Source organism: Anas platyrhynchos, chromosome Z (genome assembly GCF_047663525.1).
Source record: "Anas platyrhynchos isolate ZD024472 breed Pekin duck chromosome Z, IASCAAS_PekinDuck_T2T, whole genome shotgun sequence".
NCBI classification, from domain to species: Eukaryota; Metazoa; Chordata; class Aves; order Anseriformes; family Anatidae; genus Anas; species Anas platyrhynchos.
Window position 1 is genome coordinate 43,077,028 of NC_092621.1, and position 72,089 is coordinate 43,149,116.

The 72,089-nt window shown below is 37.3% G+C and overlaps 1 protein-coding gene across 2 annotated transcripts; it reads right to left on the reverse strand.

Moving 5' to 3' along the window:
- Positions 1-15,007: 15,007 nt before the first annotated feature.
- RASEF (RAS and EF-hand domain containing) lies at positions 15,008-54,836 on the reverse strand. 2 transcript variants are annotated; one of them, XM_038171094.2, is made up of 17 exons: positions 54,367-54,836; positions 43,750-43,896; positions 42,985-43,075; positions 40,063-40,158; positions 39,303-39,380; positions 38,691-38,806; positions 37,871-37,939; positions 36,430-36,514; positions 35,211-35,302; positions 32,028-32,262; positions 30,046-30,183; positions 29,800-29,947; positions 28,795-28,876; positions 27,387-27,501; positions 26,387-26,506; positions 22,511-22,587; positions 15,008-19,829 (listed from the first exon to the last, which is right to left on the reverse strand). In XM_038171094.2, the coding sequence occupies exons 1-17, from the start codon at positions 54,732-54,734 to the stop codon at positions 19,721-19,723; spliced, it is 2,166 nt and encodes a 721-aa protein (XP_038027022.1). In that variant the 5' UTR covers positions 54,735-54,836; the 3' UTR covers positions 15,008-19,720. The 2 variants fall into 2 exon arrangements, with proteins under 2 accessions (XP_038027022.1, XP_071887460.1); XM_072031359.1 differs by lacking the exon at positions 15,008-19,829 and adding an exon at positions 19,863-21,976.
- Between the last annotated feature and the right edge of the window lie 17,253 nt (positions 54,837-72,089).

Sequence of the window (72,089 nt, forward strand, 5' to 3'; positions counted from 1 at the left end):
CAAAGGAGGAATAACAGTTCCCAAGCCAATTTGTCTCAGGAAACACCGTCACCTAACAGTAGCTTCAGCACCCAGCATCTTACAGATGTCTCTGGGGCTCCAAGGAGGCTCCACTCAGACTGTAAAACAATTCAAAGTCCTTACCATTTATGTTTATTAGACCCTGACTCTTGTCCTACTTTTTACACAGCCAAACTTATGCCCATGTATGTAGAGTACCAGTTTCCCAGGGTGATTTCAGAGGACTATGAATGGAGCCCCATTCACCAATAAAGTCAGTCAGGGAGCCAGATGATGCCAGGGCTGGAATTCTTCCAATATTGCAGGTGACTGACTGTTGTGTTTAAGAAATAAGAAATATCTTAAACAATGTAAGTTTATACAATGCAATTCACCCCATTTAGAGTCAGAGAACAGGCTACACCTGGGTCATCACACATTTTTGAGAGTGCAAGGCAGGAGAGGCAGACCCACCACCTACAGCAGTGCAAGGCCAAATGTTGCAAAGACAATGGCTGAGGAGGGGATTTTATCCTTCTTTATGTTACTAAATCAGTGAAGCAAAAAAGTATACTTAGCAGTCCTAACATCTTTTCAAAAATATACACAGTTGCAGGTTGCTCATACAAATAGCACTCTCTCGAGGCTACCATTTACTTATTTCATGCATCCCATCCCTCTGAGCCTCTTTAGCTCAGTATAGGGTCTCTTCAGCCTTCTGAGCCTGCTCCCCCTTATAAAATTTGTTTTCCTCTCCACCCTTACCTCAGCTTTGCTAGCCTGAAGCAGGGCAACATTTGTTCTCTCTTCTCCCACACACTGGGCTTCCACACAAAATATAGCAGATTTTTTGGTTCAAAAATCCACTGTAAGGCACATTGCCAACAATAGACATCAGCACCCACCACACTGTTCACCCTGGTGATGTCATTTTACACCATTTTCCCCACACACCATCACCTCTCTCTGAAAGGGGGCATCCTTATGTCTCTCCCTATACACTCCCACCTTCACTCCACGGACCCACAGGGGTTCCCCCATCGGGGGAAGTCTTCAGGTCAGCCCCAAGAGCTGAGTTCCACTGGACCCTCACACACCAGTTCCCAAGTCTTAGCCTCCTTGGACATCCTCCTTCAGCAATTTTTAGCAATTTCCCCCATAGTGGTGTTGGGGCAGATTTACCCTACCAGAGTCATCAAGACCTCAAGCAGGTCTAGGGTTTGCTTTCATTTAATTTTTTTAAAGGTCAGGTTGGCTTTCTGTCTGGATGTGCTTCTTATCACAGCAAAGGCCTTCCCCATTCTCCTGTGTCTAAAATGTTTAATTCAAGCCTCCTGTGGTACCAGAAGCATCACATTCTCCACAGCATCATCAGTTAGCCCAGATGTCAGCAATAGGCACAGTGTGTATTAGAGAGTGATGGTGGGCCAGCTCTCACCTAAGCCCACAGTGGAGGCAAAGGCCATCATAACACTATATCAGCTTTTATCCAGGGTCAGGAACTCACCAGTTAATGAATAGATTTTTTTTCTACATTTGCAAGTGTTTTTCATGGCACACAGTAAGGTTGGTGTGGAGCTCATTTGTTTCCAACTGCAAACATTTGTTCATTACCCTAGGCTGATCAGCAGGGTAAAGAACAAACATTTGCTGCATTGATGAGAAGAGGGAAAAGAACAATGAATAAGTACCTTGGGACAAGCCAGTCTTAACATTTACAGTTGTTTTAGTTAACTTGAGTTAATTGCCAATTAACACATGCCGCTACACAACTGAAAATTCTAATGTGGACAGTCCCAAAGTGAAGGATTTTTATTTCTTACATTTTAGTGATTTACTTATTCAACCTTAACAAACTCAAACTATCAAGATGTACATGTTAAAGGACTTTTAAAAGAACTAATCTCTTCAGCACGGTAGATACTACAAAATACAAAATGTGGTGCACGTTCCTAATTTTTGCAATATTGTCAGTCAGAGAACTTCAAATGTTTTTTTTTCCTCCATTCAAAAACTGTAATGAAATTTAATGAAATTGCCCTGCAGCGATTTATTTTCATAATAATATTAACATAAGATATGAATGAAAGCAATCAAAGAACAAAACTAATCCAAGCATTTTTGCAAGACAGCAGAAGGTACCCATAGCCACAAAAATATCTTCAGTGCCACAAATTGCAACATGAGAACAGTCAGACCAATATATGGCAAGAAAAATATGTTCCAGGGATAAGATTTTTATTTTAAAGCTTAGCCTTAGGGTGATTTTCAGAAACAAACAATAAACCATTCAGAAGACTTGTTTTAGTGAAAAACTGTACTGAATTTAACTAATGTAGTATGAGTGTTCTACTCTACTAGGCTATTTTTTGACTGCATATATGCTTTTTAAAATTTATTTTTATTTTCCAACATGAGTTTAACCTGAGAGATTGTTGGAACAGTGTTTTATTGGACATTGCTGCCCTCTAGTGACTACACAGAACTAGCAATTGTAAGAATGCTGCAAAAGGGTTCTTTTTGCCCTCAGCATAGCTTGTAATTAACCGGGCATAGTTGAACTACAACAGAATTTTATGAGTGAAATCTTGGTTCATTTTAGTCTTAAAATATCAATTGACTAAAAAAAGTGTTTAAATCAAATAAAAACATTTTCTGTGCAACGTAATACAATTGTAACTACAACACTGAAGATTAGCTAGGCTAAAACATACATTTTTAAGAAAAAAAAAGCATACTATCAGAGTTACTTAGAGTCATAAAAGTAGTCCTCTACCTTCAGCTTTATACATATCTTTGCATTATAAATATTGCAATTGAGGTTGAACTGCAGTTTAAATCACAATGACAGAAAACCATTCAGAATTTGTTGCAAATGGTTGATCAATTTCTGAACTTTGATTTTTCATGTAACACTAAGAAATGTGATGTAAAATCCCAGACAAAGCTACAGATGTGTGACACTTAAATATAATAAATAAATAAGTAAAATATTTCTATAAATGTAATGTGGAGTGCAATAAATGATCACAATCAATGATATGTTTATATTGCATTAAAATACTGTACAAGTACTTCAGAAAATGTACAGGCAGGGAATCTATATTATATTTCCTTTCTAATTCATTGAATCGAGTGTTTTAATTTATCTGCCAAATATTTGATGTATGCGACCATGTTTACCCTACTGGTAACTTTCATAATAATCTGTGTGAGATATTTCAACAAAAGATGATGTCAGTTGTTAAATGTGCATCACTGCCTTCATTTAATAAATTATGCTTGTGCAGAATTTCCCCTCATTTCAGTAGGAATAAATTAGTACTATAAGGTTTCTTAACAATTCCAAGTTCTTTATAGATTCAGTATTTTGTGGTAGATAAGTTGTCTAATATTCCTTAATATTGTAGTTCCAAATTGCCAATACTTTGTGCTGGTGATTTTTTGTTTAGCTTATGGATGATAACTCTAATGGGATCTTGCCCATATTAAGAACAATTATGAAACTGCAGTTTCTTGATGCAAAATCTTAAACATATTTATTCCACCAGCATAAATACCATTTAACTCAACCAAATTATAACAAATTGAATCAACATAGTAAACTACTTCAGTAAAAATCCCATTTTTCATCTTTAGACATATCAAGCTGACGGAGAATGTGTCTGACAGGCACATTCTTGTTGGGTTAAAAACTGGCTGGAGGACTGGTCCCAGAGAGTAAAAGTGAATGGAATTAAATCCAGCTGGCAAGTGGTCATGAGTGGTGTTCCCCAGGGATCAGTGTTGGACCCATCCTTTTTAACACCTTTATTGATGACTTGGATGAGGGAATTGAATGTACCCTCAGTAAGTTTGCAGACGACACCAAGTTAGGAGGAAGTGTTGATCTGCCAGAGGGCAGGTGGTACTGCAGAGAGACCTGGACAGGTTGGATTGATGGGCAAAGGCCAATGGGATCAGGTTCAACATAGCTAAGAGTGCTAAGTCCTGCACTTTGGCCACAACAACCCCATGCAATGCTATGGGTTGGGGGAAGAGCGGCAGGAAAGCTGTGCAGAGGAAAATGATCTAGCGGTGTCGGTTGACACTCACATAAACATGAGCCAGCAGCATGACCAGGTAGCCAAAAAGGCTAACGGCATCCTGGCTTGTATCAGGAACAGTGTAGCCAGCATGATCAGGGAGGTGATCATCCCCCTGTACTCTGCTCTAGTGAGGCTGCACCTTGAGTACTGTGTTCAGCTTTGGGCCCCTCACTACAAGAAAGACATTGAGGCCCTAGAACATGTCTAGAGAAGAGCTACAAGGCTAGTGAAGGGCCTGGAACACAAGTCCTATGAGGAACGGCTGAGATGACTAGGGTTGTTCACTCTGGAGAAGAAGAGGCTCAGGGGAGACCTTATTGCTCTCTACAACTACTTGAAGTTGTGGGGAGCTGGGGCCTGGTCTCTTCTCACAGATGACTAGTGGTAGGACTAGAGGGAATGGCCTCAAGTTGTGCCAGGGGATGTTCAGGTTGGAAATTAGGATAAATTTCTTCTCAGAAAGAGTCAATGGAATGGGTTGCCCAGGGAAGTAGTGGAATCACCATCCCTGTGGGGATGTAGTGCTTTGTGTCATGGTTTAGTGGGTGATATTGGTGGTAAGGAGGTGATTGGGCCAGATGATCTTGAGCTTTTTTCCAACCCCAATGATTATATGATTCTATGAATCCTGAAGACATAGTCCCCTGTTTAGGTTTCATTGTTATTTTTAACAATATAATCAAATTACTACAGCTAGCAACATAACCTAGGTAGGTTTGTTGGTGAGAGAGGGGTTTATATCCTAGTTTCAGCTAGGATAGTGTTCATTTTCCTCCTAGTAGCTGGTATGGTGCTGTGTTTTGGATTTAGAATAAGAATGATGTTGAATCACACTGATGTTTTAATTGTTGCAGAGCAGTGCTTACACTAAGCCAAGGACTTTTCAGCTTCTCACACTGTCCTGCCAGTGGGCAGGCTGAGGGTGCAGCAGGAGCTGGGAAGGGACAGACCCAGGACAGCTGACTCAGACTGGCCGAAGGGTTATTCCATCCCATCTGATATCACGCTGAACAATATATAGGGGTGGCTGGCTGGGGTGAGGGGCCGGCTGCTTGGGGATAGGCTGGGCATTAATCAGCAGGTGGTGAGCAACTGTATTTTGCATCACTTGTTTCGTACACATTATTAGTAGTAGTACTATTATCATTACTATTATTATTTTCCTTTCTTTCCTGCTCTAATAAACTGTGTTTATCTCAAAACAAAAGCTTTCATTTCATTATTTTTTTCTTTTTAATACTCTCCCCTATCCTACTGGGGGAAGGTGAATGAACAGCTGAATAGTGCTTTGCCGCCAGCTGGGTTAAACTACTACAGTTCAGAAAGAGTTAATGCACCCTTAATGTTTCCTAGTATAATCATTCTTGAGAAACTAAATCCTTTTTTTTTTTTTTTTTTCAAAATTTCCTGGAGTATGAGATGGTTGTTTTATGAAATTGCTAATGATTTATCAAATTTAACTTCCTTGAACTGGGATTTCTTCCCAATACAGCAAGTTACTGCTTCTCAAGTACAACTGCAAACTAGGAAAAAAAATATTCTGTTCAAAAATGACTGTTTACGATGTTGTCTGTTTTCTGGCAGCATTTATGAGTACTTATGGCACTACAAAGACATTAAAAGTCATTCCTTAACCCAATGAGATTATAGACTAAGTAGATTGGAGCATTTATGTAATCCAGTCTACTTCCTTTTCTGAGTTCTCAGGCTGCAAATAAAGACCATACACAGCAGATGCTCCTTCGATGCTCCAGGGAAGCTTCTTCTAGTCCTGGAAGGAAGGATTAAAAGAAATAAACCTTTTAGGACTGGGAAATATGTCTAGAAAATATACCCAGGCCCAACAGGTCAAAATCTCAAAATCAAGCTTGAGTCCATAATGTTTTTGACAGTACAAACTTGTTCTTCAATAAAATAACCTTTCGAATCAGGTTAATATAATAATAAATTAAAAAAATAAATTAATTAAATTAAAAGAAATAACTTATTCACACCACCTTCTCAGATTTCCAGTTTGCCAAAGGCTTCAGTTTCTCATGCACTTGTATTCTGGCTAGAACAAAACATTCTAGTTTTTTAACCTCCAACTATGATATTCACTATTGCTGTGAATCTAGCAAAACTATTCCTCCTGTCATTAGCAATCTTTTATCTCTGCAATGAACCTGGAAGAATGGAGGACACTAAATACCAAAGTTATCTAACTAATAATCAACCTTTGAGACAAATGTGCACAATTTTAGATTTATGCACTGTGCTTTTCTACTCTACTCTAAATCTGTAAATAGATAGATAGATAGATAGATAGATAGATAGATAGATAGATAGATAGATAGATAGATAGATAAAAAATCAGTAAAAAAAGCAGCTACACAAATTTCCCTAACTTAAATCAAACAAATGTCAGCCCACTCACAGAGCAAATCACCCACTACCTGGGTTGTTCTGTTGTTGCCAAAGAAATGTTGTGATTGTTTGAGAAAGTTTACCCTGAGGCAAAGCAGAGACAGGATGGGGGGTGTCAGAAGGCTAGGCATGCACTAGAAAAACAGTGAAGCAGATGCTATTGAAGATTGCAAATAAATTGTTATTGGTGAAGGAAAAATAGAGAACACTGGAGTAACTGGAAGCAGATGAATGGGAGGGGAGTGGAAATGCACAGAGTGGAGAGCAAATAGACAGGTGGAGACAGGATAGTGTTGCAAATAAAAAGACTGAAATGAGAACTAGAAAAATCAAGGACTTGGAAGCGAAAAAGTATACCTTTCTGGATGTGCTGTGCAGGTTGACTTTTGGCCTTCAGACATTTGGTAAACTTTTTGGAATATAACACTTTCCTTAAGGAAGAAAATATTACATATGTCTTGATTTATAAGTTACTTGGTTTGCTAAGTCATAAATCTCAAATTTAAGATAAAAGTAAGAAGAAGAAAAAAAAGAGGGGCATAACAAAATATTATGACTTAACAAAATATTTACACTATTTGCATTTAAAGAAAAAGACCCAGGTAAATCGTGCCTATGCCTGTGCCGTATGTACTTACATGCATTGCTGGTAGAGATTTTAAAGATCCCTATCTTACTTCAAATGTATTATTTGAAAGTATAAATTTAATAATACTTTTATCCATCAAGATCTTATCAGTAACTAATCACCAAAAATATTTCACACTTCACATCACCTATTTGTTCCATTCACTGAGAGTGTCATATTCTATTTGAAACTCATTTAAAAGCTTGATTTATAATCACATTCTCTGGGAAAGCCTCTACACACAGGCTGCATGACTCCTATTCTCCCCGTTACTTCATCACTTGTAAATACCCAACAACAACGACAACAAGTCCTTAAGAGTAAAAAAATAAAATAAAATAAAAAATATAAAAAAATAAATCTCTTTACATTACACACATGAAATGATCCATATATGGTCCCCACTTAAGAGAGACGGATTTCATGCCAATCACAGCACTTCACTGCTCCAGTTATTCATGTTCCCCTTCAAAAAGCACAGCTTTTCTTTGGGAGCCATCCTACTCAAATGGTCCATGAAGTCTTTTGAAAAGACAGTATTTATTCCTTGGGACCACCTTGCAACCTAAATCATTCACTCACACCTTTGAAAGAGTATCATTTTGAGACACTTCTGTACTCAAATGTTGATGCACATTCCCAAGTAGTTATAGAGTAGAATGTGAAAGGATGTTATAGTACCTATAGTACCTTCCACATACAAGGGTAGCGCAAAGTATTTTGCAACAATGCAATAAAAATGCTCTGCATGTTTCCAAGGCAAAAGTAGTTGCCAGTATGTGCCAGCAAGATACAACCTTTGATTCGGAGCAAATATATACTAAGAGGAAAAGATGACAACACTAATGTAACAGTTACCTCTTATAAACACCACTAAGATTCCTGTGATCTAGGATTTTGATTTTTTAAAGTAAATATAGCAGGTTTTTTTTCCTATGTGCAGACACAGTACACACATACACAAACATATATATATGTTCATATATAAAATGAACATTACCTCAACAAACCTGATTTTCCAGACTTGGAATGTTGTTTTTCTGTAAAAAAGAGACTATTAGTCACTGCTTAGCCTTACACTATCACTCAGGTTTGGTCTCTTCAGATGACTTCAAACTAAATGTAGAAGGGTATATGTATTTTCACGTCTTTGCTACAGTCTCTTTGACTATAATTTCTTTACACAGATTTTTTCAGATTTCTACCAGTTCGATCAAGGATTATAGTTAAGAATGGGAAAAACCACATAGATGACAATGGTGGTGTATGGTTCAGCTAGGTTGTGTGTCTCCCACAACTCTGGCTACAGACAAGTTCAATGGTACAGCTCTGACAGTGCCAGAACAATTTCTTGGCAAAACAAAGACTAGCAGAAAATATTTTAAATATTTTTATATTTATATTTATACATTATATATATATATATATAAAATATATATTAAATTTATATATTTATATATATTATACATATTATATATATTTATATATTATATAATATATAATATATTATATATAATATATATAATATATAATATATTATATATTATATAATATATAAATATATTACTTATATTACTTATATAAATATATAAGTATATTATATAATATATAATATATAATATAATATACATATTTAATATATAATATTTAATATATTATATATATTATATAATATACAATATATTGTATATATATTATATATATTATATATATTGTATATTATATAAAATATTATATATAATTTATATATAATATATAAATATATAAAAATATAATACATATTTTATTTATATAATATATATTATATACGATATATAAATATATATATTTTTAATATATATATTTAAATATTTTAAAAATACTGAATACTTCACAAGCTCTTATTATGATTTATATTTGAGGGTTTGGCTATATCTGTCTAAAACATTTCAAAGAATTGATACCTTCCATTTTTATTTGTTTCAGTTACGCACATAGTTTTAAATATGATACCATCTGCTCTCAGAAGCCTGGTTTGAGTTTGATGTCTTACGTTAATGTGCTCCATTACTTGTCTTAGAACGTGCATCTATTTGTTACATAGAAGCTAGGTGAGTTTATTCACTAGAATCAATTCAAACCTCAGGCACTTTAACTTAGTCAGTTTATAAGAGATTTTTTTTTCATAAATTTACTGCAAAATGTATAAGAATTTTCTCTGACTACTCCAGTAACAGCTACCTCTGTAAAGATATCTCTCTGACATGAACAAAACAATTCCCTAAGAATGATAAAGAGAAGAGACTACAGGAATGACAAAAGACAAAAGCAGAAAGACAGCTACTTTCAGCATCAAAAAAGGCATGAGGTAGTCAGTATTCTGTTCTAAACATAGTAGCTTTGGTCTTTTTTTAATCTTTTCCTCCCTCAAAAATATTCCCATTACTTTTTTACCCTGGTGTGAGCTGGAGAGCAGTGGAAACAAGAAACTAAGAAACTCTGTAAGGAGAACCTTCTCAATTCTTTTAAGGACTCTGTTATTGATTTTTTCCTTGGATATTTTTTCCTATTTTTAAATAAAAATTAAAAATGCCTAAAAAATACCTATTATTTTTTTTCCTATTTAAATAAAATTTAAAAATACTTTTAGCAAAAGGAAAATGGTAGCAAGTTCTTAGCAAAGCAAGCCATTATCTGCACAAAGCAGTGGAAAAGTTCAAATAGAAAACTACCACGTGAGTATTTCTAGTTGTAGCAAGAAAATCAGCTTTTGAAGCTCTTTTTCCTTTGATTACAACACTAGTTAATGAAGTAGAATTCCCTATTAACCACAGTATCAGTAGGAAGATACAGGTAGGTCCTTAATGAAGGAACTTAAAAATTGTTTCTGATTATATGTTCATAGGCATTATCAGGCATTAAACACAGCTGAATGTTTCTGTTTCAATGCTAATTTTTAATTTGTACAAATTATACAGAATGCAGAATTACATTTTAATTCTTACAGCTTCCATGGCCACAGGAAGAATACATTGCAGGAAGAAGGGAGAAAAATACCTAAAGAAGAAAACACACATGAAAATTAAATTTGGGGTCCTACTATCTTTGTATTAGCTGTGGTTTAACCCAGCAAGCAGCTAAGCACCACACAACCATTTGCTCACTCCTGCTCCACCGGTGGGACAGGTGAGAGAATCAGAGGGAGAAAAAGTGTAAAACTCATGGGTTGAAATAAAGAGCATTTATTAGGACAGAAAATGAATGGAAAATAATAATTATTATGATTACAATAAAAAAAAAATACACAAAACAAGTGATGAAAAATGCAATTGCTCACCACCCTGATGCCCAGAGAGACCTTGAGGAGCAGCAGCCCCCACCCGAACCCCAAACCCACCCCAGCCAACCTACCCTAGTTTTATTTTTTGACATGACACCATACAGCATGGGATATCACTTTGTCCAGTCTGGGTCAACTGCCCTGGCTCTGTCCCCTCACAGCTCTTTGTGCACCTCCAGCTTCCTCACTGGCAGGGCAGAACAAGGAATTGAAAAGTCTTCAGCTTAGTGTAAGCACCATTCAGCAACTGAAACATCAGTGTGTTATTGACATTATCCTCATACAAAATCCAAAACATAGCACCATACCAGATAGAAAATTAGGAAGATAGAAAAAAAGGAAGAAAACTAATTCTATCCCAGCCAAAAACAGGGCAAAGCTATCCTTTATTCCATACAGTCTACATCATGCTCAGGACCCACACTTCCCATTTCATCCCAGTTAATCACAACCTTTCCTGTCTTTTGATATATACACTCATAGGTTTCATTCCCTTAGTTGATGGGCAATCCATCTAGTCTGTTGAGTTCATTTACTATATGACTTTGGGCTCCATCTGTTATAATAGCCCTTCAGGGCAGGAGAGATTGTGCGTGGTGTTGGATTATTGTATGCTGAAGCCACTTCTGGTTTCTTTACCACTGCTTGTCAAGTTGCATCACTGAGGCACTTCGCTTGGTTCCTCCAAAATTAAGTTCTCATTAATCTGTGTGATTCTTTCTGTAATACCATTAATATGGCGTATAGCAACTATAGCAGGGTTGACATATAGCATTAAACTCTACCCAGGCAGCAATATCTTGCCACAATACAGCAGCCCAGATGGGTTTAGCCACTGCATGACTAGTTACTCTGCTTCCATTGCTGTAACCATTTGCCACCATCCATGAGTTTGTACAGAAACAGAACATTGGTCACTTTTCTTGTTCAGCAACATCTAAAGGAAGCTGGATGGCTTTCTGTACTGCTTCTGCAAATTGGCTCAATTCACCTTCTGCTTTAGTAGTTTCTGCAACTTGTTCTGTAGAACTACATAAGACCTTCCACCTCCAATGCTTTTCCACAATATAATAATATCCGCCACATGATATTATTGTCTCTAGATTGGAGAGACATGGATTTGCTGGATGGACCAATTGATGCGTAGGGAATTGGCTGATTGTAACACTCAAAGAGCTGTCATCAATGTCTCAGTGTCCAGGTGGAGATCAGTAACAAACGGTGTTCCTCAGGGGTCAGTATTGGGACCACAGCTGTATAACACCTTTGTTGGTGACATGGACAGTGGCATTGAGTGCAACCTCAGCAAGTTTGCTTACAACACCAAGCTGTGTGGTGCGGTCAACACACTGGAGGGAAGGGATGTCATCCAGAGGGACCCTGGCAGGCTTGAGAGGTGGGTCTCATGAGGTTCAACAAGGCCAAGTGCAAGACCCTGCACCTGGGCTAGATCAATGCCAAGCACAAATACAGGCTGGGTACAGAATGGATTGAGAGCAGCCCTGTAGTCAGGGACCTGGGGGTGTTGGTTGATGAGAAGCTCAACATGAACTGTCAATGTGCACTTGCAGTCCAGAAAGCCAGCCACATTCTGGGCTGCAACAAAAGAAGCATGGCCAACGGGGTGATGGATGTGATTGTCCCGCTCTGCTCTTGTGAGACCCCACCTCAAGTACTACATTCTACCCAGGAGGATGCCTAGGGTGAGGAAATCAACTCCACACCTCAGGACTGTCTCCACCAAGAAAGAAAGGGTGATTGATGTAGGCGACTCTTCTCAGGGGAACAGAGGGCCATATGTGTCTGCCTGACCCTACCCGTAGGGAAGTCTACTGCGTCCCTGGGGCCAGGGTCATGGATTTTGCCAGAAAGCTTCCCAACCTAGTTCGCCCCTCTGACTATCATTCTCTTTTGATAGTCCAGGCGGGCAGTGATGACATTGAAAAGAGAAGCCTGAAGGCTATCAAACGGGACTTTAGGGGACTGGGACAGTTAGTGGATGGAGTGGGAGTACAGGTGGTGTTTTCATCTATCCCTATGGTGTCAGGGAGGGGTACAGAGAGGACATGGAAAGCCCACCTGATTAACATGTAGCTCAGAGGCTGTTGCCAACACAGAAATTTTGTTTTTTTTTGACAGTGGGGTGCTTTACTTAGCACACGCCCTGATGGCTGCAGATGGGTCCCTATCTCTAAGGGGAAAATGGATCCTGGGCCAGGAGCTGGCGGGACTCATTGAGAGGGCTTTAAACTAGGTAAGAAGGGGGACGGGACTGAAATAAGGCTTGTTGGAGCTGTGCCAGGGGAAACAATGGCAAGGCTGGGGGAGAAAGCAATGGCCCAACTGAAGTACATCTACACTAATGCACGCAGCATGGGTAACAAACAGGAGGAGCTGGAAGCCATCATGCAGCAGGCAGGCTATGACTTGGTTGCCATCATTGAAACATGGTGGGACCACTCTCATGACTGGAGTGCTGCAATGACTGGCTATAGGCTCTTCAGAAGGGATAGGCAGCATGGAAGGGGTGGTGGTGTGGCTTTCTATAATAGAGAGTGTTTTGATGTTGTGGAACTTGAGGCTGGGAATAATAACATTGAATCCCTATGGGTTAGGATCGGCGGGAAGGCCAACAAGGCAAGCATCCCGGTGGGGATCTGTTATAGACCACCGAACCAGGATGAGGAGACGGATGAGGAGTTCTACAGGCAGCTGACAAAAGTTGCAAAATCATCAGCACTTGTTCTTGTGGGGGACTTCAACTTCCTTGACATATCCTGGAAACACAACACAGCCCAGAGAAAGCAGTCTAGGAGGTTTCTGGAGAACGTGGAAGAGAGCACCACCTGACACAGCCGGTTAGTGAACCTACCAGGGGAGGTGCGCCACTAGACCTTCTCTTCACAGAGAAGGACTGGTGGGAGATGTGGTGGTTGGAAGCTGTCTTGGGCAGAGTGACCATGAAATAATAGAGTTCTCTATTCTTGGTGAAGTCAGGAAGGGGACCAGTAAAACTGCTGTATTGGACTTCTGGAGGGCTGACTTTGAGCTGTTCAGGATGCTGGTTGGCAGAGTCCCTTGGGAGGCAGTTCTGAAGGGCAGAGGAGTCCTGGAAGGCTGGGCGCTCTTCAAGAGCAGATGAAGGAAAGGCTGTGGATGTGGTCTACCTTGATTTCAGTAAGGCTTTTGACACTGTTTCCCACAACATTCTACTCAAGAAATTGGCTGCTAATGGTTTGGACTGGCATATGCTTCATTGGGCTAAAAACTGGCTGGATAGCCAGGCCCAAAGAGTTGTGGTGAATGGAGTCAAATCCAGTTGGAGGCCGGTCACTAGTGGAGTCCCCCAGGACTTGGTACTGGGGCCGGTCCTCTTTAATATCTTCATCGATGATCTGGATGAGGGCATCGAGTGCACCCTCAGTAAGTTTGCAGATGACACCAAGTTAGATGTGCGTGTAGATCTGCTCAAGGGTAGGAAGGCTCTGCAGGAGGATCCGGATAGGCTGGACCGAGAGGCTGAGGCCAACTGTATGAAGTTCAACAAGGCCAAGTGCCGGGTCCTGCACCTGGGGCACAACAACCCCAAGCAGAGCTACAGACTGGGAGATGAGTGGTTAGAAAGCTGCCTGGCAGAGAAGGACCTGGCAGTGATGGTTGATAGTCGACTTAATATGAGCCAGCAGTGTGCTCAGGTGGCCAAGAAGGCCAACAGCATCCTGGCTTGTATAAAAAGCAACATGGCCAGCAGGTCTAGGGAAGTGATTATCGCCCTCTACTCAGCTCTGGTGAGGCCACACCTTGAGTACTGTGTTCAGTTTTGGGCCCCTCACTACAAGAGGGGCATCAAGGTTTGAGTCCGGAGAAGGGCAATGAAGCTGGTGAGGGACCTGGAGAACAAGTCTTATGAGGAGCGGCTGAGGGAGCTGGGTTTGTTCAGCCTGGAGAAAAGGAGGCTCAGGGATGACCTTATCACTCTCTACAGGTACCTTAAAGGAGACTGTAGTGAGGTGGGGATTGGTCTATTCTCCCATGTGCCTGGTGACAGGACGAGTGGGAATGGGCTAAAGTTGTGCCAGAGGTGTTTTAGGCTGGATATTAGGAAGAACTTCTTTACTGAAGGGGTTGTTAGGCATTGGAATGGGCTGCCCAGGGACGTGGTGGAGTCACCATCCCTGGCAGGGCAACATGAGGAAATGTTGACACTGACACACACCCCACCACCACCACTTTCTTCCAGAACTCATTGCTGGATGGAGAGAAGCAGGCATTCATGCTTTAGGTTCAGATTCAACCACTACGAAACCTGTGTTTGAACTTCCTCTATTCCTCTAAAGATACAGCTATGTAATTGCAAGCCTTGTTTGCTGCTCACAGTTATGGACATCTCTCAACAGAGATGCAAGCTGATGACTACTTATTGAGGCTAAGTATCCACGACTTAGTATCGCTCTTACATGCTCTTGGCTGCAGAAATTGGTGAATCTTAACCACAGAAAGCTGACAAGTGCTATGTCAGACTGCAGCCCATAAGCAGTGGCAAAAAAAAAATACAGTTCAGAAAAGTAGTTATTGAAACATATTTTATTGTACAGTAATTTGCGATATAGGGAAAGTAGGTTTTTTTGAGCATATGCATATATAAAATTACAGTGGATGCAGTGATCACTCATTTGGAGGAGGAACAAACTTCATGAACACCACAGTTCTAATCGTAAACAGTAAAAATTGAAGTTTCAGAAGTTTTCACAATTTAGAGCTTTATAAAAATTAGATACATGGCATTGGCAATGAGTTTCTTCTTCATACTAGTATGAAAATACATTGCTATTTAAAATACTTTATATTTATTGGGAAACTTCCACAGCTTGGGTTTATCGGTTACTCAGCCACACTAGTGACTAATTTCACATAAACTCAACTATCAATAGCTATAACTCAAAGGGCAGAAATTACAGGAAAAAGACTTCATTTTACAAATTATGTAATGCATTTGTACCTACATTTCACACATCTGGGACAAATTTTATTTAACCCTAAGGAGGGTTTTCTTACAAAACAAGGTATGTGGAAAAAAAAAAATAATGATGATGATGAATAATGATGCTACCAGTCCTGCAGACATCCATAAGGATTAGGATTACTTATAGTAATGCAGTGGGAGAGAAATACTAGAACCTCTAGTGCTGTAAAAAGTTTCTCCAGTCCATAAGTAGCCTGTACAGGGTAAGAGGGATAGCATCACATGCTATATCAAAGCTGGCACAGGCAGTGGGAAAAGGCATTTGAACTGCAGATGAGTTATTGGATCTATTTTTTAATTATTTATTACAGTCAGAAACATTTTGGTAGTAAGTTTCTTCCTAAAGTGTCTTGATGATATGAATAAATATCTCACTTCTGTTTATGAATCAGGGATCTTTTACTGAAATTTGTTTCTCTAAAATGTTACATAACATTGTTGAACAACAGTAGGTTGTGTAAAATAGAAAACATTCATACAAATTAACAGATTGCTTGCACTGGCACAGAAGCTGTTAGCTTAACTGGGGATCTGCATGCGTACACATCTACATGATGCTCCTTGAAGCAGTGGGCTATAGATATTTTCCTTGAAATACAATTTAGCAGGCATACAGATGTAAAACAGCAATTTATTTTTCCTAAAATAATAGAGGATTCTGTACTCTGTACAAAAAAAATAGCTACATTGAAAAACATGTAATCCATGTTAGGCCACAACTGTACTTCTAAGAACAATTAACCAAATCTGCAGCATGTCTTATTAAGCCACTAATGTATGCTGAACAGGCACAAAGTGGTTAGAAGAATAGTGATTTATCAGAACATTTTCAGGGTGTCTAAGAAAAATTATTGCCTCAGATATGTGCACTATGCCACAATTAGGGTCAAACACAATACAGGACAAAATAATACTTTCCATGTCAACTGAATAAAAATAATATATTTACAGATCATGAGGAGAAACATAAAAATGTCTTTCCTTTTTGAATAAATATATGTATTAAGGGAACACATCCACTAACTAAAAAAATAGCTTTGTATGATTTAATGAATAGCTCTTACACACTAAACAAAACCATAAAAACATTTAAAGTACAATAGTGCAACCATGTCAGAGCATAAAGCTGAGGTTTTTCACTTTACAATTCAGGTAGAAGGCAAGGTAACTTTTCAAAGCAAAACAATGGAAAGCCTCAAATATTCATTATTTCCATTTACAAACACATGGTTTTGTTTTCATATTTAAATATTTTTTTCAAATTTCTCTTGCTTTAACACAAATTCTACCTGGTGTTATGTGAATATTTAGACTTGGTGGAGCTGATTTCTAAAACCAGTTCCAACAGAGCTATAGTTATATCCCCATTCAGTAGCACTTTTTCTAGTAATTCATACATTGATCATAAAACTAGTCCAAGGTAAAACTTTGTTAACAGTTTCCAACCCTGAATCTTACTTAAAAAAAAAAAAAAAAAAAAAAACACTGTTGCTTTACTTGACACACATAAAAATTACATAGCTTTAAAAAAGTGATTTGGTTTGCATAGTTTAGTCAAATATCACTGGAGAGATTTTGCTCATTAAAATAAATGGAAAAAGGTACCTAAAATGCCCAGGGCCCAATCTGGCAGAGGAAAAGAAAAAATAGGTCCCTGAATTCATGTCCTTCCGCCAGGCTTCTCTCTACAGGAATAGATATTCACATAGCACTCTGTAAGTAAAGCACCTCAGATGTGAAATGAATTACTGCACATGCACACACGTGGCAAACTAAGGATCTGGAAGCCACTTTTGAAAGGGGTACTCCACATTGTTACCATACTTGTGAAGAGAAGATAAAGGGTAATCTAATAGACTACAGCTACTAAAATTAAATGATTTAATCACCTATTGAAAGGAGAGTTACAAAGGCCACAGCCAAACTGTTCTTGGTAGCAGCAGATGGTAAAAACCACAGCTAACCTAATCTACAACTGGCAATAGTCCATCTCTGCTTAAGTGCTTGGGAGGTTGGGAAAAAACACATCCTGAAATCTTTCTTGCAAACAAACTTATGTAATTTTCTGTACCCAAGCAAAATGTTTTGCTGATGTGGGCTTGTCAAGAAGGTTTACACAAATGTATTTCACCTTATTTATAGCAGGCCAAGACCACAGACTTGGTCACTGTGATTCACCCAATAGACCATAGAACACCAAGCTCCAGTCTCAGTTCTGCGAGTTAAGTGAAGATAGTAACACTGAAGAAGCAGTATTTTGGAATGCCAGTAACAAGCTTACAATCATGACCTTTTCTTCTTGAGAAAGTGCAAACTCCACCATGTTGTAAGCATAAGTTCACTTCAGAAATCATGCATAGATCATCTCTACCTCTCTTCTCTACTGCAGAACTACATGCAAGTACAACCCTCATTGACTCTCCTTCCACCTTATTCCTTTGGACAGAAGTTTTAGACACAACGATAACGAAAGATGCCCTCATCAGTTAGCTCAGCTAGGCATGGTTTTCTACTCAGAGAAACTCCAAATAGCTTCCCCTCAGTATTTCAAAGAGGACATTAAACATGTCTTTTCTTTTATGGCTGAAGTACAATAAAGTGAAATAAAAATGTCTTATTTCTTCTGGCATTAGATTTCTTTGTCATGTTAAGAACAAGCTTTCATATAACTGCCGATTAGCTGCTCTGGGTCAAGAGGCTCAAAAGGATACATAAAAACACTGTTCCCACTCCTTTAAAACAGCATTTTTTTTTAACAATGATGAACCTTCCTATTCTAAGAACTCCACATTTTATACTACTGATAACATAGCTCAGGCTATACAGTGTTCAAATATAGCACTGATAAAACACAGTAGCAGCTGTTGGTCATATGGGTTTCCACTAAGTCCATAAAACTTTACTCAAGGTTGATTTATTGAGGCAGGTTTCAGCCTGGAGATATTTTCTATATATAAACAGAAAACATTGAAACAGTTCACTTGCTCTTAAGGGGTCCTAACCTAGTCCCATCAAAATTAGTGAAAGCTGAGAATTGTACCATGATTATTGACAACAGAAATACCTTCAATTTCTACTACACTATATGACTGTTGGGAACTACTATAAGCAGTAACAACTCACCTGTTAAAGATCCTGACACCTCAAACTATCACCCACTGGTATCTCAGAATTTTCTTAAATTCAGGCTACAGTATTCTCATTAAGACAAGGGGTTGCTATTCATTCCAGAGACTTTCAGTGAATAGCTCGCACAGATGCTTGTGCATGTGCAGCAATTCTTCCACCTGCATGCCTAAAACTTCAAAAATGTCTGAAGAATATCCAAAACAGACTCCTCTGTCCTATTACAAAACTCAATTAATGTCTAAATGGGAAACATTTGAAAAACAAGCAAAAATTACAATCTCTATCTCTCTGTAACACTATTAATGATCTAGTCTAAACAGGCAGGTACTGGATCATTAATTAATCCCAGTAACCCTACATATCACAGGTATTATATATCTACCTGGGATTTGGAACTGTAATGGCCTGTGCAAATGTTAATTTCACTTTTAAGCTGTGTAGGATCAGAAATAAAGTCTGCTTCTCAGTTCTGAATCATAACTTAAGTCCCCAAATTATCTCGCCAACTTTTGTGAAAATTAAACCAGTACCCCATACACCCACTTCTGTCTTCTCCCAAGAGACCATTCTACTTCATGCCCTGAACTTGTAACTAGGAAACATCTTAATGGCTCGGGGTTTTCTTGGGAAGTGTTTCATGAAGGTGTAACTTGAGGCCTTCAAAAAACTAGGCACATGGGCACAAGAAAAAAAGATTAATTAAAGTTGCAAATTTTTTTCTTTTGCTATGAGTGATATTACATTATCTTATCATATTCTGTATGTAAGAAATATTGAGCCCATAAAGAAACAAGCAGGTAAATAAGATAAAATATTTTACAATATTTCATCCACTGACTGCTGCAGTATTGATTCAGAGCTCACTTCATTGAATTACAATACTTAAGAAAGGTGAAATCAGAGCCTACAGGACAAAGCAAATGTATAAAAATGAATTAGCAGAAAGCAGAGTCTGGACTTTTTCCATGATGTACAACTTCTAAAAACACAAATGTATAAATCCACAGTAAAAAGAATACATAATTGAAATCCTTCATTTTTCTTTTTTTTTTTTTTCTTTTTTTTTTTAATAGGTATACATGTATCTGTATCATGTATGTATCTGAGTTAAGTCAAGAGTTTATCACTTAAACGTTGCAACAGTTTTTTGTGAGTGCTGATTTTTTGACAGGCATCCCAGCCAGGCTGGTTATTGACCTCGTATCATCTTGATTATCACTTCGTTTTCTCACTTCACTGCGAAGGAAAAAAAAAAAAAAAAAAAAAAACACAACACAATAAAAATACAGCCAGTGAATATATTTCTACATGCATTCATGTTCACTATTTTGTTTCTGCCGGCATCTCTTACACAGTTCACCATTACTTAGTTAACTCCCATTAAAACACTAATACAATTGTTAGTGTACAGAATCAACATGTCCCTTAAGTTTCGATTTGGGGGATTGAATCAATATTTCTATACAAATCACTGCTAATGTCAGAAATACAATTTCTGATATGTAAGAACACACAAGCATTCTTTTTTTCCCCTATCCTTTTATTTTGCTCATTTTTCTTTCATTTTTTTTTTACTTCAATACATTACCATAGAAACAGACTATGTTCACAGCTGAAAGTATAAAACTAAATAACTGCAATTTCAGGTATGTATTTATCCTCAGAGGAAAAACATATATTTTTGGATGGTTTGTAATAAACAAAAACTTTAAAATTGTGTATATAAGAATGATTATTGATTCTTTATTCTCACACAGCCACTGTCATAGGGCATCCTAGAAAAGTCAAAAGCAAGTTCTAGAATTTCTTGCTAACATATGTGTGTATTACACATATACGTATATAATTTAAATCCTCCTTGTACCAGTAGAATATGAAGTCCACTCAGAACACTATTATTCAATAAAACAGTGGCAGAAAGAAACCCTGCAAAGAAGTAACACATTAGTCTGTACGATATCTGCTCTAATAAAATGTTAATTTAGAAATTTAAATTACAAAATGAAATGCTTTTCTCAAAGAATAAGGATTACAAACTGGAGAAACTGCAGCCAACCATTCCAGACCAAGGCTCTGGGTAGTATCTAAAGCATATAAGATTCAATGAACCTAATGAAGAAATATATATATATATATTTTATTTTTTTTTTTTGAGATTCTGAAAAGAAAGGCTCCAACTGCCAAAACATTTTTATCCTTGAAACAGTTAAACAAATTTATCATGGTTAAACATTAGAGATCATTTTCCAACTGTGATTAACGTTATGGAACTATGCTATGTATGTTCTCTGATTTATAATCCACTGCTGCATTCATGGCCAGGTTCCTGGAAATAAGTCATTTAACAAATCAGCTGTTGACAATAACAGACAAATAAATGCCTGTGTTCTTGCTGCAACTGTGATGGACTCATTTTCCTGGAAATACAAGTGCTCTTGAAAGTCCAGTGTGAAGAAGCAATGATGCTCTCCAGGAAGCCAGTATTTTGTATTTAAGCCCCATTAATTAATAGTGTTCTAACACTGAATTAAAAAAAAAATACCAAATGACAAAAAGTTTGATTATTGAATTGAACTGCTAAAAAAAAGAATAAATATTAATTTGGTCTGTAATTCTGACCTTGAGTTCCCCATATTAAGCTGAAAAATCCAAGCCTGAGGATCTCTTATATACTACCAGCCCAGGCCAGCTTGGAAAGGTAGCAAAACTGTAACATTTGGCTCACTCTTTATCACAGAAATAGCACATTGCTAAATAGATATAAAGCACAGTTTATGTCTTTTAAATAATTTAGAGACATCAAGGAAAATATGTGGGATTAGAATGGCCAGTAATAAAGCTGAATATATATTAACATATATGGAAGAATTAAGTATTAATTATATGCATAATTATATGCAAGTTGAATTAATTTATGCATATGAAAGAATTAAGAAAGTAAATCCACATACCACTAAAAATATGATTCATTCACCAACCAGGTTTTAAAATTGTGGGGTCCATAACTAAGCTCTAATTTAAATATTAATAAAAAAGCCATGTAACATTAGCAAGCAAAATTGTTACTTGATTAAACTGAGAATAAAACCCACCTTACATTATTGATAGATTTAACGTGGTATTCCTTTTATAATATCATTTGTTGGATTTGACATTGGCACAATTTTAAATCTGTACACGTGTACATACGTATATACTTTGTATGTACATTCATATATAAAATATATTCAAATATGCATATTCAGCCCAGAAAGTCAGCCACATCCTGGGCTGCAACAAAAGAAGCATGGCCAGCAGGGCGAGTGAGGTGATTGTCCCCCTCTGTTCTGCTCTTGTGAGACCCCACCTGGAGCACTTCAGCTCTGCATTCAGCTCTGGGGCCCCTGCACAAGAAGGATATGGACCTGTTAGAGCAAGTCCAGAGGAGGGACATTGGAGATTAACGAAGATTAAAGGGGCTGGAGCACTTCTACGAAGACAGGCTGACGTAGTTGTGGTCGTTCAGCCTGAAGAAGAAAAGACTCTGAGGACATCTCATTGCAGCCTTTCAGTACCTGAAGGGGGCCTACAGGGAAGTGGGAGAGGGGACTCTTTGTTAGGGAATGGAGTGATAGGACAAGGGGTAATGGCTTTAAAATAAAAGAGGGTAGATTTAGATTAGAGATTAGTAAAACATTCTTTACTCAGAGGGTGGTGAGGCAGTGACACAGGTTGCCCAGAGAAGCTGTGGATGCCCCATCCCTGGAGGTGTTCAAGGTCAGGCTCTATGGGGCTTTGGGCAACCCGATCTGGTGGGAGGTGTCCCTGCCTATGGCAGGGGGTTGGAACTGGGTGATCTGTAAGGTCCCTGTAAACTCAAACCATTCTATGTTTTCATGAATATATGTTTGTTTCAAATTAGAAATACATCTACTTACCGAGCAAGATGAAGAACTGCTTCTACAATATTAGATCCATCTTTAGCACTTGTTTCACAGAATAGTGCATTATAAGTCTGTGAGTGAAAAATAAAATGTTAAGCCAACTCAGCCGAAATGGTTCTCATCTGTATATCTATATTAAATTAAAAATAATTCCTTAGTAACTCAATGAATTGGGACACATATATTTAAATCAACAGGACTTCACTTCAGTACTCGAAAAAAAACAATTGCCTTTTAATTGTAACTTTTTATATTCGGTATATAACGAATTCACAAATTAAGTTAAAAATACATTGTAAGCTCAATGTCTGAACTCAATCATCTTGTCCACAAAACTGCAAAATAGGAAAACTTGCTAGATCAGGTTACTGAAACAGTCTGTTAGCTACTAAACTATATAATCTACAGCATCTGGTATTTTAGTTTAACCTACAAATTAACCAGAAATATCATTCCATAAGTAACAGACATGCTACCTGCCCATGTACGAATCAATCAATTGCACAATTACACAGCAACCCAAGACACTACAGACTCTACTTTTTTTTTCTGCAAAACATGGGATATGTTCATCCTTTATTGAACATATAAAAAATATGCACAAAACTTGTCCATGCTATTTCCAGTGTTCCATTTTTCTATCTGTAGACATGGTAGGAATGCAAAACAATCCCTCAAAAGTGAAAATATTCCATTTGAAAGTTGAACAAATGCAATAAAAAAAGGTTTTTAGCATGTTAACAGCAAAAGGAGAACAAGAGACAACCTTAGTCTGTTACTTGATGAGGTGGAAACCTAACAATTGGGACATATATAACGCATAAAAAATTAGTGCCTTCTTTGTCTGTCTTCAACACCAGTGATGAGTGGTGGAATCCCTGGAGCCCTGAGCTGTAGGACCATGATTGTGGGAATGACAAACTCCCAGCCAATCTGAACTTGTGTATGTTTGCTACTCCTGCTGGATACATATATCCATATATGGATACATATATCTGTTTATCACAGCCTGGCTCAGTTTGGATGAGGCCTTTGAAGATCATCTCGTCCAAGTGGGGCCCTATGGAATTCATCTTAGGATACTCAAAGAGCTCATTTATGTCATCACAAGACCTCTCACAATTATCTTTTAACTGTCTTGGGAATCCAGAGAGGTACCAGTAACCTGAAAGCTGGCAAATGTCCTGGTTTTCAAGAAGTGCAAGAAAGAAGATCCTGGTAATTACAGGCCTAATTGTCAGTCTCACTTCAGTGCATGGTAAAATTATGGAGAAGACTATTCTGCAAGTTAGTGACAAACACTTGAAAGACATTGCAGGCATTGGTCATAGTCAGCACAGGTTCACAAGAGGAAAATCCTGTTAAATGAACTTTCCTTTTATGACAAGGTTACCCACCTAACTGACCAAGGAAGCCAGTATAGGTAAACTTTTTGGATTTCAGCAAAGTTTTTCATAGTGATTCTCGGTCTATCTCTAACAGTTGGACAAAATGTCCAGCATATGCCTAGATAAATACATAATGCAATGGCTGATGAGTTGGGCTCAAAGGATTATAGTAAGTGTGCTTACATCAGGCTGGAGGCCAGTAACTAGGGGGGTTCCCCAGAGTTCCCTTTTGGAGTGAGTCCTCTTCTATGTTTTTGTAAATGATCTGGACATGGGATTCAAATGCATATTATGTTAATTCACAGATGACACTAAATTAGGAGGAACTGTTGAATCCCTCAAGGGCAGAGAGGCCTTGCAGAAAGATCTCTAACATCTTTATCAATTACCTGGACAAGGACATCGAGTGCACCCTCAGTAAGTTTGCAGATGACACCACATTGGACAGGAGTGTTGATCTGTTTGAGGGTAGAAAGGTTTTACAGAGGGTTCTGTATAGGCTGGATCGATGAGGTGAGGACAGCAGCATAAGCTTCAACAAGACTAAGTGCCAGATCCTGAACTTGGTGCACAACAGCTCCATGTAACACTACAGGCTGGGGGAAGAGTGGCTGAAAAGATTTTCATCAAAAAGTGACCTTGGGGTATTAGTCAATTATCAGCTGAATATGAGCTAGCAGTGTGCTCAGGTGGCCAAGAAGGTTTATGTCAAAAATAATGTGGCAAGCAGGACTAGGGAAGTGATTGTCTCCCTGTATTTGGCTCTAGTGAGGCCATATCTCAAGAACTGGGTTCTTTGTTGGTCCCATTGTACAAGAAGGACTTCAAGGTGCTGGAGCACATCCAAAGAAGGGCAATGAAGCTGGTGAAGCATATAGAGAACAAGTCGTATGAGGAGAGACTGAGGGAACTTGGGTTATTTAGCATAGAGAAAAATGGCTTAGTGGAGAATTTATCACTCTCTACAACTACCTCAAAGGAGGCTGTAGCGGGGTGGTGGTCGATCTTTTCTTTCAAGCAACAAGCAATAGCACAAGATGAAATGGCCTTGAGTTGCACCAAGGGTGGTTTAGTTTGGATATTGCAAAACATTTATTCACTGAAGGGGCTGTGAAGCATTAGAACAGGCTGCCCAGGGAAGTAGTTGAGTCACCCTCCCTAGAAATATTTAAAAGGCTTGTAGATGTGGTGCTCAGGGACATGGATTAGTGACTTGGCAGTACTAGGTTAACAATTGGACTTGATGACCTTAGAGATCTTTTCCAACCTAAATGATTCTATGATTCTATCTTGACAGATTAGAGGGTTGGAAAATCACCAACTGTATAAAATCTAACAAAGGCATTGTCAGATTCTGCACCTGATATAGAATCATACAATCACAGATATCAGGCAATCTTGGATATTTGTATGGACTGAGGGTAAAGCAGCCCCACAGAAAGAGATATGGGGGTTCTGGTCGACATCAAGTTGAATATGAGTCAACAGTGTACCCTGACAGTCAAAAGCGCCAAACATATCCTGGGGTGCCTCAAGCATAGCCTTGCTAGCCAGTTAAGGGAAAGGATTGTCCCGCTCTACTCAATTACTATGTGCAGTTTTGGGCACCACAATTTAAGAAGGACATAAAACTATCAGACAGTATCCAAGCAAGGACTGCAAAGATGGTGAAGGGTATAGAGGGAAAGATGTACATGTATGAGGAGCAGCTGAAGTCACTTGGTTTGTTTAGCCTAGAGAAGAGGCTGAGGGGTAGCCTCATGGCGGCCTGCAGCTTCATCAAAAGGAGGATTGGGGGGCAGGCACTGATCTTTTCTCTCTGACAACCAGTGACAGGACCCAAGGGAATGGAATGAAACTGCATCATGGGAGGTTCAGGTTGGACATCAGGAAAAGGTTTTTCACCAAGAGGGTGGTTAGCCACTGAGACAGGCTCCCTAAGGAAGCAGTCATGGCACTGAGCCTGACATAGTTCAAGAAGCATTTGGATGACTCTCAGACATATGCTCTGATTCTTGGTGGTCCTGTGTGGAGCCAAGAGTTGAATTCAATGATCCTTGTGGGCTCCTTCCAGCTCAGGATATTCTACAATTCTGAGGCAGGCTAAGATTCTCAACTGCTCACTAGTGTGCTTCATTTCATTGGCAAAATTGCGTTGGCAACTTCTCTCTGGAAGCAGAAAAGCTCAGTATCCTAGTATCTGCTAGTATCCTAGCATCTATCTTAGTATCCTAGTATCCACTCACTTCTGACTATAAAGACCGAGAATATCCCAGCATAATGAAGTTCATCTCAGTGCAAATTTAGCCCAGCAAACACTATCAAAATAGGACAGCTTTCATTAAAATTATCCACGAATCCTAATGACTAGATTTGAATAAATGACCAGAAAATTATTTTTGTTTACAAGCTTTTCACTGAGTTTTTGGATTATTAAGTTATTAAAACCATTTTATACTTAAAAGGTAGACATAAATCTTACCATAGCCAGCTTTTCTCCATAGTTTATAGGCACACATTTTTGCCCTTGTTCTGTAACTGTTTGACGGAGATCTGCTTTGTTTCCTACCATCATAATTGGAATATTCTCATGAGTTGCATCCTGTAAAAATGATTTTACTTCTTTATTGCTAGAACACTGAGAATGCAAACAGGTAACTAGCATCATTGTATCATACTCCCTTCTTTCCCCACAAAAATTCTTGTGCAATTTCACAAAAAAAAACAAAAAATTGTCTAACTCATGCTGAGAACTTTTCATGACAATCCATACTTGAAGCAGTCAGTTTAAGTATCAGCCTGCAAAGATGTGCATCTATAAGCCCTGTTACACAGCAAGGAGTTTCATGTGTTAAATTAGAGTAATGGAAACAGTTATTATATCTAAAAGCCTTATGACAAAAATACTATGGGAAGAGTGATCAACTGTTACACAATGATAAAAAATATAATTTGCTTTAAGAAGACAAATTAAATATTTTGCTGACACTTTCTCTCCAATTAACCAGCAAAATCTTTTTCATCAAATACAAATTTGTATTAAAATAAACAAGAAGTACAGAAACAGAAAGAAATACTAAAAAATCCACTTGGACTATAGCTAATTTGGAGTATTTAATATGCTGATTTAAAATGCAGAGGCTCCACGGAATACTTCAGGCACAATCTGATATGGGCTCTCATGTTCATTTCAAAAGGAAGTGAACAGGAAGAGTGTGATTACATGATACTCTTTCATTTTAATGATGTATCAGTTTTAACACTGATTATGTCAGAATACACTTTAATAGCCTTAGAATTTCAGTTGCCCTTGAACTTTTACAAGAGATTGCAGTTTGGCTAATTCCATCCTTACTGAAGTTTCATAAATCAAGCCAAGTCAATCTAAACGGACTCTGGAATTCTAAAGTAAAAAAATAAGCTTTCCAATGAGAATAAATGCAATAAAACATAGTCTGTAAGTTGCATATTAAGGTCCTTACCTCAATCATATCCACCCACTCCCGCACATTAAGAAAACTTTTTTCACATGTTACATCATATAACAGTAAGACACCATCTGCTCTTCTGAAGTATGATTTAGCAATACTTCGGAATCTTAAAAAAAAAAAAAAAAAAAAGAAAGAAAGAAAGTAAGAAAGAAAAGACTTCTGTAAGATCACATTTTCAAAAAAAAAAAATAATTAAGATTTAATGACACAGCATCACAGTATTACACTACTGAGTATGGAGATTCTCTCCACATTATAAAATGTGTTTTCTCTAGCTTTTTTCATAACTAGTTCTGGAAAACTACTTATGCAGCTCTACATGTACTTAAAAATCCACAGGATTCTATCCTAATCTTATAAAGAATCTTTTGTATGAAAACCACGTACAGTGTACCTATTACAAATATCTCACTGTATTTTTTATTATCTAGCATGGCTTTTTTGCTTACATATAAGTTCATAACTTGACTGGGTTACTCTGATATGTTTGAAAAAATATGAAGCCAATAAACTTATAGCAGGAATGAATCCATCAGTTTAGTCATCTACAGACATCATAACACAGTCTACTTAACAGTCATGCTGCAAACAGATATTTATACATACATTAAAATATTCTTCACAAACTTATTACATGGGAGGAGAATGACTTCGCCTCTGACTATCTATGTGACATAAACACTCTTTTAGCAAAAGTAAACACATACAGCTCAATACACGTCTTTGCCAGGGAACAGATAAAACTGACTTCTAAGGTGTTAGATTAAACCCATAATGAGCTATAAGATGCCAATGAAGTAATGACTCTGCAAGAAAGGATTCTGTCAAATTCTGTCACAGAAATTTGAAGAACATTTCTTGCACACTCAGTACTTTGTACAATTCTGCCACGTGTTTTTTGAAATCTTTGGAGAGAAGAGAGATTTTTCATACACTAACTACAATGCAAATCGGGGTCAGGAATTTCAAGGAAAGTGTAAGTAAAATCTCAAGAATAAACTTGTTCAGAAATACAGATCTGTATGACAAAGAGTAAAAATGGAAGAAACAATGTATATCTACTCCATCTTTTTGTATTGCAAGAGAGGGACATATGGATGTAATTAATTAATACTGTGTTGAACCTCAGCTAGCTCTCTCTGCAGAGAGAAAAGGCTATCTTGGCATCACCAAAGCTAACAAATAAACATTCCACCTGTCGCAGTCTCAGCAGTGCAACATCACATCTGTCTACAGACATCTACATATGATCATAATGACTTATTCACTATTGATCCATGTAATATTTATTTGTGTGTTTTTTTTATTTTTTTTCCTAGATGAAAAAGGTACAATGTAATTTAGGAAAAAAAAAAAAAAGCATTGAAATTACTTAAGTTGCGTGTTAAGTTTCACTAACCTCTCCTGTCCAGCCGTGTCCCACAGCTGTAGCACTGTAGGTTCTCCATCAACAATTAGTCTTTTCATTTGAAAATCCACCCCTGAAAAGAATTATACATGTAGTCTAATCAAAAACCTTTAAAAACCCACAAAAAATGGGATGTTAACTGCTATATTATGTGGCACATATTTCAAACTATATCTCTTGTAATAGATTATCTGATTTCAATCATTCACATCACCTTGAGCTGCAAAAAATCCCATGAATGTGGCAATGCGTATTTCGTTTGTATTTAGAAAAAACATTTAAAGGCATATTTTTCCCACACATTTTCCCAGGTGCACTGGTTCAAATTTCGCATTATGATCAACAAACAGGAAGATCCCTCTACACTCCATTTTGCAAAATACTTTTATAGATTTCTTAATTTTTTTTATAATGCAGACTTTGTTTCAAATCCCCCATAAAAGAAAAAATTCAAATTAGACAAAAATTCTCAGACAGACAATGAAACAAATAGATAACTGTGGTTTGATTGGAAGGCAAACATTCAGTCTTTGGAGACAAGTTTCTTATCTGACATCTACAATAATACACACAACAAGCCAGTCAGAAATCTCTCCAGCTTCAATGACACTTTGAGAAATGGAGATAAAGAATAGTACTAAAGAAATAAAAGGTGAGTATGAAAGACTAAGGAAAGATGAAAGAGTGGAGGAAACCAGACAGCCATGAAAAATGTGAAAAAGACTGTAAATGTTCATTACTCTGAAACTGCCTTTTTTGGTACTTTCTGTTGCTCAGGAACAGGCTTTGTGCTTTACAAAGAGGAAGTAGATCAGAGCACTGCCATATTATCAACTCAGTTATACCAGTTATACTACTAAGCTTTAGTGCTCAACTAAATCTCACAGCCTAAGAAAGTGCAAGTGGGTGTTCAGGAAAGCCTAGCAATCTTTTCACCCACTACTTTTACATAACAGCAGTGATATTCACTTTAGAATTTTAAGTGAACAACTGTACCTAGGGTTGCACTGGTATTGCCTCTAAATTCATTCTTGCAAAGTCTCATAAGGAAACTGGATTTTCCCACTGCTGCATCTCCAGCAAGAACAATCTTGTAAGCCTTCTCTGAACTTGGGTATTTTGGAGTACATTCAGTTGCGCCTGACTGAAAATACAAAGGATCCACTTGATTCAAATATAAAAGTATTTAAAATACATTTTTCTATATCAAACACTTTTTTTTCCCCCTACAGAACTGGTTACCTGAGGAGTCAGAGCAGATATGTGTTTCCTTGTTGAAGCAACTGAGCTGCTTCGACTTACTGGTCTTGAGGGCTTCCAATCTAATATTGCACTGCCATTATCAGGACTGTATGTTTCTTCATCCCTGATCTCTGGAACCTGAAAGTATAAGCCTGTGTGTCACTTTCAGTGCACAAAGTATGCTCTTTTTTTGGAATGACACTGCTAAGACTGATTGAAATCTTTTTGTTTGTTTGTTTGTTTGTTTGTTTTGTCTTTCAATAGAGAAAACTCTATGCGAGTACATTTCAGTATTCTCTGATGTGTTAATTTTTCCATCTTGAGAACACTAGCAAATTCTGAAGAAATCTTGTAAGAACTTTCTGTAGCAGTTCCATACACTAGAGCAACTTCATTTGCTGATTACTAGAGCCAACATCCTTGGCTCTAGTAATCCTTGTAATCAAAATCTAGTAATCAAAATCTAGTAATCAAGCCATCCTTGAATGTTGGCTATTTGGGACACACGCTTTCAAGACAGGTTCCAGGTAAAGCAAATTAATCTCCCAATGGAAAATTTCAACTTCAAAAATAACTGCAATTAGCAAATACTTTATTTCAAAGCTTATTTTACAAAAAAAAAAAAAAAAGTTTCTCTACATGACATTACTCTATGCTGTTAATACTCAAGCTCTCATATACGTTATTTTTTCGTTCACTGCTATAGCACAAGAGAAAGTGAGCTGAAACTTTCTACAGTATCTGCTCTTAAATACTTAAAAAAAAGATCTCCTTTCTCCAGGTTGTTCAACAATCTTCAAAAATATTAAATTTAATTTGCAGATGACACCAAGTTAGATGTGCGTGTGTCGATCTGCTCAAGGGTAGGAAGGCTCTGCAGGAGGATCTGGATAGGCTGGACCGAGGGGCTGAGGCCAACTGTATGAAGTTCAACAAGGCCAAGTGCCGGGTCCTGCACCTGAGGTGCAATAACCCCAAGCAGAGCTACAGGCTGGGAGATGTGTGGTTGGAGATCTGCCTGGCAGAGAAGGACCTGGGAGTATTGGTTGATAGTCGGATGAATATTAGCCAGCAGTGTATTCAGGTGGCCAAGAAGGCCAACGGCATCCTGGCTTGTATCAGAAGCAGTGTGACCAGCAGGGCTAGGGAAGTGATTGTCCCCCCTCTACTCAGCTCTGGTGAGGCCACACCTTGAGTACTGTGTTCAGTTTTGGGCCCCTCACTATGAGACGGGCATCAAGGTTTGAGTCCAGAGAAGGGCAACAAAGCTGGTGAGGGGCCTGGAGAACAAGTCTTATAAGGAGTGGCTGAGGGAGCTGGGCTTGTTCAGCCTGGAGAAAAGGAGGCTCAGGGGCGACCTTATCGCTCACTATAAGTACTTTAAAGGAGGCTGTAGTGAGGTGGGGGTTGGTCTATTCTCCCCTTTGCCTGGTGACAGGATGAGTGGGAATGGGCTAAAGTTGCGCCAGAGGTGTTTTAGGTTGGATATTAGGAAGAACTTCTTTACTGAAGGGGTTGTTAGGCATTGGAATGGGCTGCCCAGGGAAGTGTTGGAGTCATCATCCCTGGAGGTCTTTAAAAGACGTTTAGATGTTGAACTTAGCAATATGGTTTAGCGGAGGACTTTTGAGTCCTCCGCTAAACCATATTGCTAAGTTCTCAAAATTGCTAATATATTGCTAAGGACTCAAAAGTCCTCCACTAAAGAGATCCTTTCCAACCTACACAACTCTGTGATTCTGTAACTCAAAAATGATTTATTGCTTCAAAAGTCTACTAGAAAAAGTCAAAACATGCATTTTCTCTTAAAACAGAAAACTGTTTAAGAATGCTGCAAAAAACTGTCACTAATACTACCTACATGTAAGCCACATACTTAAGTTTCATCAATGGGCAAATATCCGTTTCATTTTAACAACAGGAAGTTGATTTTTTCTCAAACCAAAGGTATTTCTTAGAGAGGCAGTAAGTCTGGCACTTACATCTGTATCAGAAGCATCACCACCAAAGCCTTCTTGCATACACTGAGACCTTTGAAAAATTCTTTGTTGCCTGTATTCCACTTCTGAATCATATTCATTTGAATCTCTCAGAGTAGACAAACCACTATCAAAACAGCTCTCAGGTAGGCTGTCAACTTCACAGTTTGTCCTTTGCATGGGGTCACAGAGGGCTAAAGAATCATAATCTTCATCCACACATGAAGAATGAGATGATCTAAAACACAAGTATTGAAAAAGAAAGACAACAGAGCAAACAAATTTTATTTCACAGTTGTTTTTTTCCAGCAAAATCTGAACCATTCCAGAATGTTCAGTTCTTAGAAATACTATCTATAAAGTTTAAGACATATGTCACTGCCCTACTTTGGCTTTCTAAATATTTTTTTCTAAAATCACATTTCTCAGGAATCTCAGATCATATACCTACTGCCCAAGTGTCAGTAAGAACCCCAGTTTATTTATATGCAGAAAAAATAATTGCGTTAAAAAATCTGAAAATTGCCATAATATGAAGACATCAAAGGCAGAAAATGACTGTACATTGCTGATGGTTTATCTAACTTTGGCCTTGATATGAGCAAACAATAACAAAACACAAAAAATAGTCATGGTATACTGTATCTTATTTATACGAATACATCCAGGCTTTTACTCACAGAGATACATGGGCCAATAATTACTAACTACAAATACAGAAGAGAGGACAACTGAGTTCAAAAGCTCAGAGATGGTAGAAGAAGAAGACACTGTTTCGTTACAGTTTGGCAGACCATGCAAAACTTTCTTTACATGAAAGCCCTTTCTTTCCTCTCTCCCTTCCTTCAAAGGCCATCTTTTTTATTTTCATTCTGGATGTTATAGCATAGAAAAATACTTAAATGGATGCAGTAATGACAGCATGGCTTACAGAACAAAAAGGATTTACTTTTTATTTGTGCAAAAGAAGCTACAGAAAATAAAGATGAATAGAACAAATCTTAAAAGAATCGAACTTTTAAAAAAGTTTATTAAGGCTACAATCATTATCCTGCTCTGCACAAAAATAGGGACAGGCACAAATTAAAGTGAGGTAGAAAAGATCTCCAAGTCACAGTGAAGAAGACAGAAACAGTTTGGTTCTGCGCTATTGGAATGCATGTGAAGCACGAGAGACAATGTCAACAACACACAGCGTAAGCGTCAATCCTTGTAACGTTGGTATTCTGCCAAAGGGGCTGAGACCTCCCAATACAATGGCACACCGCAGAAGAACACAATGGGGAGAATCATGGAATTGTGAAGCTGTTACTGAACCAAATGCATGTACCCAAATACAGGGGTGTTAGAGTCATCATTGTCACACACAATATGCAGAACTGTTTAATTTCCATCTTTGCAGACTATTGAATAACCACATGAACAAGCATTATCTTTACTATGGAATATCACAGCATCCTTGCAATTTGTATTCACATACCTGCTAGCCTATAGCAAATTACTGACATACAAAAATGGTGCATGCAGTAACAAAGTTAAGCTTGTCAGACATCCACCGAAATAAAGGTCTTTATTAGTCAATTTTCAGCCTCACTGAAGCATGGATTCAATGCTGGGAATTTCATATGTGCTTCAAGTGAGTTAGACCAAGACATATTATACAGCTAAAAAGGAAAAAATGCACTTACTAGCATAAATTGCTTAGAACATTTTAGAATGCAAATCAGTATCTCTTAATGCTGACCTGATGTCAGGAGACAAAGTACTGGATATGAAGAGGTTTGGGGACATTTATATCTTCCTTCATACTATTAAATCATACATAATAAGAGTAAATTTTATGCCTGCCACATAAACTTTCTTCTAAAGTAGCTTGCATTTCTCACTTTTATGAAAATGGAAGGATGGCACCAAGTAGCAGTTATTAATAAATATTCTCAGAGAAGGACATCACTAACATCCAGAGATATTTTAGTTATTTCTTCCCTAACCTCAGAAGATCACTCAATCTAATATGCAACTTACTAACAGCTGGCTCTCACAAAATTCCCCAGCAGAGGGAAATTGGTATTATCTGCATTCAGCAGGAGGAATCATTCTGCGACGAACAAAAATTTATAGCCTGCAAACACATGGAAACAGCAGAGCAACAGTACTGAATGAATGTGGATATTATTAGTATGAAGCAGAAGACAACACAATCACTACCAAAGACTCATCCCACTGGAAAAATATAAAACACAGGCTACTAAGAACTCTAACAGAGATCTATGTAGGGTTTGAAGTAACACCAAAAGAACAGTAAGACAAAATAATCTATTATTTGAGTAAGGACACACATTTTTCATGGCAATTCCAGCTATTTCAAAAGAAAACAAAACAAAAAGTTTCATAAAATAGATCTATCTATTGATCTAATATCAATAGATATCTAATGTTGATCTAAATGATCTAGAGAACTCAAACTTGTTCCCAGTGCCCAGTGATGTCAATGAGAGCCTCTGCAATGATCAAAAGAAGTTCTGATCAATGACTTGCATTCATTAGGTACAAAACCAATAAAGCTCTGACTAAATAAGATACTTGTGTTTAGATAACTTCCTGTTCTCTGTGGCTTTTATCCTGTTAATATCCAAGTGCATTCACTATTCTTGCATGTCAGTGGGAGATGAGGATTTTTATTCTCCTGAAGAATTAGGCCTATATACTTTTGTAATAATTATTACAGGAAAAACAAAACAAAACAAAACAAAACAAAACCAAAAAAAAAAAAACAAAAAAAAAAAACAGACACATAGGGTAAAGATATGACCAAAACCATTTTATGTCCATTTTAAGTACCGAGAAGGCCAGGTAATAGAGGTCCTCAGTAGATTTTTATGTTTTTTTTTGCAGACAAGGATGAGAGATTAAGAGTAAAACCGGGAACAAAATAGTCTAAGATTAAACAAAAGGCTGTCTGAACTTTCTGTAATTTACAATTACCACTGAACAGTTTTCCTGAGCTTCCTGAAAACACTGAAAATATTCCTCTTGACTTCACTGTACTTTGGATCTTATGCTATGACCACATATTTGTTTTGAATAAGGAAGAATTATTTTCTCTCTTACTTGACAATATTTGATTTGCTAAGACATTTGTGATGTCCAGCCTTTTTTAACTTAGTAAAAGCAAACGTGGCTTACCTGTCATATCGTGGGTTTAAAGGAGACTGTCCACCACTACATTTGGGACTGCTTCTAGAAATGGTACTTCCTGGTGAGGTGTTTGCTAACCGCTGAGACAGATACATAACAAATGCATAAATTTGATGAACACATGATAATTCATCATGATAAAAGCGCAAATCATCAAAATTAGTACTCTATATTTTCATGCATATCCAACCACTTATTTTTAAATAACAGCATCCTTTAAATATGATTGGATGCCAAAAGGTCCACTATATCTACCATTTAGGCTCCACTGTTGCCTTAATACTGGACCTGCAAACCACACTCAATCACAAGACAATGGAATTTCCAAGAGGATTATTTCATTAACCACACCTATGAGATTTTGAGATCTCAATATTTTGAAAATATCATGTTTGAGATCTCAGTATTGAAAATATCACATTGACTACTACAATAAGAAGGAAAATGTCACCAGATGAGATGTAGTTTCCTTCCCTTGCATGTGTTTTAGGGCATGGCAGCAAATTGAATGCCCGTTCAGTTTTCCCCTTCCTGGCCAGTATTCCCTCTGTGGGCCCATTATTCTGGCTTCATTCTTTTAAAACAGTTACTTGCTTTCTTGGTGATGCAAGAGCTTGCCCGATTACTAGTTTTGGAGATTAGCAGGTTTCCCCATACCACAGAATAGCAATATAGAGTAGGTTTTTTGTGATTTTCAGCCCTTCCATTCTCCGGTTTGAAGGATGCTGTGTTACACCTGTTATAAAAGATCCCTGTACAGCTGCAATAGCCCTGAGTGAGGGCGTACTATCAGCAGTCCCCGTTAGTGACTTGCCTGGACAGAAGTTCAAATTAGGTTAAGACAAAGAAGGAAGTTTTCTGAAGTGTGTTTTCAGTGGTAGAGTACTCCAATATATACAATTCAAACACATTTCCTTCAGTTCAAGAGAAATTATTGACTTATTCACCTCATCAGATATTTTTGGCCAAAGCACATTAAAAAAATCACTAATTTCTAAAGCACATAGAAAATGGTTGTGTTTTATCAAAAGCTCCATTATTTCACATCAAAGTCTACTGAAATCCAACTACATGAGTATAACCTCGGAGTGAGACCACTGAAAAAATACCAGTTTTCTGGCTACCCACTGAAGGACAAACAATTTTGCATTTGGTGTGCTATTTCTTGCAGCTAAAAGTATAACATTACAAACTTATAATTACATACCAATGACCTGTTGAACTTGCTGAAACTGTTTTCAAGTGCACTTCTTAAACCATCATTGCTGTCATGTAGTTTTCTGTTAGCTGATCTGACAAGGAAATATAGTTTAACTTGCAGAAGTATAGCAAAGAACAATATATATATATAACTTATAGCAAAGATAAATAAATATATATATAACTTATAGCAAAGAAAATTTGAAAAAATACATTTAAAAAAAAAAAAAAGCTTCCTTCTTCTTTAGGTGAACAGCAAGGAGTAATGTGGGACCAGAATTGTGATGTCAGATACTCAAACAAATAATTGTTGATAATTAAAAAGCACTGTAAAGTTCAGCCTCCAGTGGCAGTCTGGGAAACTCTGCTTCACTTCCATGTTATGATCTGTGGTCGTCTGAGGGGTTGAAAGACACACACAAAAAAAATGATGTGGGAGTAAACTGGTACAGACATTCCTGAAATAAAACATAACTATCCTTTAAGTGTTGCTGAGACTACTTTAAACACAGACGTATTCAGCTGCTTGAAAGAAATAATGTGATTAAGAATGAACTAAAGATATAACAAACTATTCATTATTATCCTCCTTGAAAGCAAAACTCTCTGTGTGCCTCGTATAGTACTGCATACACTTACTACTTTACAGACTGGGAGTTACTGGAGAAGAAAAGTCAATGAAAAGGGAGACAAAGTAATGATATTTAGAATAGTATGAATCGATTCAAATCTCATTCAGTTTATCAGAAAAAAAAAAAAAAGTCAGCAAGGCTAAAAAAAAAAAAACCAAAACAGTAAATATTAGTGGTTCCACTGTGACACACAACCAAATACTAAATTCAAGAAGCTGCCACCTGTGCCGGATAAATGTTCAATACCTGGCTTCTGGCTGCCTGAGTCAGTGGAGAGCTCAGTCTAAAAGCAAATGGCACAGGATGACTCTCCAAACAAGCAGCATGAAAAAAAACACAGAGATGGTTTTAGAAGACATAAACAGAACATGGGTAGGCTACCAAAAACTTGATTGTATTGAAGTTGTCTGGTGCACAATTACTTTAAGTTAAAAATAAGAATCAGGAATGCAACTAATGCCATTCCAAATGGATTCAGCCTTCTCAAAGTGAATATACAAGAAGTGGGATCTGATAGGCCTTTTTTTTGTTTGAGGAATGAGGAGATCAAACAAAAAACGTCAAGGAGAAACACAAAACTCAGATGCCATAGCAGTATCTTCTCATTATTATCTGACTTGAGAACACAGGAACACAAACTTAAGCAATAATAAAGATCAGCAGACTACCTTAAATGAGCATTGAGGCCATTTTAGTACTTTTACTTGCTATTTTTCTCAAATCTCATACTAGTCTTTTTCAGAACTACAAAAATGCTTATCGATGACTCTGTTGCGACAAAGCTTGTTAATAAAATCTGAATTACTGAGGACTTACTGAAGCATTTCAATTTGTCTTTCCAGATTATCCCTGTCTTCAGTATACTCGCGGATTATTTCTAGGTCTCTGAAAAAAAAAGAAAAAAGAAAAAAAAAAGAAATTATGCTTTACAGAATACCTTTTTTATTTTTATATTGCCCTTGGCAGAGGGCTACACTCAACAGGTAACATTTATAAAGGTAGTAAGTATGGAGATGGAGGGAAGATAATTCTAAAAGATAATTCTGAATTCAATTTTGCTGTTTACACCATTGCTGAATTATGTTAAAAGCAGTTTTACACAAAACAAGTAACTTGATAATTTAATTGATCTATGAAAGTAAATCTCAACAAAGACTGTGAATGAAAAGTAAAAAAAAAAAATAATCAATGAAATCATATGAGCTGACTCACTGAAATACTTTTTGTGTTCTATGGAGGTAATAGTGTAATGACACTGTTATAAAGACTCTGGATTACCCTGAAAATCTAGAAGCAGCTCTTGGAAAAAACAGTTGAGATAAATGTGGGAGGCTCCCAAAACTATTTTCCCTAATATTCATAGAGATACTCATCAGAATGCAAGTCATGGAGGAAAAAACTTTTACTCCTAACTGAAGTCCTGGTAAAATCAATGGGTTTCCTTGAACAATTATCAAAGTTTGCATCATGTTCAGAACTTGCTCTCTCAGAGACCTGATAAGCAAAGTGAGTAACAGTCATGGTGCCAACTTTGCCTATGGCAAATTTAGAAAATAAGGTACCAACTTTACTTAGTAACTGTATCAGATAAAGTATTTTTTTTCCTGGTGAAAATAATGAAGTAGAAAAATCTTACCTCTCCGTGTTTAAAGTCTGATCTGCATACTCGCTTTTCAAGCTATCTAATTCACTCTGTAGGAAAGCGATATTTGTCTGTGCTTCTAGGAGATCTTTCTTAAGTTTCTGATTTTCCTGTAAAAAAAAGGAAGATGTGAGATAATAGCTGTCACAATCATCTCCATAAAATGCTGAAATATTGTAATGCTTAAATAAAAGCCATCAAAATCAAATAAAAATGAAACACTAGGAAATCTCAGCAGAGAGGAAGAAAGAGGAGCACTTTAAAACATCAGAGAAATCTGTAAAGTAACAAGCAAGAACCACAATGAATTTTGATTTTTGGATTTCACAGTCACACATAAATGGGACTATGTCATTTCAAGCCATTTCTAAATGTAATACCTAGAATGTGCATGCATTAATCTAGAACTGTTAATTTTTTTTGCAATTTAAAGATATCTATAAACATATCAACAACTTTAAAAGTTTATCTCTTAGCTTAATCATTATTTATTTAATTTAAATTATTCTATTAAATAGCATTAAATGTGGGAAGAAAAAAAAAACAATTATTGCAAAAAGCAAAAATTGAGAATAAATTAATATCCTAATGATAATCACTTCTTACCAGCAACATATCATGTATTCTTTTTTTCAGTTCAATCACATCTTCCCTGTGGTTTATGCTTCTGGATTGCTCCTCCAGCTAGGATGGTTTAAAAAAAAAAAAACACTCAATTAACGTACATTCTTAATTGTTCTCATTCAAACTATGTAAAATGTAATGGAGATTATGTTAAATAACCCCAACAGTGTGTTACAGCTATTGAAGTTTTTAAAACCCATAGCATTGCCAGCTGCATGAGTAGGGAGAATTATTCCAAGAATTATTCCAAAATTTTGTAGTCTTCTATAAGATTTTTTAAGATTTTTAAGATTTTTAACATTTGAAAGAAATGTACTAGATGACAAAACCACTAGTTATTACTACACTAGCAATGTAGTACCATAGTGAATTAGTATATTGGGATTGACAATTTCATCTAAGTCTATTAATTAGAAGTACTTAGTGGTAGTGTATTAGCCTGTTTCTAATGTATCAAAAACAAGACAGGTAACTGCAGTGTTAATATCTTCATAGACCTAGAAAATTATTCAGCAATGGAATTTAGCAATTTGGTCTCTATCCTAAGTATTTCACTAAATTTCACAAAATGTATATAACAGCATAGAACCACAACCCAAAAATGATTTGAAGTTGTGATTTACCTATACACATTAAATTAAAAAAACTACATCATGATTAACCATCTTGGGGAAGGCATTTCATAAAGTCAGCATCTCTTACAACACTTTAAAAATTCTAGCCATGAGTACAAGTTACTTACCTTTCTAAGTTTTTTTATTGTCACCTGGAGATCCCCAACTTCAGTATCATATTGGCGCTTCAACTCATTTAGTGCTTCTTCAGCTTTTCGTTTCTCCTGTAATATAAGTTATCTTACATTGTTGACATAGGTTTCAAATGTTTTCTAAAAAATGTATCCATCAATTTGGAAAGCCAAACATTTTCCCATTAGATTAATATGTGTAATTTTGTCTTTCCATTAAGTCTAAAACCCCTTTCATAAAAAACACTGACACTGATTCTATTATTGCAGTCCACTTATGAAATATTCGTAGAAATGAAACAATGAGTTGGAAGTGAAGTCATGTGTCAATTCCATGCTTGCTTTCATCTCACAGTCTCCAATGCTAAGCATTTTCAATCGCTTAAGTAAAGCCAAAAGAGGAGTGTTCAAATTTTACTTTTACATATATGTAGGTGTGTATTACATATACAGATGTGTGTACACACACACAGACATGCAAGTCAAGGCACTGAACCCTTCTCAAACTAGTCTTCCATGGTTTTGCACACAACATCCTGGTAATAGCACTACTGTGCCACCATCACTTACTTACATACTTTCTTTGAATTTTTTGCTTGCAAGTGTTTGAATATGACAGGCCCACATTAAGTAAAAGGTATGCTGATGACAACATCTTTAGTCATTAAAGTTTCACATAGTACTCGGTCTTAAATCAAGTGCAGTATTGGGGATATTATTTTAATTCCAAGAAATAGTGAAAGGAAGTTTCACCAGGAAGGGTTTGGGATTGACAGAGAAAAGAATGGTATGTGCCCAATGATGCAGATGAGCATGCATTCAGCTCCCACCTCCCCACCCCCTCCAGCATTCTCAGGTACCAAGGTGAGTGGGGTTTTTTTGGAAGACAGGCTGTGCTTCCACACAGAAAAGCATGTGTGGACTTTACTCAAAATGCAGTACTTTCCTGCCTGAGATGCCAACATCCGTGTGCTAAAATGATAATCTGTCAAAGTAATCAGTTTAGGCTGGATTCTCTTACTGCTGGCACCTATACTGGACTCCTAAGTATTGCTTGGTAACTATTTGCTTCCCCTGAAGTAACAAAATAGAGGATAGGCTCACACTGCAGATACTATCGTGCAAAGGCAGGTGTCACGGTGGCATGAGTGAGATCACTGGCAAACAATAGCCCTGAGTACAGGCTCTAAGATTAATGGCTTAGCACAATCCCACAAAGTAAATATCTTACATTTACTCTCGGGGTGTTTTAGTAGGTGGAGTATGCAGAGCTATGAGCTACGGGGAACATTCAGGAGTGTACTGAGAAGAACGTTGTGGGAAACAAGTTAGAGCCCATTTTCGATATCAGGGTGTGAAAGGTGAAACCTCAATCCATGCAACTCAGCAACAAACTGAGAACTAACACTGATGACTTCTTCGCGATGTTGCCTGGCCATTTCTTTGGCACTTAAATCCAAAGAACAGATCTAGCATAAGCACTGCAAACTACAAAGGGTTCTTTTTAGAACGTGAAACATAAACTACATTCACATAATAGATAGCAGACTTTTACATAGATAGTATGTGATTGAGGATGTCCTCCAATTGAACAAACGCACACACCCTGGTCATATTTTTACAGTACTGAACAAGTTTTTCAGGACTTCTTCCAGTGATTTACTACTTTTTGCAGAACAGAAATTTTCCAAAGCAAACTTGTTATCTAAATATAAATGCATACTCTCCCTGGAAATGGCAAGTTTTTCTGTACTGAGGCCTGTATTATAATTTGTTAAATATATTACAATACACTATTTTGTTGGAACTATAACATTTTTATGTCATTGTATTTTGTTACTAGGAAAACAACAGATTTTGATGCCACAGTAGGAATTTTTCTTCCTCTATAGAAAAAGACAATGTTTGAAGCAAATCTGTCAGAACACCTTTTACTTTCACAGATCATTTGCTAAAAGATATTTAAAATCAGCAAGATGGCTGACTGCACTTTTTGCTTCTTATCCTGCAAATACTTTGAAGAAAGAATATATACCAAATATATAGAGGTTCAGTATACGGTGCATCCTACCAAACTAATTACAAGAACCAGAGTTTATGTTTTAATCAGTGAATTTCTTATGCCCACATAAGAATACTTTGCATGAACAACAGCTCATATTACATATACTACAAAGTATGTGAATTTAGTAACAGTTCAACATAAAGCAGACAAGACAGGTAGGGTGGATTTCCTGTACTGCTTTCTGCTTAGAATTACACAGACATGTGCAGTTTTAATATATCTTTCAATGAGAAAGGGGAAGAGAGTTCTTGTACTTTGCCATCAAGACTGCAAGTGGGCTGAAACAAAAGCTAAAACCTGAGTACACTGAAACAGAGAATATCACATCAACTTCAAGAGGTCGCAACTTTCACACCATATCATCACAAACACCCTCTCTCTTCTAGAAGTCTCTAAAATAAGACTGCAGCACCAGAACGTAACAACAGGGGAAAGAAAGGTCACTGCTTCAGTCAGATGTACAAATTAGGAACAAAATATTTAAGTATTAATTTCTACATAAATTCATCTATTAGTTACTAGAACTAAATTCGGTTCTTGTCCAGAGAAAGGTCGTTTTTTCTAACCTGTTTCCAATACTGGACTCAGTAATAAACTGCTTTACATCACTATTTTCTTACCAAAGAAAAAGAGATTTTTTTTCTTCGTTTATTACATCTGAGCAGCCATTCCCCTTTGAGGAAGTATTAAGAGAATACATTTCCCATCTCATGGATATTTTCTTTTCATCCAGGCCCTGCTTTCATTGGCTTTGAGCCAGTCGATCAGCATCAAAGACACACCTGTCCATCAATCCTGCATAAATTCACTGAGAGTTCGGTCATTATGAAATTGTGTAAATGCAAAATACTCACTTCCTTTTTAACTTTATGCTCTGCAGCCTGTATCCGTTGTTCCATCTCTTCCTCCAGCTCACTGAGCTGAGCTGCTGCTTTATCCTGAGCTCTAAAATTTAAAAGTAAATACTCTCTTAGGACTTGCCTTGTGTCTTGACAAAAATTTATGTGAAAAAAATTTGCCGGCCTCCACTGAAACAAATTAGACAGACAGAGATGGAAACAGTTGAGCACTGCCCAGACCTTGAAACTGGTGTGGTTGGGAACCTAAATCACAAATTAATTTGAAATTACAGGCAAATTAGATTTTAAATAACAGCTGACAGCAGATGATTAATATGAAAGACATCATATCACATTTTGAAAATGAAGTTACAAAGATAAAAGGCCCCTCTGGTTATTCTATAATGAGACTTCGAAAGGATAACTACTTGCAGCAACTTGCAGCACCGACACATGGAAAATCTGTTCTTAGCTCCGGAGAAGCAAAAATACATTTTTTCAAATGAAATTGTAATGGGAGAGTATGCTAAACCTCAAAGGTACAGTCATGGAAGAGGAGTCAAAATGCATTAAGACATTAAACATAAGAACACAGACAGAATTTATCCGAAGTATGAACAGGGAATGTTTATGCACATGTGCATATAAGCTAACTTTAGAACTCAGTTTATGAAAACACTCAGGCATATTTTGGCATTGACTTCCAGTACTTTAATCCGACAAAGTGCGAAAGAGAAAAATGTAACTGCATAAGTGAATTAGAAGCACAACTCAATATACCTTTTGACAGCAATGGCCAAGGTTTCCATCTCTGTGCTTTGAAGCTTGATCTCTCGGATGAAGTTCTTAATGACATGTTCGTATGACTGGATTAATCCTGGTTCCACTATGTGTATGTTCTGATACAGAACACTGACTTGCTCTTGCCTGAAAAAGACAGATACCTTTTTAACAGACTTACTTGGAACAAAGTTCTGTAAGAGGTTTGAAAAATGTATTACAAATGAAGGTATTCCCCTTTATTGCCTATTTTTAAAATTTAACAAGTTAAATACAGACATTGAACATTCAGCAAGATAGGTCTGTATTATTCTAAATTATTTTTACTCTTTCCATTTCTTTTAACATAGCTACTGTAGAAAAATCTTTTTTAGTTTTAGTCAATTTTTTGTACTTATATTTGTGATGTATTGAAGAGCATGCCACTGGAGTAATCCACAATACAAATCGATATTTCTGGTGGCTGTAATATTAATTATAATCTGTGGAGAGGTATAATGCTATAGCAAGCTGCATAAAAATGTGAAAGTGAGTAAGTACACCAACCACCTAAGTAAAAATGGATGTTTAAGATACAGTAGGGGCTGATCCTATGTCCTGTGACACCACCACAGCGGGTAAAATGACAGAGGTTTGCTAGCTAGGTTGAAAACTGAATAAAGGTAACAATATCTTTGTAGCAATATGGCAATATGCATGGCCTGCAAAATTCAGAAAAGCAAAAAGCTACCCACAGAGGCAAAGAAGCAAAGACAGCTACCTGTACAAAGTCTGATGTTCCCCATCTGTTAGACATTTAGTCTTCAGATATATTGTATAAGTGGGCAGATTTGTAGAGAAAAATAAAATACATCTCTCTCATTTAAAACAAATTGTGCTGAAATCTGCACCCCTAACAATGACAGCCCTGTTTTATTCCACAAAAACAGTACATAAATAAAAGAAAAAAAAAATTGTAAGAAGTTAATTTTACATATAACTCTTATGTGAAAGACAACTAATATATAAAGAAAAAATAAAAAGTCTCTGTAGATCTTTTAAGGTATTAAAAGACTTCCTGAAATTTATACTGCTTCTTAATGGCTGCCCCAATGCAGGAATACAATGTTCTGATTCCCACTTAATCTGGACTTACTCCTGTAGATTGTGTACAGTTTTAATTGTCAAAGCAAACCATTTTGACAAGATGCAAAATAGCATAAGCACCAAAATGTTATTACACAGATTAGTTTGTAAAAAGCTCTGATTTCTGGTCATACAATTATTAATGTCAGGTAACAGTTTGTATTAAAAGCCATCTTAGTTCTAATAACTGGATTATCATAAGGCAATTATATGATACCTACCTATCTATCTATATATATAATATATCAGAGAAAATTCTATAACATCAGAATTTAGCAATTCCAAGGACAACTGAAGCTGACTGCCCTGTAGACAATATACCAGAACATAGGCAGGTATTTGAGAATTTACAGATTTAAAAAAAAAAAAAAAAAGAAAGAAAGTAAAACGGAAAAGCAGGTCTACAAAGGTGCAGGAAGCAGACTAGTCATGAGGAAATACATCATACCAGTCGCAGAAATGTAAACAGAAATAATGTTTTGCAATTTCTAGTCCCACGCCATATCTAACATATCACAAATACCTGTCCTCTTTTTCTTGTTACAGGAAAGCTTAACCTCTAATTTAATGATCCTCCTTATTAGAGAGCTGCTACTCTTCTATGAAAGGCAGTGCTAATGAACACATTCACTACAACCATGATATCAACATTCAGTGCGGTTTTCCCACCTGAGGTACTTCCAGAGTTTAAACTATCAACATTCCAGCACTCTGCTTCTTTATGATTTTCCCATGGAAATTGTAACTTATTTTATTACAGCTGTACCAGAATTGCTCCTTTAGCTCAGATTTCCATTTTAAACAATTAAATATTTCAGGAAACCATAAAATAAGTTTCCAGATGAAATGCAGATACTTATTTCAATACACAGGAACATAACACCATCACAGAAAATACAGATTTACTGAAGCCAGAGGCATTTTTGTGTACCTACACGTTTCTGTCTTGCAAACGGTCTCATTTACAAAGCCTTAGATTTTAGGTGTATTCAGTAACTACAGAAGTTAAAGTAAACTTGACTCTGACTATGTATGCATACAATTTCATTTAAATAACATTTAAACAGAATAATATCAAGGTTCACAAAACCTATGGTTACAATAACATACAGATTTATCTGATCATCAGATGACACAATATATGTAAAAGCAACATATCATTAAAGAACTCCTCAAACATATGTTTACTCAGTATTCTACATGTACCTTTAAGAAACTGTTAAGGGACATTTTCCTTGGCAACCACACTCAGATAAAATAACACCATTAAAAATGCTAAAATCGGGGAAAAAAAAATAAAATCATTTAAAATCTGCCTTCCTTTCACTCTGTACTAATACGTCATTCAGACATATGTGAAATTTCTGTGCTGAAAGATTACAGCACAATAAAGAAATTTAGAATGCTTGTGATAACAGCACATATCACAGAATAAGTTTATGATTCAGGTTCTCCGGGTCTCAGTTAAATTCCAAGTGTACAACAGATCGGTTGTATTTAAACACTGAATTCCAACTATCAGCAACTGGACAAACAGTAAGTTGAGTGTCCCGAAGTGATACCATTCACAGATTTCCTACTACACTTCCATTACTGCTGATTAGCCTTGAAGCTGGAGTATGACTGTACATGTACTTCAAAAATTACAAAATGCAGTCTCTCTGTAGTCCCTTTACTTGAAATTCCATTTAGTCTGATAGCTGGATATGATAACATATGCTGCATCTCATAAATTCCTGGCACTTCAGCAGTCGTCCTTCAGAGGTGTAAACACCTCACCAAAAATGCTTACAGAACAGTCTTAAATTTTAGATAAAAGCAGATACGGTGCATATTTGAAATTAGCTGCTGAAGAATGTCACTTCTTCACATAGTGTCAATGTATTCATACCCCTTTAGAAGTGTGGCATGTAAAACAGAAATGGCACTAGCCACAGCAAGATGAACAGAGGCTATCAATCTTCTGAGGCAGATACATTCAGCTCAAGTTAGGTCAGTGCATATAACTTTTAGGAATAAGAAATACAAATTCAAGATCTGTATTCTGGAATTATCTTTTTTTCCATTAGATTTCATTGTTGCCAGGGAAATGCCTACTAATAACCTTATTTCCTAGAAAGCAACCAAACAGTGGCAAAATTACTTTTTACTCGATGTTAACACAAAACATACATTACTTGAGCAAACGTTTACCTGGGACTCTTCCAAATCACAGCCTACCAATTTATGGTAGGATATTTAAGGACCTACATGACTTATTTTCACAAGGAATATACGGTTATCTTGGTACTCTGTCTTTCTTGCCCCACCCTGTGCAGGGTTCGTCATTTGCTAACTTCAGGTCAAAAAAGCTACATCCACAAAACTACACTGTACAGAATCTTGGAAAGGACATGCAAGATTTTTTTAGATAGAAGTTGTCCACTGAAATTCTCAGTGACACTCACCTGTGTGCTTCTATGGCAGCCTTACAGGATATCTCAATTAAAAACATCAATCAACAAGTACTGCAGCAACAGGAAAATGCAGGAGAAATGAATTAATGCAACAAAATTGATGGGACTCTACTTGATTACTTACACCTTCAGCAAACAGTAATACATTTTCATGAACTGGGAAGACTCTTACTGACTTAATCCCTCCAAGCATCCATGATTAGCATAGAGTACATTGTGATAATATTTTATACTTTCACTGGATTTTAGAAGGATGCAGTTACATACACTGTATATCAGCAAACAATAAGTATTTGATGATTAAGAGAAGAATTGTTCTTAATCATCTCTTTCCATATTTTAAATCACTCCTCTACATGCTTTGCTAAGCATTAGTGACATCACTGCAGCAGGACAAACTAGTTGCTATAGATATTGCCTAATTCATTTGTTTATCTCCAGTTCTCCTGGACATGCTATTTCTTTCTGCAAATGTATTAGTTACTCAAAATTATTTGTCAAGGGAGATTTCACAAATAGACTTTACTGAGCTGACTCCTGAACACTGAATAGTCTTTGCTCTGAACAAAAAAGGAAACTAAAATGCCTTTGCTTCAGTTTCAACAAAATTCATATGAAATGCTCAGGTTTGTCCTTTAAAATTAGTGTTTCTTGAAACACAGAAATCCCCTTTTAAATAGATTAAAAGCTGTACCCCCCACAAACACAGCTGTAAAGCTTCACAATTGCATAGAAAGAGGATTTTCAAATACAACATGAAAGAAACTGTCACTTTGGACCCTCTGGTTCTATGCTTGTACCATCTACCATGAAGTATAAGCAAAAAGCACTTATAAGCACTTATAAGCACAACGTACTTACAAAAAAGTACATTATCCTGACCAGATACTGGTCTCACTTTACCTTACCTCATCTCAAAGGTTTTACTAGTTTAGGTTCTCTGTAAAATTATTAACTATATTAATTGTAATTGTATTAACTAACTAATGTTTTAATAACTTCACATAATACCGTATTACATAGAGTTACTGCATTACAGAAATAAAATAAATCTGCCCTGATGATAATGCCATCTGTAATATGATAGATTTAAAATACCAAAGTAGAATGGAGAAAGAGCAGAGGAAAAAAAAAGAAAGAAAAAAAAAAAAAAAAACACATAAAACAAAGATTAGAGATATCAGATACTTAGATGATATTACATGGCATAATTTTATTTAAACCAATTCATATCAATTCACAGTATTGTTTTAAATGGCTGAATGACAGTTTGCCTACCAGTCCACACTCCAAACGCAGCTCAAAGGAAGTTGGTGGAATGTATCAAAGAAGAGTAACTCTGAGTTTCTTACATGTATTCCCTATCTAGTTGCAAAGAAAGTTTGTTATGTTACATGTTCTGTTTAGTCTGACAGATTGGGCTGTATTTGTAGTGCAGTTCTCCACCAAATAAAAGGCAAAGTGCAATAAGCTTTCGGAAAACAGACAAAAATCAAAGATTTGACAGTGATGTTATAATACCACTTCCCCTGGCATGGTAATGATTCAGTGTTTTTTCCACCACTATTTTGTGAATATTTACTAGGGTCTGCTTTAGAAAGGTAGAGACTTACAAAGGTACCAGCAGAATTTCAGGGCCCACCTGTGCAGAGCACTCAGGAAAACACAATGCAGCAGGACAAGATAGAAGCCCACTTGGACTGGAAGTGGGCTAAAGAATCTCACTGGGCTAGGACTGCAGTGAGAGGTAAAAAAATGAGATCAAATTGTTCTCCAGCAAGAGCTTTTACATTAACTCAAAAGAGGTCTTTCTGTCTACATATATATATATGTATATGAAAAAGACATATATAGGAAAAGACTTTATATATATATATATATATATATATATATATACATATATATATATATATGTCTTTTCCACAACATCCATTGCTGCTTTTCTGATCTTTGCCTTTACTTTTGTCCTCTTTCTTAGCCATGTTACTACCTGCAGACTTAAGGTCCCTAACTGCCCAACTTTCAAAATTTCTCTTTGATTTGTTGACCCAGACATCTTTCAGGCACCTGAAAAATATAGCTTCTGATTTCGTATGTGCAGGTAGAAGCAAAGACAATCACCACTATACTTAAACATGTCTGCATGCTGATAATAATATGCCCCTGATTCTAAGCTTTGGAATGGTCTGTCCTTGAATGGTCTTTTCCCAGTGTAGATGATCTTGCAAAAATCACTCTTACCACCTGTAGCACTTCTGTTCTGGTGTGGGTATGAAAGGATGAAATGCAAGGTTGTCTGAGCCAGGAGGATCTGAGCTGGGTGGTCAGAGCAAGAGAAAGATTAGGCATCACACATCTGTCCTTACAATGGAGATCAATAACCTGTGTGTACTACCAAGAATAGGGAAATACCCTGTTCAGAAAACCTTCTGTCCCAGGTGAGTGTATAACACTTTCTCCTACAGTAAAAGCCTTGAGGAGAAACACAATTACATGAAACATTCATACAAAATAAACTTTGAAGTATTTCTTAACCTGAAGCACAGTGTTTCTTTTAGTATCACCTTTTCTTTATAAGTCCTTTCACTAATTGAACTGCATTAAAAGAAGAACAAATCCTTAACCCCAGGTGAGAGTCTGGGCAAGGGAGTGGCAGCGGATTTGCAGGGATGGGACTTCTAGTGTTCCAAGAAATAAATACTGTTCCCTCTCCAAGGACAGACGTGCAACTTGGAGCAAGTAGTGGGGCACGTGTGGAAAAGCCTGTGGGAAAGGAGGGAAAGATAAAGTCTGTGGAGAGGCAGAATGTTCCAAATGATGGGTCTATTGAAAATGAGACACAAGAATTTCAGTAAAACAAATGAACCTAACAAAAGAGCCTAAGTTATTTGGTACAGATGCTGTTCTGATAAAGGAAAAAAAGAAACAACTGGTAGGAAAACCTAAGGTAGCTCTGAAAGACTTCTAGCTCACAGAAGATCCTCCACACTTCCACACTCTTCCAGCAGAGTTCATTTGCCAACCCCTCATTGTGAGATGTATTAGAAAACAAGAAAAAATCCTACAGCACAGATCCCCTCTCCAGTATTGTGATAAAGGTGGACCAAACAGCTGCTTCTCCTCAGGCTTTGCATTCACTCCCTCTCTGAGAAACACACGTCACCTTCCAAGGAAATTCCACTGCTAGTATCAGGGCTCTTCATCTCCTGGAAATAAACACAATCTCCTGACAAGAGCTGAAGCTGAGTTCTCTGTTAACCTTGGCACAAAATCCACTCTGGCTCATGACAGCAAGTGCATAATGAGTTCTGAACTATTTTTTTCTGCAGAAGAGTCCCCTTCCTCTCATGTTGCACAGCAGCATATGCCATGAGCATCATCCACCTTTACAGTTTAAGTTGCTACTGTTGAAAACAACATTCTTTTCTCATTTTATGATGTCTACCGGACCAACGTTTTCTATACAGGCCCAGATTACATATTTAGGAGTGAACTGTTATCTCAATTAAATTAGGAAACTTTGTAATTTTACAATGCATAAAATCTCACAGTATGGCAGCGTAGAAAGGAGGCAAAAGAAACAGATCCCCAGATTAACAATCAAGGCAGTGGAGAGGCTTATGTTTGAAGCAGAACAAATTAACTTAAACAGGGATACAAACTTTCTTCTCTAGATTCACCTACATTCATGATGAAATTAATTTAGTTCATTTTTCAAACAGTTTATACCAAACATCACAGAAATACTGCCTGCTATTGTTGAAAGGGATTCAGTTTATCCCAGCAATAAGCAAGAAGGCTCACAATACATGCAGTTCAAGTCTTTGCTCCTTCTGATTTAAGATCTTTGAAATTTAAATTTCAGAATATGTTTTCCGGGAAGTTTTTACCCATGTTTTACAGACAGAAATAACTGCTACAGGGATCATAAAAATAGGTTTTATCCTGACGCACCAGTGGACATCGGATCATTCTTTGTTCCAAGTTAGAAAAGCAGAAGTGTGGCTATCACGAGACCTTCTCACATACTTAAAGGAGTGCATGCCTGTTAAGGGAGTGGAGGGAAAGTTCTCATCTTACCACTGAAATCCAAACAGACCTGAGGAAGACCACATATTAAACTGGAATGCAACACCAGTACCACAGCCACAGGCTAAACCCTTTCAGGGCAAGAAATACACTGGACTACTCACTGCCTGGAGCACCAAATAGCTAAATTCCTTTTTTTTTTTTTTTTTTTTGTCTACTCCTAGATGACTGCAAATACTTCTCAGAGGAATAAACCAATGGCTGTGTCTGAGTTCTAATAAAGTAGATCTCCTAAAGCTCACACAGATATACCCCCATTGGCTATTCTCTCCATGTAAACCAAAAGTACAGCAACCTTTTTGTGTTTAATTACTCATTATAGCAGATTGAACATGAACAACAAAGAAGGAGTAGTTGCATTTTTTAATTAAATGAATGCCAAAAAAATACCCAACCCTCTACGCAATTCCACTAAAATCTGACTTCACACATTATACTAGGTCACTAGCCTGGAAAGACTCCACTTTTTTGTGCTAGAGGCACAATTGCTCACTGAGTACATGCGGAGACTAAGAAAAACAATAATTTGACTCACAGTGACCACCTTACAAAGAAACCTAACTGAATTCAGCCCTGAAAATCTGTTCAGATGGAAGGAGTGGGGCTGAAAAGAAACTTTGCAGTGTTACTACCCTTGTTTAACTGCATGAGATACAACTCCAGAATGGACTTGAATGTTTAAGCTAACAGAACTGAGCCACCCAGACACCAAAATACAGAGACAAGGTCCATCCCATAATAAAAATTTATTTTCAAAAATTAACTAAATTCAAAATATGCTCATTTTAGTACAGGCATATTTTATTACCTGGTACTAGGCAGTACCTTACAGTAAACAATGTTGCATCTGATGCCTGCTACTCCATTAAGTTAGGATATTGATCAGTGTTACTGGGTTTTCCATGCTATTATGGAGACCTATTTATGGCTTTTAAAACTTCATTTGTAGAAGAAGAGGCTGAACCACATGTGCTGACATCAGTGAAAATCTTCCTTTTGATTTCCATGGGTGTTTGATCAAACTCAAGAATGACACAGACCACAGATGCTGGGTAATTTTCTCCTTACTTCAGTAACATTTTTGTCTCATTACTTTAATCTCCTGCACATTGTTTTTTGCTGTACAAACCACAACAGCATCAACGCATGTGACAGTGTTTTGCCAGAGCAGGACCAGAACGCACAGAATCTTGAGGGACTGAACCCCCAAGGTCCCTCAAAACTGAGAACAAAAATACTGACAACAAACTCCATTCATCTCCATTTGAGGAGTTTCTTTCTTGTAATTGCTTTTCTCATGATTTTCAACACAAATGTTACAGCAAAAATATGAAGGGTGATAAATCACAATGTGAGAACACAGGCTCTTTTATAGTATTGAAGAGGCAGGTCTGTGCCAACCTAGGTCTGTTCTTAGAAAGCAGATTAAAAAAATGAACCAATAAACAACTAAAAATAAAAATAAAAAAATTAAATTAAAAAATAAGCATGTTTTTTGAAGTACCAGCTTGTACATTACATGGTTTTGTTATATTCTGCTGTTTAAAACCTCTTCCATGCCCAGACTTTAACACTTTAAATATATTCATTGCTCACTCACATAATTGGTCCAGATGTTCCCAGTGGGACATATATATATATATATATATCAGAGATATATTTCAACAAAAAAAGATATGGGTCATAAATGGGAAAAAAAAAAAAAAAAGTTGAGCTGTAACAAAGACCTGCTTCTAGTGCTTCAGCACAGGAATGAGAAAGAACAGGAAAAACAAAGGGCACACTGTTCTTCAGCTGACGTTGGCACACACCTGACAAATATAGCCAACTGTGAAGGATGTTCAAAGGTATTTATAAAGCTAAACATGAATGGGAAATGTTACAACAAATAACTGCCCACCTGGCACACATGTATTTAATTATTGGCATTTAGTTCTGTCTGCAACTTGATGCCTAAGAATCCCAAAACAATATAACTAAATTACATGTCTGGACACTCAAACCCGAGAGGGTTAGTTCCGTCCCGTCCTACTGTCCTTTTAGACCAGCAACCACACTCTTTAAACCTCTGCTGCTGCAAACACAGTAACCAAGAGACAGCGATACGCTTATTACCAAAAGGCGATGGATGCTTTCACAAGCCATCACTGTTCATGAGTCACATTTTTCCATCCCCTGTTGATTATCTCTCTGGCTTTAGGTTAAGTTCTGGATTGCTTCTGCAGTCTTTCAAACAAGAGGCTTATTTTTCAGTTCAGTAAAAAGCAACCTACTCTGATTGTGGGCATGAATAGTAAACTCTTTAACCTATGGGACATCTCTTTGAAGACATTTGTCATTGCGAGAGCCACACAGATTTTAAAAGTAGCTAGAACCAAACTATTGTTTTGGGAGTAATTTAAGGTGTGTTACATGAAGACCAGAATAATAAATTTGCCAATGATTGGTGTTCCTGTAAAGCGACAAACTGTACAAATGACTTGATTGGTGGAAAAGTTACACAGGTTCTGACATGCTTTTAAGTAGAGCCTGTGGATCTCACAGACAGCTCTGCTGGAATTTGACACAAGCCCCTTTGCATATGGTCATGTATCTGTTTCAGTTGCCCCTGAACTAGCTGCCCTTAGTCTCAGATTGCTCGTTTTCCAGTTCAAGTTGCAATTTTTGAATTAAGCAAAATTACTCTGTACTTTCCACAGCCAGTATTTTTGTAACACGGAGCACCTCAGGTTTCAGGCAGGCTACTGCTGACCCCCAGAATACGTATCAGTGAAACGCAACCGGCTTCGTACTGACAGACCCGCGATACCCAGCTTTAATGACCCAAATCTACCCCCGGTTTTCTTCCTTCCCGCTGACACCGGGGCAAAGCAGTGCCCGTCGGGGTGCTGTGTGGCATCATCGGCGCACGGCAGCGCTGCGGGCGGCCCGACGGGACGGGCCTTACCTGGGGATGAACCTCGCCTCGTCCCCCAGCCGGACCTCGAAGTCCCTCCAGGACTGCTCCAGCCCCGCGGCGGCCCGTGCTGCCGCCGTCTCCCCCTCGTCGTCTCCCCCGTCCCGCGGCTCTCCGCGGCCGGCTCCGGGCCGCCTCCGGGTTGCGCCGCGGAAGCCGCGAGCGAACTCCGGGAAGGTGATGGCCCCGTCGCGGTCGCTGTCGAGGCGCTGGAAGATGGCCTCGGCCTCCTCCGGCCGTACCCGCAGCTCGGCGCAGAGCGCCGCGAAGTCCTCCCGCTCGATGCGGCCCGAGCCGTTGGCGTCGCAGGACAGGAAGAGGGCGCGCAGCCGGGACAGGTCCTCCCCGTCGGGGTCCATCGCCCCCGTCCTCTGCCCGTGGCACGGCACGGCCCGGCACGGCACGGCACGGCCCGGGCTGGCGGCAGCACTGCGCCGTGCCCTCGGCGGGGCGGGACGGGACGGGACGGGACGGGACGGGCCCCGCTCCGCCCAGGTGCCCCCGCAGGGAGGCGGGCACGGGGGCGGCTCTGAGCGGCAGCAAGCGCCGAGGTGGCCCGAGGGGAGAGGGGGGGTGGAGGGTGGGGCACGGCACGGCACGGCACCTGCTCGCCCCGTAGCCCCCGGGAAGGTGCCCGGTGCCCGGTGCCAGCAGCACAAAACTGCTCGTTGTGTTAGCGGCAGGTGAGGAAACCGCGGCTACCGGAGGTTTTATCACGTAGGGTCTTGCTGGCCGTGAGCAGTTTCGGGTTAAACGGTGTTGAGAGAGCGCTCGCGACTGTCCCACCAGCAGTGATTTAGGCAGGGACGTTGTGAAAACAGCGAACGTGCAAGATCATTTAACCGAAGGAGCCAGGTTTCAGTGCTTTGTGTAGCAGAACTAGCTTCCGTCTTTTTCGACAGAAGTCAAGGCTCCCCACTTTCTCTAAGTCCTTGGTAAAAGTTTGCTTTTCATCGGAAGCAGCTACATTCTTAACTGAGATGTTTTATATTCCCCTCCAGTTATTCTTCACTATCTGCAAATGTAAATTGCACATACTGAAGTTGTGATAACCAGAATGCAAATCCTCCACCTCACAAAACGACATTTCCTTATTCAGTGAAATAGAGCCCAAGGGTAAATACACAGTCCAGCAAAGCACAAGCAGCCCAGCTGACCTCTCATTAGAATAAATCACACATTGCAAACGGATTATGAAATGCTCCTATACCCAAGAAGTGTGGAATGCCCTCGAAGGAAACTAATGGTTTTACAACTTTTGATTACTATTTTGCCAGGGTTAGACAAACTCACTTTAAAATCACTTTAAAATCCTACAAATACCTATCTGAATTTTTTCAGGGTCTTTTTTTTTTTTTTTTTTTTGGTGAAATGCTCCTTTGTGCTCTAGACAAATACAGACACTAAGTAACCAGGAATATAAAATTTAGCTTAAACGTAAATATTGAAGGGCTTCAATATATGATTTTATATGTTTTTGACACTTTTTGACACTTCTTGGTACGTTTCTGTTACAATAATAAAACTACTATGTGTAGCAAAGGGCTATCATCCTAAGATTCTCATATTCTATCAAAACCTAGTGTTTTAGTAAAGCAGAGTTAATTTGACAGAAGAGTTCTTTGTGTTCCATGTTTTCTCATCTGTCAGCCTAATTTTTGTACCCAAAGAGTTGACCGAGTCAATCATGAAGCCCCAACAGCGCTGATTATAGCTGTTACTCAGCCATCGGAAATGACAAATGTATCATGTTTACACCTACAGCTCTTTATTTCTAACAGTCAGGACAGTTGGCTTTCAATGTTGGCAGGCTTCTGAGCTTAACCACAGCAAACTCATCAGGGGCTGAATGTGTCTCACTAGACAAGGAGTTCCTCATCAGATCAATGTGCTCACCTTACTCTACTTTTGTGGCTGCACAGTCACTGAGGTGAGGTTTGTTTGTCCTCACTCCGTCATGCATAGCTCGTGTCGCAGTGTCTATCCTGGACTGCTAAGCAGAGGACATACACTTTAGATATATCACCCCCATCTTTTTTCCTCTGAGATTTAACACCGTCTTCTCCCAAACCTTTCCATATAATCCTGTATTTACATGACTTTGGATTTTAACTTCCTGCTGCAAAGGTCTGCATCTTTGTTTTCTTAAGTCTTATGTTTCCACCTGTATGATACAAGGAAATAATAAATGACATTGAAAACAAATGGAAATCTTCACATTCACATTCTATTTTAAATTGGGATATATAAATGTATTGCAATATTTCCCAATGAAACATCCATGTGGGCCAGATTTCTGCCTTCACATGCAGAAAACCCTTTGTGGATTCAGTGAATGGATTAAGTGACTCTGGTTTGGTAGCAGGAGGGCTGCAGGGGTGACCTCTGTGAGCAGAGCCCAGCAGCTGCCCCACGTCAGAGCGGAGCCTGCTGCAGCCAGCTCCAAAAGGAACCTGCTGCTAGACAGAGATGAGCAACATTGATTATGCCTTTGTGAGAGCGTATTTAAGAAAGCATTAAAACACTAAGAAACAGCAGCTGGGAAAGAGGATTGGGGAACAGCCCTGAAACACCAAAGTCAATGCAGAAGATGGGCAGGAGGTTCTCCAGGAGCTGGAGCAAAAGTTCCCCTGCAGCTGTGAAGAAGTCCCTGCTGGAAAAGGTCTGAGCCCAGACCTGCCTTAGGAGGGGACAGGAGGTGGGAGCTATAGCCTGTGGAGAGGAGCCCACGCAGGAGCAGGGGATCTGGGGGGAGCTGCCGCCCACCCGTGGGGGACCCGTGCTGGAGCAGTTTGCTCCTGGGGGATGGATGGATGGACCCCGTGGTACAGAGCCATGTGGGAGCAGTGCTTGGAGAGCTGCTGCCTGTGGACAGCCCCCACGGGCTCAGTTGGAGAAGGACGGCGTCCCTTGACAGGGACCCCACGTGAAGCAGGGGCAGAGAAAGACCGTGAAAGACGGTGGAGACAAAGCGCTATAGACTGACCACAGCCTCCATTCCCCGTTCCCCTGCACCACTCAGGGGGATGAGGTAGAAAAGGGAAGGTGTTTTTAGTTTGCTTTTAGTTTCTCACTGTTCTAGTCTGCTAGTGATAGGCAATAAATCATATTAATCTCCCTATTCTGAGTCAGTTTTGCCCATGACAGTTAATGGTGAGTGATCTCCCTGTCCTTATCTCAACCCTTGAGCTTTTTCATCATCTTTTCTCCCCATCCTACAGAGGAGGGAGAATGAGAGCAGCTGTGGTGGTGCTGAGCTGCCCATCAGTGGTAAACCGTAAAATCATAAAAGAGAGTTTGGTCTTCAATGTCTTTCTTCTTTTCCACTATTACAGAAGTTTTGTCACATAAATCTCAGGTACTGAGGTGAAGTACAGTGTGTCATTTAGCTCTGCAATGGGGCAGGTATATCCTGCAAAACAGATGGTACCCGTATTATTGCACAATGCCAGGCAAATAGTGCTTGCTTGGCAGACCATGGTTCAGTCAAATGGTCCTAATGCACTAGAACAGAGATAACGAACAAAAGATGCTTTGTTTGATGAGACTTAAGAGTGAGTAATGAAGGCAGGATTCTGAGCAAAAGAGTGCTTTCTTCTGAAATTATATGCTTATTCTTAGAAGGCTATGTCCTTTTAAACCAAACTCTAAATTAAATAAATATGCAAAAACAAAACTTTTTTTTTTCTGCCATTTTATAAAAAAAAAGTTTTTCTTTAAAAAAAATAAAATAAAAAAAAATCCCCCAAGCATAATTTCAATCTGTTTTACTTCATCTTGTCATGAAACACTCCACCTGGCTTGAGCATCTTTTTGGCTGAAGAGACAACAAAACATGAAACCATGCACAGGAATTTCAGGGAGGCTTGAGATAAAATATAAAATGATAGACACATTGTATCGCTACAAAAATGTCATGTATTTACTGATTGAAAAAACATAGGTTTTGATGCTGTTACAAACACAGAGTTTAAATGGTAGGGATTAGAAAAGACAAGGAGACCAGAAAAGGGAGGTATGCCATCACATGAAATCATTGCTCCAGGAAGAAAAGAACAGAGGAATGGAGCTGCCCAGCAAAATAAGCTAGAGATCTCTTAAATTATCCAGTTATTACCAGGCACACACCTCATGTGAACCATGTATGATAGGTGCATGTACTTCAATCCCAAACCTAGGTAGATTATAGACCATTCCTACACACTCTCATTCCCTGACAATGTAAATTTTAATACTACCAATTGTGATTTGCTCTTATTCTTCTCAATTAAAAGCTACGGACAATGTATTCAGTAGCAGGCCTCATGTAGGCTCTACTCATTTTCAGATACATAGTGTCAGTATAACCTCTGAAAGGAAAAAGGCATAATCTGTATCTTAAAAAACTCAGGTCAAGGCACAGAAATTAAATAACTTACATTATATTGCAAAGGAACAAGATCTTAGGTTTAGATTTTACAAAAAAAATGAGACTCAAAGTGACATAAAAGCTCTTTGTCAAAGTGGTAGTACATTAATAGCTAAAAACATCTCTCAAGACACATAAAACTTTTCATTCAACTGGTATGTTAGCAGCTGGGACAGTGAGATCACAAAAGACTTTCAAGGTTTTATCAATTTCTTTAATGGACTCCAGATGAGGACTGAAGTGGAAACCATAGAGATGAAGCATCTTCAGCCTGTAATGGAGCAAATAGACCATTAATAAAGGAACAGTAAAGTACCCAAGGTGCTTTTGCAGATATGATCAAGTATTGGCAGCAAAAGAGAAATGAAAATCTGACAGCCTTTTTAAAATCTTTTGTCTGTATGATCAACTGAATAGCCAGGGAGACACTGAAATGACCAATAATGACTGCTGGGCCAAGTCTGGAAGCATTAGCAGTTACCCTGATGTTGCTATAACAAGAATATTCCAACCCAGAAATGGCAGAAGAAGACTGTTCTAAAGACATGCTGTCAAGTTGCATATTCTCAAAAATTGTAATGATTTTGAATAACATAAAGGAGCTCACAATAAATGGCTAAGAATTTCACCTTTTACAGGAAGGCTTTCATGATGATTTTTTGTGATATCTTGACTATCTTTTTTTTATTCTGTCCTATTTTTAATGTGTTTGACCTGACAAATGCCAGTTGCTTTTTAGTGAACCAGAATTTAAACGCAGAGCTGGCTGAGTTAAATGCAAATGAAATCATTGTGTCCTAACTTCTACTGTCACGCATTTCCTCAGAAACAAAGGGACAAATGAGAATGTTTAATACTGAAAAAAACACAGCTGCCCTCAGGAAATAGAGGTTTTTCTTCCCTCATTTTTTCAATCCTATGAGGCTCAAAGAAATCAGTCATCATTTTCTTGTGGTAAGGCGGGATTGCTAGAGCAAGCAGTAATACATTGCTTTCTAAAAAGGAAAACTGACCACTGTCTAATTTCTTACCATTTCTTCCTCCATAGCTATAGAATAAACTAATCTAAACCAATATTCTACAGGTCCATTGATGAACAGAACTGAAAAGAAAGGTATCCTGTGAAGAAAGACAGAAACATATCAATGGAAAAGCCATTTATTACATTAGGATTATTATATGCTGCTCATTATTAAGAGCTTGTATTTCACCATGGACTAAACAGTCCTTTGGGCATGGTCTTAGAAGATGAAATTCATATGAACCAGGCTCCTAAGTTTCCTACAGAAATCAAGAAGCGAGTCATTTGTAGTGCTGTAAAGGACAGACTTTATGTCTCAATGACAAAGGACAGACTATATGTCTCAATACATATGCAATACAAGTTTTCTGGGTTACAATAGTAACTGTTTTTTTTCTTTTTTTTTTTTTTTTTTTGCTTGCAGTGTTGGAAAAACATTCAAATTATCAGGCATGCAAGCCTTCCTTGTGTGCTTCTAAGTGTGTGCTTCATACTTTTCCCAAATCTAATAGTCAGATAAATAAATAGAAATATCTGCTTAAAGCCTTCTCTCCTCTTGAGTAAGTGGGCATCTCAAAAGGTAATTCCCCGTGTGCACTCAAGTTAACAATGAGGATAGATGTGCTGTTTTCAGGACAGACATGAACATTGTTCATGTGATGGACATACCTTCTTCCAGTTAGATAGGTTTTGACCTTTTTTCTGCAAAATGCTGCCAAAGCTCTTTCCAAACCATTGCAAGGTACAGGACTTCCTTTCAGACAGAAAGGTACCTGTTTAACCCTCCTCTTAACCTTTTTCTTGCTCAATGTGTTGGAACATTTTCCTAGTCAGAGAACCAAGTTTAACTCCCTGCCTGAGGCAATTAAACTTGCCTTTCTTTTTTTTTTCTGTGTAAAATGCTCTAACCACAAAGCTAACAGGAACAGTAATGGAGCTGAGAAGCATCCAACTGCTCAAAGTACCATTTATGTGTTTTACAGTGCATTGTAACTAGATCAAAAGGTCTTTCGAGCGGATGCCGGATACCAGTTTCCCTTATGCCTATGGATCACTGATCCATTCTTCATTTCTCTCCAACCCCAGAATGTTTACATTATTTTCATAGATTCTTGCTAAATGGTATATATTAACTTAGCTGTAAAACAGCCAGAGGACAGGGTTCCTTATACGGAAATAAAAAATCTGAATCTGCTCAAACTGAGAAGTGGTTCAGACAGTGATTATTGAATCAGTCTCCCAGGCTGTGCGCAATGCTTTTACCTTTAGGTTGCTCTGTAAAGAAGACACACAATCAATACTTCTTTCTACTTCATCTTTGGTGAAAGTGTCTGCCACAGTTTCATTGCATGAATCCTTCTCCTGTTCATATTAAGCAAGCTCTGGGTATTTCCCAGAACACCAAGCATCTGCACAATTTCACCGGGTAAGACAGATCTGGTCAATGGCCCTTTGAAATCGGTTTTCAGAGGTGTCTCTCAGCCCCCTTGATGGCAACCAACCATTTTGAAAGTGACAGATCTCAGCCAAAGACACTGAAACTTAAAAACTGCTTAGAACAATTCCCCAGCACAGGACAAAAGGATTTCTCTGTCCTAACAAACACAGTTAAGAAAACAGGATAAGCCAGTTTTAAAGTGGCCACCATGTTTTGGAAGGTAAGTCAGTTAAATAATGAGATAATCAATGCCATGGCCTCAGTGCCTGAGAACAATTCTGGTGTTATGTACCAGCGTGGAACTATCCCACATAGGCCTTTGTAAGTATAAAAGTTCAGAAACATACTTGAGATGATGCTGTTATAAGAATTTACTTCCTGAATATATAGTACTTTGGAAATAGTTATTTCACAGCCAGGCCACAACTGCTGAATAAACGTGAACAAAACTGATTTCACTTTTCTCCACCTAAGAAGCAAGGTTAATTCTGTATCACTTGAGCAATAAAAATAAGGGCATTAAGAAGCATTAAACAATTATTTATTGCAAAAGGTATTAGTTATTACAATAAACAATAATAGATAAATACTTATTTACTGTAATTGTTATTTAAGGTAGTGTGCAACCAAACAATATTGCAATAAAAGTACAGACAGTCAGGGCAAGAAGAAAGGTATAGTAATGGCATCTCTCAAAAATCTTCTAAATAGGAAAGTGTTAAAGGAAATTCATGGGTTTCTTATACCTAAGAAGATTAAAGGTTACATGACTCAGAGCTGAAACATAAAACAAACAATAAAAGAAGTGCAAAGTTATAAAGCCACATTCATTCTTCTAGAATGTTAGATAAAACACTGTGCTCGTTAATCTTGAAGAGGAATGAGATTTCAGTCTCAGGAACGTCTCAGGCAAAAGACATGAGAAATCTTCCGACAGAGTTTCTGCCAATTTAAGGGAGTCTTTTTTTTTTATTATTGTACAAACTGTAGAAAAGACAATGTATGTCAGCAACATAGTATAAAATGAGTAAAAAATACATTGAGTTCAGTTGGACATTTTCTGCTCTAAAAACTCACTGAAACTAGATTCCTCATCAGCTTCTAAGGCATGAAGGAAAATAATGATCTTATGAACCCAAATCCATTAACAGACTTATTATAGCTTTTAAATATGTGTATCATCTTACAGATATTAAAGAGTTACACAACTGGATAAGACTACAAAAATAACTTCTTTCACTGTGTTATTTATCTGCAGGTGAAACTTTTTGCACAAATTGTATTGCTCACAAATCTTTTACAGTGAGTATACTGATGTTCTTGTATTCAGCAAGCTCTAAGTAAATATTAGAAAATGTCAATGGAAAGTGAATTCTGGGTAAGCAAAAATAAGTGTTTTCAGTGGCAGTATGATCCTTTGCCAAGAACAACTAGCTTCTGAAACCCAAGGAACTGCTGCTCACTCAGCTATATTAGGCTAGAATTTGGCTGCGATGACATTTAAGTGCTTTGGTTGACTACGCTGTTGAGCTAAGAGTAGTTGGATATTTGTACTGCATTTCATAAAACTTTATGGCGATGCGTCAGTTAACGTAATGCACTCTGATGACTGTTGTGGTTTTTTTTTTTTAACACAAATGGGCCACCACAGTCACCCATCTGATCAGGGAGGAAAAAACATATTACCTGACTTTACCTTTAGCAGGAATGAGGACAGCTCTCATTTCAAAATCACATCTTGAGCTGTTAACTTTCAAGCAAAAAAAAAAAAACAAACTAGTTAAACTGTTAAACTGTTTACAGGTAATCCAGAGCAACAGAAGAGTGATTGTTTTTAATTAACAAATTATTTCTTATGTAATTCATTGCAACTGTGTCAAAGATGTGTATAATCATTCTCATATTTAAGATGAAACTTTTTGAAAACATGGTTTTAAATAAAATATAATCTGCAAACAGATTTATTCTTCATTATTTTATGTACTGTACATTGTAAAAGTTAACAAGTAGCTTAAAACAGTCTGTAAAACTGGCCATCCTTGAGAGCTGTGATTGTGAAAAACATAATGTACAGCTTATAAAATTAGATAATTTAACAAAAGACTTTGTGAATTACTGTAATGTTATTATAATACACAGTTGTGCCAGCAAGATCCTGTAAGGATAATACAAACTGGCTGTATTTTAATTGTTAGATGTAATGACTTCAAAACTCTATTCTGCATATAAAGAAAATTATAATGTTTTCATATTTGCATTAAATTAAGAGGATCTACCAGAAAATGCTGGAACTACAGCCAAGGACCAAAGGATATCTTTTCTGGAAAGCCAAACTCTTAACTTCTGCCATTACTATGGAGTTTCATAATTGCATCCAATGTAATATCTCTGCAGAAGCAAAGCTTCATACTTTCCAGACTGACATGGCAAAATCTGGCCAATAAGCTCACCCAGATACCCACAAAGACAAGTTAACCCTAAATTCTGCCAAATATCTTTATGAGTACCTTCATTGTTTTTATACATGTAGAAACCTACACATGGTGTCACTGTATGTGGTGGTTTTGTAGTTCCACTGCAGCTTTAAAAAATGCATATATTCCATGTAGTTCAATGTAAATGTTTACTTAATAGAAAACATAATTAATCACAAGGGCTGATCCAGCTTTATATTTTGAAAGCCATGCATAAATATTAAATGCAAAATCCTACTAATATTGATGACGTTTGAATTTCATTTTCCATGCTGTAGAAAAACAAGGGAAAGAAAGGGAAATTCTGTATAAACTGGGAAAGGAAAAAGCTCTAGAAATGATGGAAGGATTTGTAAACATGTTTAACTAAAGGTAAATTTTAATGTATAACTTTCAGCGTTAGGAAATGACACTTCATCCATGTGTCCAACTTAAATAGCTAGTTTTTCTCATCCTCAGCATGTCAGTGCTTGTTCCTAGACAGTACAGTTCAGCTGCAACAGCTAGAAAGTTATTAGACCATTTGGCACAAATGAGACCTGTTCCGACTAGCAGCCCCTGAACAATTCCCAGGCAGTGAAAATGGCCCCGAGACAGTTCCCAGAACTGAATGTGCATGCAGTTAGCTCCTCAGGCATGTGCCATGCCATGTGGACTAATTGCAGCACCCAGGAATACTCCTAGGCATGTTCATTTATTTACTAGTAAATTGTCAAGACTACACCTGAACAGAGCTACAGTAGTTCTCACAGGACCCTGGAGTGGCAATTAATTCTGGAGAATGATTGCCAAATGGCACGTGTCTGGAAAACAACCTAGATATAGATAAATATATTGATGACTGGGATAAAGAAAAATAAGTCCCTTTTCCTTTACAACTCCCATTTCCAACAGTGGTAAGATGAGGTAAGTATTTCTAACAGCTGTCCTGTTGCAGTTTTGTGTGTTTGGTAACTGAGCTTGAACTAGTCAATATAAATGAAAGAGGATTCATATACACATCAAGAATTTTGTCACTTGTTCAGCAGGGTCAGGTTTAAGACAGACAACTTAAGAAACAAAAACGAAATATAATTCATGACCAAAAGTATTAACAGAAAGAGGCATATATAACAATTCATTGGACCAGCTATTCATCTAGATTTTATTTCAGACTAGTTAAATGCAAGATGAACCAGCCATGTGTGGTAATTTTCTGTAAATTGCAAAATAACATTTCTCATGTGCCAGCCCACTTTGGAGGCTGCAATCCCACTCGTGCAATATCCTATACATTCTGAATGCAGCTTCAATGTTCTTTAATTACACCTGAATAAGAGACATATAGGACCCTGGGTTTTTGCAGTACCAAGTCTGGAAGAAGAAATTAGAAGTCTTAATTTAAATTGTTGTGTCCTGAAAAATCTGAATTTACTGTACAGTCTGAATCATGTAAACAGTGAAGAGACACTTAAATGTAAAATTGCAAATAGGGCTTATCAACAGGACAAAGTACCTAATTACTGTTAAGCATAGACAGAAGTCTTAGGGGAATAAATTAAATTTATTCCACCATATTTATATAAAGATAGAAACAGAAATATAATATTATTATGTTTTGTTTTGTTTTGTTTTTTATACTTTTTACAATCATTCATTTCATAGAAGTAAAAGGAATTACTGTAATTCAAAAAATCTAAGAACTTAGGAAAAGTAATAGCAATGAGCACTCTGCTGGTCTGTCTCAGGTGTAACCTGTAGCTTGGAATATGGTTATCATTCTCATTTTAGGCTGTTTTCTTTTTTGGTTGTTTTGTTTTGTTTTGTTTTGTGTGTGTATCTTTAATTGCTATTTTGACATGAGTATATACTATGCTACAAAGTACATCCATCAAGCAGTAAGCTGTAAGAGCTTGTTTTCAAGTAGGAATTATTCATTATTAGTGCTCATTATTCACTATTAGTGCTCATATTCAAAATATATAATTATGTCTAAGTACTCAAATTTATCCATTTAATGCAATCCAAAGAATAAGATTTGAAAGTGACAATGTGTCAGTTAATTACTAATACAATCAAAAGACAAATAATCTGTTTTTCAACATAGAGTAGGAAAGTAATACTGTAAACAAATCCATAGAAAGTACAAATATAAAACTGTATCTAATAACAACTGAGAAATTAAAATAAATTCTGATAACTACATTATTTTATGTTTTCTTAATTGACAGAATGTGGCTACTAATTGGGTGAACTCTGCTGTAAGTATTCCTGTGATTAAATTATCTCAGAAAGATGATCACTGACAGCACCATTTGGTGAAGAAAAAAAACCTATGGCTTCCAGATCAGTAAGGATGCCTTCAGTTAAAATAAATAAATAAATAAATAAATAAATAAATAAATAAATAAATAAATAAAATACAAAAAATCCACAAGTTAAGTTGAAAAAATCCACAAGTCTTATTCATCTGACAAAATCCAAACAGGACAGAGGTGACTGAATTGATTGCCAAAAGAACCGGCAGGAGTAATATTTGGCTCTGGCTACATATTAGTTCCTGATAGCTAGTATCAGTCCATTTTTCTCTTTTGTTCGTGGAAAATAAGAATATGTAAAAGCCTGGGTGCTTGAAAGACACAACATATATTATTCTATGGAGGGACATATGGCTGTACAGACCTTTGGCTATACTGGTTAGGCTGAAGAGAACTGGTTAGCTTTCTAAGTCCTATTCTTTAATAAAAAAAAAAAAAAAAAAAAAAAAAAAAAAAAAAAAGAATATTAATTAATTAATTAATTAAAAAAAAAAAGACAGAAAATATGTTTGCGCTTTGGAACAGTAATTACTTATGTTTATAAATAGAGGAAAACACATACACAAGGCAGTCCTTGACAGTCAAACACTAAACAGGACACCACAGGCACTCCACAGGCTCATAGCAGGAGTTCCACAGGACTACCACTTTTTTTATGATAATAATTCCATAATTCAAGAGAATCATCCTTGAGAAGTTACACTAACAGGGAAAATTACAGGTCTCTGGCTTGTAGTTTCACTGCAGCTTTAAAAAAATGTGTATATTCCATGTAGTTCAATATACATGCTTACGTAATAGAAACCATAATCATAGAATCATAGAATCATAGAATCATAGAATCATAGAATCATAGAATCATGGAATCATGGAATCATGGAATCATAGAATGGCTCGAGTTGGAAAGGACCTTAAAGACCATCTAATTCCTGCCCCCCTGCCATGACAGGGATTCCACACACTAGATCAGGTTGCTCAGGTCCTCATCCAACATGGTCTTGAACACCTCCCAGGATGGGGCATTCACAGTTTCTCTGGGCAACCTGTTACAGTGCCTCACCAACCTCACAGTGAAGAATTTCCTCTAGGAAAGGCTGCTATAAGGTCTCTTATAGCAGCCTTTCTCTCCAGGCTCTCCTGGAGCCTTCTCTTCTCAGCCTGTCTTCACAGAAGAAGTGTTCCAGCCCTTTGATCATCTTCATGAACCTCCCCTGCATCTGCTTTATCAAGTCCATGTCTTTCTCATACAGGGGGCCCCAGTCCTGAATGCAGTACTGCAGATGGGGTCTCATGAGAGTGGAATAGAGGGGGAAAATCATCTCCCTTGACCTGATGGCCATGCTTCTTTTGATGGAGCCCAGGACATGGTTGGCTTGGTGTCATCCACGAATTTAATGAGGGCATACTAAGTCCAACTGTTTGTCATCATCAAAGATGTTAAATTGATACATATATATATATATATATATATATATATATATAAATAAATATATAAAAGCTGAGAACTTCTTCCTTAGTGATTTACAAAGGAGAGCAAGAGGACTGAGGTATGTGGAAGGAATAAAGAAAGAAGAGTCAGCCTTCTCCTGTATGTGATGACATAATGGTACAGAAAGCCTGAGCAGAGAGGAAGACAAGGACAAAACTACAGTTTACCATTATTTGAGTCCTTGCCAAATGCAGTGCCAGCACATCCCAATTTCCATTCCACAAATGCTGTTGCATCAAAATCTAGCTCCCAAAATTATATGCTATCTGCACGAAATAGATCACAGATAAGTATTTCTTCTGAAATTTCTTGAATGGTGAGAACAGGTAGTATTGCTTTATAAAATACTGTAAAAATCAGTTTTCTTCTGTATTTAAAATAAATAATAACATTTTACTACTTTCTTTTTAAATGTCAATCCTTGGGGGAAAAAATGTAAAAAGATGTAGTTATTATAAAGTTAGAGTTAGATATTCACTTAATCTAACTGATTAATGATACAGCATAAATGGAAGCACCTTTTGTCTAATCCTTTCAAATGCAAAGAGACTTCCACAGGGTCAACAAAGTAGAAGGTACTCATAGGCTTAAACGACCATTAAAACTATCCCTGTAATTTATTAGACACAGCAGTAAACTAAGTATAATTACCAAAAGCACATTTAGTCAGCACAAATGCACTTTAATTCATTTTCATTGAAAAAAAAAAACAAAAAAACAAAAAAAAACCAAGATTCAGGATCAACTGAAACGTTCATGTGAGTTATATGTAATTGGACAACAACAGGAATAAAATGAATAGTCTTATAGCACTGAACTCCATTAAAGTAACATAAAAGGCAGCAAAAAATATGTTACTATAGCTACGTATGAAACACAGACTAGAATCTTAATACATTGTGATTTAAGATAGGAAATTTAAAATGTATTGAGAGGCTCTTTTGCTCTTGTAACCTATTCTGCTGTCTGTAACTTAATTAGCATGCTCTTAGACTCTTAAAAGATAAAATCATGATGAAAAGAATATATAGTCATAATACATGCTAGTAACTATTATCTCAACACAAAGCTCTGAAACCTGTGACAACCATCAACTCCATCAGAAATTATATTTTAAATATAAATATTTCTCTCATTAAAAATAGTTTCAGTTTATTACAATCAGAAGACAAAAATCCACAACTGTAAGTAAGAACTTACCAATAGTTAGTGTACGGCACTCTCTTGTTCTCCATAAATCAATAAATAAAGTAGGTTTCTTACTACTTAAAAATACAAATCTAAATTCCAGTATAAGACATATGTTATCATTTGTTAAAAATAAAACTGTCATGTTAGTGCAAGAAATTCTTTTTGCAAACAATTCTTTTTCTAGACTTTCTAAATCGGGATAGAGTTTCATTAAATTTAATCAGAAGTCATGCAGGGAAAACTATTTCCCTTCTAATGACCGAGGAAACTAATTGTGGACCAGCCTTTGATGAAGTAATAGGTAAAGTAATTTCTTTTTTTAAGCTGGTAAAACATATCAGAAGAAGCTAAAAAATCAGAAACAATATTCTGAAGTTATTTTTACTACATAGCAGTTACTATATTGTAAATGGGAGAGGATAAGCAACAGCAGCAGAGGTTATGTACTTCAGGGTCATTAAGAGATTTAGCTACTGATTTATTTAACATTATGTAAGGAAAATATGATCTATGTGAAAGTGTTCTTATGTAAGCAAAATGTTGCCTTCAAAAGAATACACCCTGAGAGTATTTTCCTAGGGTTCAAATTCAAACTGGATATCTGTCCTAGGTACATAACTGCTCCAGTTCTTGTTACTATCCTGCTGGAGTTAGGAATACGCTTATCAAAATTGCAGACAGTAATTACCTGAGAAACAAGCAAGTGAAATAGCAGGCTGAGTTCAAAAATACTTGGGCAAGTTGCAGAATAAACAGGGACAAATCCTCAAAATTAATAGGACATTATACTTAGGCAGATCTGATTAACTGTACAAACTTGTTGAGAAATAACTGTCTAGACAGGAACGCATGTAGGTGTTGTGCGTGTCATCAGCTGGGCATCAATCAGCAGTGTCATGCTATTGCCAAAAAAACACACATCATACTTGGTATCTATGCTGAGAAGCAGAGCCTTAGAGACACCTGAAAGGAAATTCTGCTGTGTACAGCACTAATAATGTCTTAATGGGAGAGCTATGCCCAAATTTTGGTACATGGCTTAGCTGGAGAAAATCCTGAAGAGAATAACAAGTAATATAGTCCGGGAAACATGATCCTATACAAAAGGTCTGCAAAAAAAAAATAAGGTTGTTGACGAGAAGGGAACACTGAACAAAGCTGTAAAAATCTTCAGTATAGGGCTATTGTAGGGATGTAGGGAATAACTTGTTGCTCACTAGGAAAATCTTTCTAACAGTGAGGAATATATTCCTTCTGGAAATTAGAACATAAAACAAAGCAGTTGAAGGGCTATGTCAGGTCTAGCTAGCCCAGTACCCTACTTCTGACTGACAAACAGCTGATAAGCAGAAAAGAGTATCAGAACCGGTCATACACAAATGATCCCGCCACCTTAACAGTCTCCCAGTCTGTGAGCAGTTCCAGCCCTAGGATTGCTTACACTCCACTATGAGGATTTTCAGGAAAGGGTTAAGCGACACATTCCCTAAAGAATAATCTAAGTATGATGGTCTTCATGACCTGTTTTCTGTGATTTCACAAAAGTGGAAAAGAAGAGAAAAGCACCATCAATATGACATGGAGATCACATACAGGGGCTTTTAAATGGCTAAAGAATACCCAAAGTGGAAGAACATTACATCCATCATTTCAGGACACAGCCCTATCTCTAAGTGCCTCAGGAAGAAATGGGGAAATACCAGTTGTGCTTACAGGTTCCTCTAGCATTGTGAGACCAAAACACAGCATACCTGCCAAACCCCAGGTCTCAAAACCAGCAATTATAACTACGTTTTAATTTGTATTTAAAGAACTTTAAATTGTGCTTAAACAGAGCTATGTTACATCTAAAGTATCTGCTCTAGAGCAAGTAAAAATAATTATTGTGTTTTGTTTGTTTGTTTGTTGTTGTTTGTTTTTTTTTTCTAATGTTCACTCCCTAACACAAAGACATAATTACTAAATTGATTTTTCTAAGACGGTTTACATATCTAGAGAAGTGTTCCAAAATTACATTTCTGTTTAATTGATACGTACATTATTTCAATTTGCTTATGAAAAAGCATGACATACAGTTGAATTATAATATATGTTGATTTAACTCCACGTATTATAAACTTAAAAGTATTTGATACATGAAGATTTTACCAAGACAATATATGGAAGGTAGAGCTTTAATTTTGACTTTTAAATAGGAAATAAATAAATGTAGTAGTAAATATAATGAGAGCCATTGCAGTAGCGTTCAAACCATAAAACATTTTAATGTTTTCTTTTCAGCTGTAAAGCTTTACTAGTAGCAAGGATATTTCAACCAGGGCTGTGCATGAAGGATTTTCTGACTAAGAGTCTAGGTCACACTTAGGGGAGAAGTCAGTGGTTACTGTGGTTAGAGAGAAGAATACCATGATGAGCACCTTCATGTTACCTCCAAGGATAGCATAAGCAGGTACTGTCTAGGATTGTATAGGCAATTGGAGGACAGAAGAATGAATACCAGGGAGAATATCTAACTCACTAATAATTTTTCATTCAAAGAGTGAGTTTGTGTATTTGAAGAATAAGAAGTCTACTACAGCAACACCCCACACAAATGCATGGTGTTATTATGCCAACAGTTTGTTTCAAACAAATGTAATGAAGAGAATGAACCATCCAAATATCTGTGGATCACTGCACAGCAAGCACCTTTCAAACCTACATATCTGCATCACTGTGATATAATGTTTGTCTTAAACAAGCATTTCTGGCATACTGTTTCCTTTGAGAAGGGCGCTAATCAAAACATGATTAGCATACACCTATCCTTTAGGGACATCCACTGTATATTATTTACACAGAAAGTTATGCTTGTAGGCCATGTTTGAATGACTATAATTAGCAAGTAAAATTCTACAAAAGAAATAAAACTGTAACGTTTATTACCAAGAAGAATTGAAAATTAAAAATAAATAAATAAATAAAAATGCTAGTTACTTTCAGTATGTTAAACCTTAAACAAGTGCCTTGCTGTCTTTCACATGATGTTGTAGAGATCACGTGATAACGAAGCTGGTGACAGCTGCCTGCCAAAGCCTGCGTTCCTGCATCTGTCACCTTTCTATAGCTACAAATATCAAGATACCTGTAGATTTCATAACAAATGCCTACTTCTAAAATATGGCTGTTATGAGCAGCAATGTAAATAAAAGAAGTTATTTGCAACTAAGTACCTCAGCAAGAGTTTATTTTCTTAGTAATAGAATGTCTTCCATCCATAATTACTTGTATTTCATTGTGCCTGTGTTTTCTTCATTATCACATGAAGCATCCAGATCCACTCACTGTAGATAGCTTTCCACTTTTACCCTAATAGTATTTTGTTAATGCTGTAGTTAATGAATGCCACTAATACCA

Bases quoted from the DNA above. Each gene is read 5' to 3' on its own strand.
- RASEF (XM_072031359.1), bottom strand. From the start codon at position 54,734: ATGGACCCCGACGGGGAGGACCTGTCCCGGCTGCGCGCCCTCTTCCTG. The intron at 40,159-42,984 runs GTGAGTATTTTG...CTTATATTACAG, and splicing joins AGCATAAAGTTAAAAAGGAA to GAGAAACGAAAAGCTGAAGA. The intron at 35,303-36,429 runs GTATGTAATTAT...TATCTGTCTCAG, and splicing joins GCAAGTTCAACAGGTCATTG to CGGTTAGCAAACACCTCACC.